Here is a 72,089-nt window from a genome sequence, read left to right on the forward strand (position 1 = left end):
CGAGTGTAGAACTTCAAAAGGTGACTGGTTATTGAGCACACTAGTAGGCAGTCTATTTATGAGGTACGCAGCACTTTGAAAAGCATCCCACCAATATTTCAGCGGCATTGATGCCTGAGCAAGCAAGGTTAGTCCCATATTGACTATATGACGGTGTTTCCTTTCAGCTCTTCCATTTTGGTTTGAGGTGTGAGGACAAGAATGGTTAAAATCTATCCCATTATCTTTAACATATTGAGAAAATGACTGGAATTCTCCCCCGCCCCCCCCCCCCCCCCCCCCCCAGTTAGTTCTAAGAGACTTTATATGCCTATCAAATTTATTTTCAACCAGTTTCTTGAATTGGACAAAAGCCTTAAGTGCCTCATCTTTAGTTTTAAGGGGATAGATCCATGTGTATCTGGTATGATCATCCACAAAATGGATGTAAAATCTGTAGTTAGTGTTAGATAGAACTGGAGCTGGACCCCAAACATCTGTATAAATTAACTCCAGAGGGTACTTAGCACGGCTAGAGTTTGTATGAAACGGCAAGGCATGTGATTTCCCAAATTGACAAGCTTCACAAAATCTCTCTTTTGCATTAAAGGGGGGTTTTACATTGACATGACTCAAAACAAGATTTAAGACTCTACTAGACGGATGGCCAAGTCTTCTATGCCATTTGTCTTTGATTGAAAGTAAATTTGACTCGGCAACATGCTGGTCATTTGATTTTGACACTAAACCAGAAAAGAAATTTGAGGCAGCAGATTTGGAGGAATAAGAGCTTGTGGAAGATACTTGAGAGATGTTTTCTTTTTTATTGTCCAGCTAGTATAGACCTCCTCTACGTGTCCCTTGAAGTAGAACCCTCTTTGTTGCTATGTCCTTCACAAAACATTCAAATGGAAAGAATTCAACAAATACGTTATTATCCAAAGTGAGTTTTGAGATGTTGATCAAATTTTTAGTAATGTGAGGTACATGTAGAACTTCTTTTAAGAACAAGGGTTCATTAGAAGTGGATACAAGAAAGCCATTACCAACATGATTTATACAAAACTGATTTCCATTTCCCACAGTGAGTTTTTCTTTACCAAGATACTCTGTTTTCTGGTTTAAGTGCCCACCATCAGCAGTGATATGATTCGTAGCACCACTATCGGCATACCAAGCAGCATCATCCACCATTTCTGGTGTTGCAACAAAAGCAGCAACACCCTGAACATCTTTGACAGTGTTGGTGGCACCAGTAGAGGGAATGTTACCCATGTATGCCTATTCATACCTATTGTAGCAATAGGCAGCAGAGTGGCCATATCGACCACAGATTTGACACATTGGTTTGGAGTTGCCACCACTCCGACCACCTCGGCTTCTGCCTCGAGAATTAGCACCACTTCTAAGAGGACTTCCACCACGGTTCCCTGCACCAAACTGGTTAGAGTTTGAACCGTGCCGTCCTTGAAAACCAGATGGACGAATAGTAGCGATATTGGCAGTAGGGGTAGGTGCGCTGTGAGATGCCTTAGGAACTCCAGAAATAGCTCTCAAGCATTCGAACTTTCTGTCAAAACTTAGTAGAGTATCCGGCAACTCCTGCCATGAAGTGGACGGTTTAGCTTCCACCATGAGAACGATAGGCAAATACTCAATGTCAAGACCAGAGAGGACATTGGACACAAGAAGTTTCTCTGGATAGGGATCCCCAGCAAGAGTGAGGACATCAGACCATTGCCTCTTTTGTCAGAGGTACTCGGCCATAGACATACTTCCTTTCCGGGTGGTCTGAATCTTCGTACGATACTCATCCATCTTAGACTTGGAATGAGCCCCAAACAAGAGTTTGAGAGCACGCCATAATGCAGCAGAGGAGTCATACCCCATAACCTCCGTTGCAATGCTCTCGGTCATAGAGCCGTAGAGCCAACCAAGAAGTAGTTGGTCGTGTACTATCCATGCGTTGAAGGCTGGATTCGCGGAAGAGACAGAGTCACCTGCATCACTAACAACAGAAAGAAACTCATTGGGTTTGGGGTTAGTCCCATTCAAAAACCTGTCTAAACGATGGCCACGAACTATGGCAGATGTCATAGTTTTCCACAAGGAGTAATTGTTTCGATCAAGCTTTAGAGAAAATGGTTGGGTAAGTGTACTGCCCACCTAAGGAATAGAACTATATGAGGGAGTCTGAGCAACATTGCTGCCACCAACCATAGACTGTTGCGGCTGAGTATTACCTGAGACAGCAGGAACATTCTGAGAGGTGCTGTCAGCCATAGACACGGCTAGAGTGCTCTGATACCAAGTGAGAAAATATAACTTTACTATATGAAATGAAAAGCTCAGCTCATCTTCTATGAGGCTGGCATAAATGTATTTATATCAAAGTGTGGTATAGAATGTTCTAGATATCGTACGGAAGGAATAATTACACAGAAAGTAATACAAAAAGGAATATCCTAACAAACTCTGACATTCTATAACAATAAAGTAATAACTAATTTATAGGACCACCAATACCAACAACTTTATGACAGGAAGGCACACTCCCAGTAGGGCAGACTGTAAGATGAATTAATTCATTTTCCTAACATTGAGCTATTGCCCAATTGTAATATTGTCTTGATTTGTAATTTTGGTTTCTATTTTTCAATTGAATATATTATTCTCTCACAAGAGAACTATACAAAAACAATTTTCTCAAAGATAGGAAAACTGTCACAACCCGAGCCCTAGGCTGTGGCAGAGTTGTAATATCCATAACTTGGGTGGTCAAAGGTATTACTTTGACCCTCAGTGGAAAATAGTCTTTATAAATGATCCTTTAATTTATATTAAATATTACTATAATTATAAGTCAAAACAATGAAATAACTCATATAATTATATATGAAAATATCACGGATAAAAGTAGGATCATTTATCGTAATACATAGAACAATAATATCCCCACAGTTATGTAGTCACCAAACAGTTAAATTTAATAAGTTATAAAACACCAAAATAATACTTAGCATCCTCCATTCCTCATTTCTAACTATTGCATAGCTAACTTAGATAAACAGACCGATAGGTTCCAAATTAAATACATAATGTTCAAAAGATAGGACTAGGGCGCTAAACACATTAGCTTCAGCGATAATTCACCTTATCCACAATTTTGCGTCACTAGGATCCTAGAATGGGAGAGATATAGGGGGTGAGCTTATAAAGCCCAGTAGGAAAGCAACTAATAACATAGGACTCAAAAGTTCAATAAAAACCCCTGCATGGTTAGCTTTTTAAAACAAAACATACCTCATCATGTATAAACCAAAATAGAGAGAAACCATAAATAATCATAAGAGCATAGCTACCAGTGCACATCACCCAGTCCACTAGACCCCTAGTTCCCGTTACCCACCATAGAAAATCTGACATCCTAAACCGGGTAGCCGGACCTGATAACCACCACAATGGGGAGGCTCAAAACACTTCTTGTATACAGATGCTAGGTCTTTACACCTACAGGTGAGTGGACACCTGATCTACCTATGATGACACAGAGACTAGGTCATGAAACAACAACATGCACAAATCATGATCACTATGGCTCTCATCGATATAACCAAATGCAGGTAAACATGAAAAGAAATAAACATATTCCCTTTTTATTTTAGAAAATTGGGCAGCATAACAGCTGCATTTGTATAAAACTCAAAAATCATAACCTGCATAATTAAGTGAACAAAATAATATATTTGGCACTTTGTGCCCTCAGAACAGAACAGAAAACATGCAGATTAATTTTTCCATTTTTCAAACACTTTATAAATATCAAAATTGGAATATGTTAATGCAATTCAATAAGAGTACAACAAGTCCAATAGTCAAGTTGAGTCCCTACATCTTAAGAATTTTCAGTCCGAGCCCCAAGCGACACTCCCAAGCTTAACGATTATCCTAGAGCGAATTAAATTGGATCTATATATCACGATTTTCCTACGAGCATCAAATGAGCAAACGATTATCATTATTGAACTCCTTATTCAAAATCGTGCCCAACGACATATAATATGACCATATTTAAATTTTCAAGTTCCGAAACCTCACCCAAGCGGTGCACACTAGCAGTTGCTAGCGGTACCGGGAACGTCGACGAATATATGCATGGCATACATCAAAACGATCCTCTCGAGTAGTACATCACGGAAGTACAGCCCCTTTGCCCAACTAACCTCCGGTGTCGCCGGAAAATGCCTCCAAAGGGGCAGAGATACCCAAAATTTCGCCGGAGAAAAACGGTGAGTTGACTAAAATGACTTAGTGGGCGACGCTCCTCCCTTCACGCTGGTTCCAACGGTGCCACCCATTCACCGAACGGAGGTCTGGGTTCGCCGGAAAGTGCGGTCAAAGTTTTGACGACAAAACTTTGACTGCTTCGTTCGTGTGCGTCTTAAGTCCGATGGCCTTGAGGTTTTGGGGATGAGGTTGTCGCCGGCCACTGGTGCTCCATCTCTAGCGCGTGGCGGCAAAAGAGAACTCCGGCCAAGGCTCTGTGATACCCCGACGTGGGTTATTGCAGAGAGAAAAAAAAGAAGAAAAAGCAGAAGAAGAAGAAGAAGGAAAGGTGCTCGGGAAGAAAAGGAAAAGGAAAGAAAAAGAAAAGAAAAGAAAGAAAAGAAAAAGGAAAGTCTGCCAAATAATAAAGTAAGTGGGTCCCACCACTTAAAATAAATATTATTATTTATTTATTTATTTTTGAGTCATTACATTCTTCCTTCCTTAAAGAAATTTCGTCCCGAAATTTTTTCAAAGAACAACCTCAAGCTGAAAATTAAACAAATGAGGATACTTCTCATACATCTCTGACTCTAACTCCCAAGTAGCCTCGTCTTCTCTATGGTTCCGCCATAAGACCTTGACTACGGGAATCTCCCTATTCCTTAACACTTTTAACTCTCTCGCCAAGATTCTGATAGGTTGCTCTTCATATGTCACACTCTCTTGAAGAGGGATAGTCTCATACTCAATGATGTGTGATGGGTCTGGAGTGTACTTCCTCAGCATCGACACATGGAACACATTGTGAATGTGCCCCAACTGCGCTGGTAAGTTCAATCGGTAAGCGGCCTCCCCAACCCTCTCGATAACCTCGAAAGGTCCAATATACCTCGGAGCTAGCTTACCCTTCACTCCAAACCTCGTCACACCACGCATGGGAGTAACTTTCAAGAAGACATAGTCACCAACCTCAAACTCAACTTCTCATCGGTGAAGATCAGCATAACTCTTCTGAACAACCTTAAGTCTCTCTTGGATGCCTTTGATCTTCTCTGTGGTACTAGCGATGATTTGAGGCCCAATTGTGACTTGCTCATCTGGTTCTGCCCAACACAAAGGTGATCTGCATGGTCTCCCATATAAGGCCTCATAAGGAGCCATGCCTATACTGGCCTGGTAGCTATTATTATAAGTGAATTCCACCAATGACAAGTGTTCTCCCCAGCTACCCTCAAAATTCAAAATACAAGAACGAAGCATGTCCTCCAAAGTTTGGATAGTCCTCTCAGATTGTCCGTCTGTCTGCGGGTGGTGAGCGGTGCTCAAGTTAAGTTCAGTTCCAAAAGATTTTTGCAACGCTCGCCAAAACCTTGATGTAAATCGAGGATCTCTATCAGAGACAATGCTGGAAGGTAACCCATGTAGTCGAAGTATATTATCCACATAAAGTCGAGCTAGCTTAGAAACTTTATAATCCTTCCTAATTGGAATGAAATGAGAAGATTTGGTCAAACGATCAACAATCACCCAGACAGTGTCATGCTTTAATGGTGTTAACGGTAATCCTGTCACAAAGTCCATCGTGATCTTGTCCCACTTCCATTCTGGTATAGGTAAGGGTTGAAACAACCCCGAAGGTCTCTAGTGCTCAGCTTTAACCTGCTGGCAAACCATACACTTAGCTACAAAGTTAGCCACATCTCTCTTCATACCTTCCCACCAGTATTGCCTTTTCAAGTCTTGGTACATCTTTGTGCTTCCAGGATGTACAGCAAATTTAGACCTATGAGCCTCGATCATAACAGACTCTCTAAGATCAAGAATATTTGCAACAACCAATCTTCCCTTATGGTATAAGAATCCTCCGGCATTTACTGTCCATCCATCTAACTGCTCACCGCTTCGAATTCGATTCTAGATAAGTCTCAATTTCTCATCTTGCCACTGACATTGCTTAACTTGCTGAAGTAGCATTGGTGTAACCACTACGTTTGAAACACAAGCAATATCTTTTCCGTCATAGTACTCTAATTCATAATCACCCACAATGATCGTCCTTTTCCAATCCTCAAGAGCCAAACAAGCCAAAATGCCATGAGGTTTTCTACTTAATGCATCAGCGACCACATTTGCTTTTCCAGGATGATACTGCAAAGTGAAATCATAGTCTTCCATGTACTCGACCCATCTTCTTTGCCTCAAATTTAAGTCTCTTTGAGTGAAGAGATACTTTAAACTCTTATGATCAGAATATAATTCAAACTTTGCCCCATATAAGTAACATCTCCAAATTTTTTAAGGCAAAAATCACTGCTGGAAGTTCCAAGTCATGTGTAGGGTAGTTCTTCTCATGTGGCTTCAATTGGCGTGAAGCATAGGCAACAACCTTGCCATTTTGCATGAGAACTCCTCCTAAACCAGTACCAGAAGCATCAGTGAATACCACATAAGGCTCATCACTATTAGGCATAGTGAGAACAGGCGCCGTAGTCAATCTTCGCTTAAGTTCTCTGAAAGCTTCCTCACAACTGTCATCCCACACAAACTTTAAATCCGTCCTCGTTAGCTTTGTCAAAGGCATAGCAATACGAGAAAAATTCTCCACAAAGCGACGATAGTAACCTGCTAATCTAAGAAAACTTCGAACCTCAGTAACGTTCTTTGGTCTTCCCCACTGTAAGATAGAATCTATCTTTGCAGGATCCACAGTAATGCCTTCTTGAGATATTACATGCCCTAAGAATTTGACCTCGGTCATCCAGAAGTCACATTTCTCTTTCTTAGCATATAATCGATGGCCCCTCAAAGTTTGCAACACTATAGTTAAATGTTCTGCATGGTCCTCAGGGGTCTTGGAATACACCAAAATATCATCAATAAAAACAACCACGAACTTATCCAAATAGGGTCTAAAGATCCTACTCATAAGGTCCATAAATGCTGCAGGTGCATTTGTCAATCCAAATGGCATCACCAAAAACTCAAAGTGTCCATAACGTGTTCTAAAAGCAGTTTTAGGAATATCATCTTCCTTAATCCTTAATTGATGATAGTCTGACCTCAAATCAATCTTGGAAAAACACTTTGAACCTCTGAGCTGATCAAACAACTCATCTATATTTGGCAATGGATACTTGTTCTTAATTGTCATCTGATTCAATTTTTGATAATCGACGCACAGTCGCAAGGATCCATCAGCTTTCTTGGCAAACAAAACTGGAGCTCCCCAGGGAGAAGTACTGTTTCTAATGTAACCTTTATCCATTAGCTCACCCAATTGCTTTTTCAATTCAGCTAACTCTGCAGGTGCCATGCGATAAGGTGTAGTAGAAACTGGTTGAGTCCCGGGAATCAAATCAATGCAAAACTCGATCTCTCTATCAGGTGGTAGTCCTTGCAAATCCTCAGGAAACACATCTGGGAAGCCACTAACCACTGATATCTAAGGAAACTTGTCTAGAGGCCTAGACTCATCCTTGATTGCAAACAGACTCCCATAACACTCTAAGTTTCTTTTCCCACCAAAACATGCCTTAAGGATAGGATTATGCCTTACTGCATTCATGTTGGCCCGATATACTATGAAATCTCCACTTGGAGTTAAAAGAGTCACCCTTTTTCGTGAGCAATCTACAATGGCTTGGTACTTAGACAACCAATCCATGCCAAGAATCAAATCAAATTGTCCCATAGGTAACACCATCAGGTTTCCTAATAAATTATGCCCTTCAAGCACAATACAAACCGATTTGCAGATGGTTGATACTTCACCATGCCCTCCCATAGGTAACACCATCAGGTTTCCTAATAAATTATGCCCTTCAAGCACAATACAAACCGATTTGCAGATGGTTGATACTTCACCATGCCCTCCCATAGGTACACTCAACTGCAGTGTAGGACTAAAAGTTTCCCAACTCAACATGCTAGCAAACATTAATGATATAAAAGAATGTGATGCACCAGTATCAAATAATACATGAGCCCAAGAGTGTGAGATAAGAACCATACCATCCACAACCCCATGGCATGATCCTCCTTGCGCATCACCACCACCAAGAGCATAGGCTTGGCCAGAGACTTTTTCCTTTTCTTTCCCTTTTCCATGACCAGGATGGTTTGTGCTTGCACCAGAACCTCCTCCTTGATTGAACCCTCTCTGACTCCCAGCAGAAATGGGAGTTTGGAAACTCTGTGAGTACCCCTGGTTGAATCCTGAACCTTGGGGCTTGAACTGATGTTGATATTGGGATTGTTGCCCTGGTGCAGGTGTGAAACTATAGGATGAAGACTGAGATTGGTTACTGTTAGGTTATCCTATGAAAGGAGTAGACCTAGCATAACTCCCTATGGGTCCTCCATGTGATGGTTGGAACCTCTGTTGTCGTTGTGGGCAATCTTTTTTCTTATGACCCTGTTGGCCACAACTGAAACACCCATACGGCCCAATTCGAGTCTTTCCTGAAGATCCACTACTATTGCTACTCCCACTAAGTTGTTGTCCCTGGGATAACCATCACCCTTGGTTCTTCTTGTTCATTTTCCTATCATTTCCTCTTTCTCAGGCCGGATTCTTTCTTTCAATTCCTTCTTGATGAGCCTCAGTCCGTAAGGCTGCTGTTACACATTCATTCAAATTTCCAAAGGTCATAGGGGCAAGTGGACCCAATATTGAAGGGTTTAAGCGACGGAGAAGCTGCTCAATCAAAAGAGGTTGATCGACTGCACCGGCATAAGCATAGGAAGATAATTCTACAAACTTTATGTAGAACTCATTTACTGTCATGTCCCCCTATCTTAAGCTGTCAAATGACCCAATTAAAGTCCTCCGGTGAGATGGGTTAAAATATTGTTCCCTGAAGAAATTTTCAAAGTCTCTCCAAGTCATCCCCCCAGTCTCAGTGGTCTTACCCAAGGTTTCCCACCAATCCGCTGCACTACCCTCTAACTTAGATACATCAAAAGTCACCTGAAACTCTTCAGGTGTTCCCATGGTGTTGAAATTTTTCTTAATCTGTCTCAACCATCTTTCAGCCATCATAGGGTCTTGCCCACCCTCAAACTCAAGCATTTGAATCCGGTGGAAAATCTGGAAGTGATGACTATGCCGAGTAACTGGATCCATCTGCTGGGCAGGAAGGCCTCTTAAAGCCTCAAGAATGGCATTCATCGGAAATGCAGCTAGCTGAGGGGGAAGCTCAGCCTCAGGGACTTCAGCTGCAGGCCTCCTCCTCGTTGCCCTTCCTCTCGGAGCCATCAACTTAGGTCTGAGAATTCAAGCTAAACAGTTAGTGAGGAATGGATGCTTTCTACATACATATGCATTTATATATTAAAATACTTTACTAAAAAAAAAAATTCATCTATTTGGTGACACACTCCGAGGTATTTAAACCCGGTGCTCTGATACCATTTTTCTGTGACAACCCGAGCCCTAGGCTGTGGCAGAGTTGTAATATCCATAACTTGGGTGGTCAAAGATCTTACTTTGACCCTCAGTGGAAAATAGTCTTTATAAATGATCCTTTAATTTATATTAAATATTACTATAATTATAAGTCAAAACAATGGAATAATTCCTATAATTATATATGAAAATATCACGGATAAAAGTAGGATCATTTATCTTAATACATAGAACAATAATATCCCCACAGTTATGTAGTCACCAAACAGTTAAATTTAATAAGTCATAAACCACCAAAATAATACTTAGCATCCTCCATTCCTCATTTCTAACTATTGCATAGCTAACTTAGATAAACAGACTGATAGGTTCCAAATTAAATACATAATGTTCAAAAGATAGGACTAGGGCGCTAAACACATTAGCTTCAGCGATAATTCACCTTATCCACAATTTTGCGTCACTAGGATCCTAGAATGGGAGAGATATAGGGGGTGAGCTTATAAAGCCCAGTAGGAAAGCAACTAATAACATAGGACTCAAAAGTTCAATAAAAACCCCTGCATGGTTAGCTTTTTAAAACAAAACATACCTCATCATGTATAAACCAAAATAGAGAGAAACCATAAATAATCATAAGAGCATAGCTACCAGTGCACATCACCCAGTCCACTAGACCCCTAGTTCCCGTTACCCACCATAGAAAATCTGACATCCTAAATCGGGTAGCCGGACCTGATAACCACCACAATGGGGAGGCTCAAAACACTTCTTGTATACAGATGCTAGGTCTTTACACCTACAGGTGAGTGGACACCTGATCTACCTATGATGACACAGAGACTAGGTCGTGAAACAACAACATGCACAAATCATGATCACTATGGCTCTCATCGATATAACCAAATGCAGGTAAACATGAAAATAAATAAACATATTCCCTTTTTATTTTAGAAAATTGGGCAGCATAACAGTTGTATTTGTATAAAACTCAAAAATCATAACCTGCATAATTAAGTGAACAAAATAATATATTTGGCACTCTGTGCCCTCAGAACAGAACAGAAAACATGCAGATTAAGTTTTCCATTTTTCAAACACTTTATAAATATCAAAATTGGAATATGTTAATGCAATTCAATAAGAGTACAACAAGTCCAATAGTAAGTTGAGTCCCTACCTCTTAAGAATTTTCAGTCCAAGCCCCAAGCGACACTCCCAAGCTTAACGATTATCCTAGAGCGAATTAAATTGGATCTATATATCACGATTTTCCTACGAGCATCAAATGAGCAAACGATTATCATTATTGAACTCCTTATTCAAAATCGTGCCCAACGACATATAATATGACCATATTTAAATTTTCAAGTTCCGAAACCTCACCCAAGCGGTGCACACTAGCAGTTGCTAGCGGTACCGGGAACGTCGACGAATATATGCATGACATACATCAAAACGATCCTCTCGAGTAGTACATCACAGAAGTACAGCCCCTTTGCCCATCACGAAAATGCCTCCAAAGGGGCGGAGATTTCCAAAATTTCGCCGGAGAAAAACGGTGAGTTGACTGAAATGACTTAGTGGGCGACGCTCCTCCCTTCACGCTGGTTCCAACGGTGCCACCCATTCACCGAACGGAGATCTGGGTTCGCCGGAAAGTGCGGTCAAAGTTTTGACGACGAAACTTTGACTGCTCCGTTCGTGTGCGTCTTAAGTCCGATGGCCTTGAGATTTTGGGGATGAGGTTGTCGCCGGCCACTGGTGCTCCAGCTCTGGCGCGTGGCGGCAAAAGAGAATTCCGACCAAGGCTTTGTGATACCCCGACGTGGGTTATTGCAGAGAAAAAAAAAAGAAGAAAGAGCAGAAGACGAAGAAGAAGAAGGAGAGGTGCTCGGGAAGAAAAGGAAAAGGAAAGAAAAAGAAAAGAAAAAGGAAAATCTGCCAAATAATAAAGTAAGTGGGTCCCACCATTTAAAATAAATATTATTATTTATTTATTTATTTTTGAGTCTTTACAAAAACAATCATGTGTTTCCAAATTGGTATCATTAATCAAATCAATCTATTTACAATCGGTAAGTATCGGTGCGTGATCAGGGACCATGCATAGTAGTAGTTTTGGCAAAGCAGATCAAGTATCCTGAATCGATGTTAGCAGCAAGGCTTCAAAGTGTTTTTTATTGTAAGGCTTATGATTGGTCATTAATAGCAATTTGAAGAATATAGTAGTTTTTTCTGATTCTTTGCAGACTGTACTGACGTGGGAAACAAGAAATGGCTAATATCAAGAAGTGCTTAATTAGGGCTTTGGCTAAAGTTTCTCATATGTATAGGGTGGCTCACTACCTTGCTTATTTTGCTTTTACATCCCAAATTGCTTTATTACTTTTGCATGACGGGTGTATTTCTTTGTGGTTGAGAAAGGTTGTATTGGATGATTCTATGTTTTAATACAGTTTTTCATCTCTTCAAAAAAAAAATTACCAAACTCATATATATTATTCTTAAAATTCCATTTCGTTCAAAGTAGATATAATTTTCATAGATTGATTTTCAACGTACTTACACGACTGACTAATTGGTTCAATAACTATTTATGCTAATATACCTATATGTATATATAGTATGCTCTTTTAATAACCCTAATTAAGATATAGATATGCGTTTACAACCTTACTTTTTGAAAAATACTACGAGATATCACTGATGCCCAAACACTACAAATATTTTTGTTTTTGCAATCCAATATCTACATATTTTAATTTAATAACTATTATAAGTATGCTTGTTGGACATCTTAAATAGCAACACTCTTAATTTTTGGACTCAGTACGACAACAACTTAGAAGGAATGAGAGGCAAGTCAACCTCATCACACCACTCCACACTCCTCGACTCAAAATACGAACTCTTAATCTGATTGGGCGAATAACTCAGCCAAACTTGACCCCCAATTCTCCACTTCAACACACTCCCTTCCGTCTCTTTACTCAGTCTCCACCCCACTCCTTGTCCGTACTCATCTCCCGCGAGTATCAATCCTCCCTTCTTTGTAAACACCCTATTCGTTCCACTGTACCGCTCCCGCAACCCCTCGTAATCGCCCGACCCGGCAGCCCGTGACCTACGCGCAGCTACTTCCTGCCCCGTCGTGTTGTCGTGCAGCACCGCATCAAACACAGCCGCGTTGCCCTCTGCGTCCTGGTCCCACCGCCAGTTGCTTTGCTTTGCACGGGTCGATGTCCTGGCCATGGTTTTCATCTTCGGAGACTTTGAATTTCCGAAACTGCCCTTCACGATGTTCTTGCCTACGATCTCTCTCTCCCCGTTGTTCGTGGACCGGCCCAAACTCAGTCCCGCGACGTAGTTTGCTCCGACTTCTGGCCCAACCCAAACTCGGATTCTGGACGGGAAATGCCTCTCCTCCCCGAACTCCACGTCATCGTCCTTGTTGTACCCTAATTTGGCCACATGGAGGCGCAGGTTGTCCACGCGTGCGTTCACTTGAATCAGCCCTTCGTAGAATCCAACCGTGTATTCCAACTGAATAACTACTTCAAGTTGCTGGTGCGCCAGCGCGTATTTCAGCACAGCGTCTTTCGCTTCAAACCCCGGAAAATGACTCATCTCAGTGTTGGGGCTTGTGAGTTTCATCCCCCAGACAGGCGCGTACCCCTTGAGAATCCAAAATCCATGGGACTCAGTCGCGTAAGAGAACCCGACTTTCGGAGAAGACAACAATGGAGTTAACGTTTGTAATCCGACGCCCACTTCCCTTAAAATACACCACTTGGCTAACATGTACCCAAGCGTGCGCATGAAACACAGCTCAGCATCTACTCCTACCGTTAAGAAAAACGTCCTCAAAGCCGGTGAGCTACTAAACGACGTAGCTTCCAGGCTCGGAGCTAACAAGGACCGGAAGTAGAAGGACCCAACTTCGGTGTGGCAGTCGAACGCGCAGACCCAGAAGAGGCGCGTAAGAAGGAGGAGGTTGAAGAAGGTGGAGAACGACTCTGGCGTGTGAGAATCCATAATCCATGATACGGCGTCGGGTTTTAACTTCTGGAGCTGGGAACGTGGGCAGGTGCTATCTTGCGCAGTTGGTGAACGAGAGATAATTTCCTGGAGAAGTTGAAGAACCAGAGGGAGAAATGGCTTATCGGACGAGAGTGAGCACGTGTCAGAAACCCACAGGATCTTCTGGGGGCTGACGTGGTGAAAGCCCTGAAGGCAAACAGAGAACGTTACTAGGGCATCAATGTTGGAGCCGGACGATTTCTCAGCCCTGAGTTGAATGGACCGAGTTTGGTTGTCATGATGAGTCGATGTACCGGAACTCGCGAGTTCAAATACGGGTGGTGATGGGTCTGAATCGGTCCAGTATTGGTCTGAGTTAGGCAACTCACATATCCATGACCAAACGTCCATCTTGTTAGTGCTTTGATTTCTAGAGTTCAGGAACTGAGAAAGTATATTGTGAAGAGGTAGCTTTTGGGAGATGATGGGGTTTTAAGGGGAGATTGAGTGATGATCGGTTGGCCAATCCTTGGGGCTAACACAACCCACGTACGTCTTTGTCAGAGGAAGGTTTCTACACAGTCTCTAACTAGTGGTTCTAAGTTGTTTTACTAGAATATATTTGGGGTGGTCTAATTAAGATAATTGGATATACATTAACTACTGTTATTTGCTTTCATTTTCTTGATTGTTGAAGATTTGTATCATAAATATGTATGTACATATAAATATGTGTAAATATACACACATTCGCGTGGATTATCGATGGCGCCAAATTGAGAACTTGGAATTAGCACATTTGTAGGGCATGGCCGTTTACACGTGTAACGTTGTTTAGCTTGGAACAAATAAAAAAGTAAAAGAAATTGGAATCACAGAAAGACAATATTATTTAATAATAAATGAGAGGAGAAGAATAGTACGTTGTCGATCACATCATTTGTTATACATGTCATGTGTAGTTAGTCGAAATATCAGAGAAATCTATTGGTGCACCATTAATATATAAGTCTAGTCATGAATTTGTTATCAACTACCTTTGCATGTATGTAAATTATATATATGGTCTTTATGTAAGGTGTATGCAAGAAAAAGTAAGTAATATATTGAATTGAAAATGCAGGGGTATAGAGATATTAAAAATCGGAAAGGTACTGATAACAATATGCTTAAAGGAAAATTAAAAGTTCAATTGAAGTTTTATGGTTTCTATTAGTGTTACGCTTCAAAGTAATGCACCTTACAAGATCCAAGTAGTCAATTAATGACTATAGAGCTGGAGAAACAAATCATAAAAGTGGCAAACTGTGTATTGCGAGTTGTGGCATGCATGCAGTTTCAGCAGAGCTACAAAGTACGTGTATTTAAAGGAGCCGCGCGAATTGCACCGTTTGATAATTGAAGAAAAAGAGTGATTTATACTGTACAGTCGCGTACTTTATGACCGATCGATTAATATTAATATAAATATATATTTATATTTATATACATAGAGTATTGGTTAATGTGTCTATTACTTCATTTATTTTTATTGGGAAATTTGAGTTTTAATGCAACAAGTGACACTCCATTTGAAAAATACCCTATTCTTATAAGCCTCTCGTTTTGATGCTACTAATACCGTTACTACCCAAAATACCCCTGGCATAATTTCCCTCTCTTTTTCTCATAGTCTTCACTCTCTATCTCTTATGTTTTCCCTCTCTATCTCTCAAACTCTCGTACACACAAAAAAAGCCAGCCACCATTAATTTGCATTTCGGATCTAGGGGCAAGTTGTGAGTCCTTTCAAGTTAAAAAACTTCATTTTGGATTTCGGATCTAGGGGAAAAAATCGTATGGGTAAGTATATATTTGTTATATGTAGTGAGGAAACTTGTCTGGTTACATTACTTGTCTTATTTCGAACAGATCTGTGTATGCCTTCATGTTTTATTGCAATTTTTCACGGAATGAATTTTGGATACTTCGTGCGTTTTTTCTAGATTTTTTTCCTGCCTCGATGAGTTTCGACGAAACTCGATAGGTCTCGATGTGTTGCATGCATGCTGGCTCGATGGTCCTCGATGGACCTCGACGTGCCTCGATAGTGTTAGGATGTTAGTACCTCGATGGTATTCGATTGTACTCGATAAAACTCGATATGTGTATAAGAGTTTAATTGGATTTAATAACTCGATGGTACTCGATTGTACTCGATAAAACTCGATAGGTGTATAAGATTTTAATTGGATTGTTTGCCTCGATTGTACTCGATAAAACTCGATAGGTGTATAAGAGTTTAATTGGATTGATTGCCTCAATTGTACTCGATAAAACTCGATAGGTGTATAAGAGTTTAATTGGATTGATTGCCTCGATAGTCCTCGATAGTCCTTGACTGTACTCGATAAAACTCGATATGTGTGACATCGATAGGACTTGACATATATCGATAGAAATCGATATTTTCTATTATTTTTTTTTTTTGATGAATAATAATCAATGTATTACTCAACAGCCAAAAGTTACAACTCAACCAATTACAACCAACCAAACCAACCTCCAAGAAACTAATTTTTACTGATCTTAGTGACCCATTCCCTATCTATAGCTTTAGCCTTTTTAGGCATAACAAGAGAAATCCTAATCTGAATCTCCCTAACAACTCTTTGTACAGTATTATCTACATGCCATAATTTGTTGCTCCAGAATACATCATTTCGAACTCTCCAAATGTGATAAACAAGAGCTGCAAGAGCAGCATATATAATGCTCTTCCGAACAACACTCATCCTCTTAGCTTTATGGATCCAACGAATTAAGTGCATCAGGTTTAAAGAGGCCGAATTCCAACCTAATCCCTGCTTAAGCTTCTACAAACAAACACTGCTATAACGACAGTGAAAAAAGAGATGACCAATGCTCTTAATATCACCTTGTGGATGCCGAAAATCCACCAAATAAGAAAAACACACAAAAGAAGTTTCTAGTCCCTTAATGAAGTAAATAGCTAAGGGCCACCAAGGGCGCCAAGTACGCAATGAAGGCAGAAGGTAATTATAGGCCATCGAAGTGTTAGACACTCGCAGAGCTCTAGGCCTCATGAGGTCATTCCAGGCCTCCAAGCTGCATCACCTTGTTAGATGTGTTTGTCATGCACACATGGCCCTTATCCGTGCCCCTCGAAGTTAAGGCCCCAGCCTCGCGAACACCACTCCAGCAGCACCCCGCGCATGCCAACACCTCATGCGCCTAGCCTTGCCCCGAGGTGTCCCACACCAAGGACCTCACGCCAAGAAGACATTTCGCACCTAGGATGTATCCCATGTCTCAGCAAGGCATGCGCCTCGCGCCCCGCGCGCACCAGGGGCCTCGCGCCCGCGCGCATCAGGGGCCTCGCGCCCGCGTGCCCATGCGCCTCGCGCCTCGCGCGCACCAGGGGCCTCGCACCCGCGCGCATCAGGGGCCTCGCGCCCGCGCGCACCAAGGGCCTCGCGCCCGCGCGCACCAAGGGCCTCGCGCCCCGCGCGCACCAAGGGCCTCACGCCCGCGCGCCCATGCGCCTCGCGCCCCGCGCGCACCAGGGGTCTCGCGCCCGCGCATGCGCCTCGCGCCCCGCGCGCACCAGGGGCCTCGCGCCCCGCGCGCACCAGGGGCCTCGCGCCCCGCGCGCACAGGGGCCTCGCGCCCCATGCGCACCAGGGGCCTCGCGCCCCGCGCGCCCATGCGCCTCGCGCCTCGCGAGCACTAGAGGTCTCGCGCCCGCGCATGCGCCTCGCGCCCCGCGCGCACCAGGGGCCTCGCGCCCCGCGCGCCCATGCGCCTCGCGCCCCACGCGCACCAGGGGCCTCGCGCCCCGCGCGCACCAAGGGCCTCGCGCCCCGCGCGCACCAGGGGCCTCGCGCCCATGCGCCTCGCGCCCCCACGCGCACCAGGGGCCTCGTGCACCAGGGGCCTCGCGCCCCGCGCGCCCATGCGCCTCGCGCCCCGCGCGCACCAGGGGCCTCGCGCCCCGCGCGCCCATGCGCCTCGCGCCCCGCGCGCACCAGGGGCCTCGCGCCCCGCGCGCACCAGGGGCCTCGCGCCCCGCGCGCACCAGGGGCTCGCAATGAGGTATGGCCTTTCCCATGGCCTCGCCCATGGCCTCGTCCATGGCCTCGTCCATGGCCTCGCCCATGGCCTCGCCCATGGCCTCGCCCATGGCCTCGTCCATGGCCTCGCCCATGGCCTCGTCCATGGCCTCGCCCATGGCCTCGCCCATGGCCTCGCCCATGGCCTCGCCCATGGCCTCGCCCATGGCCTCGCCCATGGCCTCGCCCATGGCCTCGCCCATGGCCTCGCTCATGGCCTCGTCCATGGCCTCGCCCATGGCCTCTCCCATGGCCTCGCCCATGGCCTTGGAGGTGAGAATACTCACAAAGGGCAAGGTACATGCATGAATATGGAATGGGCCTACAAACCTAAAGAAGTCAGAGTACAGATATAGTACCCTTACCAGACAAGTAGTGGGAATGCCAGGAGTGGTTATGCAAGAATAGGAGTTATGGTCCGTACGTCTACGGCCATGGGTCAGAGCCGACACCACTACCTCCTGCGCCACTACGCCTGCCACCACGCATTAGACATGGGTACCGACAAGTAGTGGAGACATCCTCCTGACACCTGCTTCTGTACGGGGTGTACGACCACAACCTCTGAAGCCACTCCCCTGACACAGTACGTATGTACCACTTGGTCCCCTGGACCACTATGTATCTAAGGCCATTAGAGCCTACTATAAAAGGAACCCTAAGACCACCTGAAAGGGGGTTGGAAAATTCATTGTAAGGAGAGGCTATAGAGAAATATACCAGGATTTGCTCCATCATTTATCTGTGTCTACTTTTTCTTAAAGCTTATTCTTAGTTCTTACAAAAACCTCACTCGACTTACCTTTGAGTTTTCCGATCTAATTTCGTTGACGAGATTTCACCGTCAACAGTTTGGCGCCGTCTGTGGGAAGAACAAGCATCAAGCCAGTGTTCTTCCTTCATTTCCAACAAAGAAAGATGCTAAGACGTTCAAAACGCCTACGGCAAATACAAAAGGTGGAGGTTCACCGAGACGAAGTAGAGCGGAGGCCTTCCAAGAAAGACCCCCCTCTGCCCGAGCATGGAGATGGACCAGAAGAACCTCTTCCCCCGGAGGAGGAGAGGGAAGCATCATCCTCAGCTACCCAGCCCGACGGAGGTCATTCAGAGCCGCTAGTGTATCCACTTAACCGGCCCCGGTTGACCCCACGCTCAGGCCACCGGGACCCCAGTCCCTCGACGCACTGGCCAGGCAAGGGTCCCGGGGTACGCTCGGTAAGTTCCAGCTCAAGGACGCGCTTCTACAAGGATGAGATTCACGAGTTGCATAAAAAGACTAGGAGGCTGGAAACCATGATGGAGAACATGCAGAAGGTTTTAAACAACCTACGGCAAGGGAAGTCAAGCATGCCCCTCCCAAAGCATAAAGGGAAGGAGCATGAAGAAGGGGAAAACACTGTCCCCATAGACGGTGGGGGAACCCAACTTTCCGCCAGTGAAACCCCCCAGGCAAAGTACCATGGGGGACATAGGCCAACGAAGTGTCCCCAGGAGCATAGGCAGAGAGAAGATGAGGGTCATAAGAAAGATGCCGAAGTCCCCCCAAAAGGGTCACCCCCTGGCCTAAGAAAAGGGCTCCATGAGGAGAGGTCAGAAGTGAGAGACGCACCCCCCGCGGTTCCACCGAGGGACACAACCAAGGCGAGGGATCAGCCCGAGAACCCGCAAAATTCCTTATACGAAAAGAGGAGGGGACTAGACACCAAAATGCGATGCCCCCAAGGCAAGATCACCACTGTACTTGGGGGGCACATGGATGGCGGAGAATTCGACCGTGATTCACCCTTCACAAGGGAGATTCAGGCTGAACAAATGCCCACTGGCTTCAGAGAGCCTCGCATGACTCCGTATGAGGGTACTACAGACCCAAAATATCACTTAGACTCCTTCAATAACTTGATGAGGTTAAGGGGGGTCAACAACAGAGCAAAATGTCATTGCTTCGTCGTTACTCTTAAAGGAGTGGCGTACAAATGGTTCAGGAGGATAAGGCCAGGAACAATCAACTCATGGCAACAATTCTCTGATGAATTTCTTCAGCAACACCATGCAGCGTGTGACTACGTCATGCCAACTACCAGCCTCGCTAACATCAAACAAGGCGAGAATGAAAGTTTGAAGGACTACATCCATAGATTCGGTATAGAAGCAACAAAGGTGGGATGTTTAACCAAAGCAGAGCTCAAGATGGCTATTACAGCCGGAGTTCGTCCAGGAAGCAAGTTATGGAGTAACATGCTCAAAAGAGAAGTTTCGGATTTGGACGACTTCTTCGACAGAGCACAGAAGTACATACGTGTGGAAGAGGGCCATAAGAACTTCCATGTCGAAGAGAGCGAACCTTCCTCCAGTGGCCATACTACCAGTATGTCTGGGGATTCCATATAGAAGGGGGGCATCGTGCTAGAGGGGTCCCTGACCAAATTAGAGATCGAACGAAGACCATCTAGCCATGAAAGTCTCCACCTGAGGGGAGATCACCTCAAAAGTAGACGCTTGCAAAAAGGGTCTCCAAAGTAGACGCTTGCAAAAAGGGTCTCCAAAGTAGACGCTTGCAAAAAGGGTCTCATAAGTAGACCCCACCAAAAGGGGTCTACAACGTAGACACCTCCCAAAAAGGGTCTCCAAAGTAGACGCCTCCAAAAAGGGTCTCCCAAGTAGACGCTATCCAAAAGGGTCTCAAAGTAGACGCTTCCGAAAAGGGTCTTAAAGAAGACGCTTGCAAAAAGGGTCTCAAAGAAGACGCTTGCAAAAATAGTACTATGCCTAATGACGAGAAGGACGCTTCTCGCAAGATATAATAAGCGCGCGTGAAGATATATAAAAGGATAATTAGAACCCAAGGGGTCAATATATCCTTACAGGTGCAACTAAGACGCATCGCAGAGAGGCCTACCGAACCCCCTTTTCGCGTGGGTTCCAAAGGTCCTCGAACATGATAAATATATAAAAAAAGAAGAAAGAAGAAGAATAAGAGAATAATAAAAAGGAGCGGAAGAGTCTACAAGAACGCCTAAAGGCCTCCCTATAGACTGGGGGGTAAGTGTGGATGCCGAAAATCCACCAAATAAGAAAAACACACAAAAGAAGTTTCTAGTCCCTTAAAGAAGTAAATAGCTAAGGGGCACCAAGGGCGCCAAGTACGCAATGAAGGCAGAAGGTAATTATAGGCCATCGAAGTGTTAGACACTCGCAGAGCTCTAGGCCTCATGAGGTCATTCCAGGCCTCCAAGCTGCATCACCTTGTTAGATGTGTTTGTCATGCACACATGGCCCTTATCCGTGCCCCTCGAAGTTAAGGCCCCAGCCTCGCGAACACCACTCCAGCAGCACCCCGCGCATGCCAACACCTCATGCGCCTAGCCTTGCCCCGAGGTGTCCCACACCAAGGACCTCACGCCAAGAAGACATTTCGCACCTAGGATGTATCCCATGTCTCAGCAAGGCATGCGCCTCGCGCCCCGCGCGCACCAGGGGCCTCGCGCCCGCGCGCATCAGGGGCCTCGCGCCCGCGCGCCCATGCGCCTCGCGCCTCGCGCGCACCAGGGGCCTCGCACCCGCGCGCATCAGGGGCCTCGCGCCCGCGCGCACCAAGGGCCTCGCGCCCGCGCGCACCAAGGGCCTCGCGCCCCGCGCGCACCAAGGGCCTCGCGCCCGCGCGCCCATGCGCCTCGCGCCCCGCGCGCACCAGGGGTCTCGCGCCCGCGCATGCGCCTCGCGCCCCGCGCGCACCAGGGGCCTCGCGCCCCGCGCGCACCAGGGGCCTCGCGCCCCGCGCGCACAGGGGCCTCGCGCCCCATGCGCACCAGGGGCCTCGCGCCCCGCGCGCCCATGCGCCTCGCGCCTCGCGAGCACCAGAGGTCTCGCGCCCGCGCATGCGCCTCGCGCCCCGCGCGCACCAGAGGCCTCGCGCCCCGCGCGCCCATGCGCCTCGCGCCCCACGCGCACCAGGGGCCTCGCGCCCCGCGCGCACCAAGGGCCTCGCGCCCCGCGCGCACCAGGGGCCTTGCGCCCATGCGCCTCGCGCCCCCACGCGCACCAGGGGCCTCGTGCACCAGGGGCCTCGCGCCCCGCGCGCCCATGCGCCTCGCGCCCCGCGCGCACCAGGGGCCTCGGGCCCCGCGCGCCCATGCGCCTCGCGCCCCGCGCGCACCAGGGGCCTCGCGCCCCGCGCGCACCAGGGGCCTCGCGCCCCGCGCGCACCAGGGGCTCGCAATGAGGTATGGCCTTTCCCATGGCCTCGCCCATGGCCTCGTCCATGGCCTCGTCCATGGCCTCGCCCATGGCCTCGCCCATGGCCTCTCCCATGGCCTCGCCCATGGCCTCGCCCATGGCCTCGCCCATGGCCTCGCCCATGGCCTCGCCCATGGCCTCGTCCATGGCCTCGTCCATGGCCTCGCTCATGGCCTCGTCCATGGCCTCGCCCATGGCCTCTCCCATGGCCTCGCCCATGGCCTTGGAGGTGAGAATACTCACAAAGGGCAAGGTACATGCATGAATATGGAATGGGCCTACAAACCTAAAGAAGTCAGAGTACAGATATAGTACCCTTACCAGACAAGTAGTGGGAATGCCAGGAGTGGTTATGCAAGAATAGGAGTTATGGTCCGTACGTCTACGGCCATGGGTCAGAGCCGACACCACTACCTCCTGCGCCACTACGCCTGCCACCACGCATTAGACATGGGTACCGACAAGTAGTGGAGACATCCTCCTGACACCTGCTTCTGTACGGGGTGTACGACCACAACCTCTGAAGCCACTCCCCTGACACAGTACGTATGTACCACTTGGTCCCCTGGACCACTATGTATCTAAGGCCATTAGAGCCTACTATAAAAGGAACCCTAAGACCACCTGAAAGGGGGTTGGAAAATTCATTGTAAGGAGAGGCTATAGAGAAATATACCAGGATTTGCTCCATCATTTATCTGTGTCTACTTTTTCTTAAAGCTTATTCTTAGTTCTTACAAAAACCTCACTCGACTTACCTTTGAGTTTTCCGATCTAATTTCGTTGACGAGATTTCACCGTCAACACACCTCCACACAGCAGACAAGATTGATCCACTAAAGGCTGAAACTTGTGCAACTGATCTCTAGTACGAAGCCTCTGCAACATGACCAGCCAAAGCACAAATCTATGCTTCAGAATGCTCAGTCTATCCCAAACAATTTTGCTCCAGTTCACAGTAAGAGGCTGCTCAAATAGTAGGTCATGACCAGCTTTAATGCTATACCTCAAAGCAGCAAATTTAGACAGATCAGCCTTTGCTTTGAAAGCATCTTTGACAGCAACTAACCGCTTCCAGTACTAGCTACAATCCATTGGCGCCTGGTAATCCCACCAGTTTCTGTCCATCAAGTAGACACTATTAATCCATTTCACAACACAAGTTATCCTTTTTGGTGGCAATTGCCCAAACGTACTTCCCCATTGCAGCCATATTCCAATCAATAACCTTTCAAAAGCCTAAATCGCCAGCTTTCTTAGGAAAACAAACGTGATGCCAAGCTACTAACCCCGGGCTATTACTGTCAGCCAGACCCTTCCAAAGAAAAGCCCTGCAAATAGCTTCAACATCCCTTAATAATATTTTAGGAAGTATCATAATTTGAGCCCAATAAGAGTGGATAGTAATCAAAACAGAATTGATTAAAGTAACTCTTCCCATATAGGACAAGTTCCTCGTGCTCCAAACTTTGATCCTAGCAACCATTTTCTCAAGAATACCATTACACTCAACTGCTGAAATTTTCTTTGAGCAAACAGGGATGCCAAGATACCTGAAAGGGAGATGAGCTCTATTAAAACCTGACATTTCAAGCACTCTGGAAACCTCTGCCTCCTACATACTGCTACAATAAACAGCCGACTTTTCATTATTAGGCAGCAAACCAGAAGTCAAGGAAAAGAGTTTCAGGCCCTGCAATAACAGAAGGATAGAATGGAAATCTCCATGACAGAATAACAACAAATCATCCGGAAAACACATATGATTCAACTTTAACGAAGCACATCTGTCATGGTATTAAAACCTTGCCGAGCACCCACATCTCTCATTAATCTAGACAAATACTCCATGCCAAGCACAAATAGGAGTGGGGACATCGGATCACCTTGTCTCAAACCCCTCTTGGACTCAAAAAAGCCATGCATTTCACCATTAAGTAATAATGAAAATCTTGGGGTTTTGATACACACCATAATGAGAACAATGAACTTCCGAGGAAAATGAAAAGCAACAAGCATTTCTTCAATAAATCCCCATTCAATAGTGTCATAAGCTTTCCTCAAATCGATTTTAATCATACAACTCGGTTTGCAATTCTTCCTTCCATAATGCCTAACAATATCTTGACAGACCATAATATTATAAGCTATATATCTCCCATGAACAAAACCACCTTGGTTTTCAGCTATTAACTCAGGAAGAATTTGCCTTAACCGCGAGCAAATAATTTTTGTAGCTGCCTTATATATCACGTTACAACAAGATATAGGCCCGAAGTCTTGGACACTATTCGGACATTTGACTTTAGGAATGAGTGTAATGGTTGTTGTATTTATCTCTTTAAGAAGCATGCCAGTGTTTAAAAATTTAATCACAGCAGCACCTACCTCATTTCCCACCAGATCCCAGTTATCCTAAAAGAAAGAACTCCCAAACCCATCCGGGCCAGGAGCCTTCCTCCCTGGTATGGCAAACATGGCATCTCTAACCTCTTGAATGGAGAAAGATTCCTGAAGAATTCGATTGTGCTCATCTGAAAGTAATGGACTAGTAGCCACCACTGAATGAAAAACCTTCCTTCTGTTGCTCATTGAGGTCCCTAATAAGTTCTAATAATAACTCATAAATGCTTGTTGAATATCCCCTGGTTTATCCATCCAAGTACCACTCTCATTCCGGATACAATTTATTCTATTGTTGGCTCTCCGGGCTTTCAAAAAAGCATGGAAAATAGCTGTATTCTCATCACCATTTTGAACCCAATCAATTTTAGCCTTTTGAGCTAAAAAAGAATTATGAGCTTTATGGTAATAAGAGTATTTATTCTATTTTATGTTGTAGTTTAACTTTTTGTCCTTTTTTTTGCAGATTCGACTGTTTCCATATTTGTTGCATTCAATGGTGTTTGGGAACTAAAAAATAGGGAGTGGATTTTCAGAGATGCTGAAAATCAAGTTCTGCCCGTGGAGAAGGGTGTGACATATGAGCAACTGCTTGACATGCTGTACGATGAGCTTGAAGTGGATAAATGTGTACATGACTTGAAAATTGAGGTCCCGTACACATGCCTATCACAATCCGTCAAACCTACCGTTATAAAAAATTATAGGCATGTGCTTGCATTCATTGGGTTAGCATCGAAATCTGTAGAGAAGCTCATTCCTCTATGTGTCACATTGATTAAGAAGGGAGGTGTAAGAAATGCATCGGCTTCTGCCAGCATTAATAAAGAAGTTCGATTTGAAGAGAACATTTCTCCTCCATGTCATGGTTTCAAAGGAACTCAAGGTGATGTTGGAACATGTGTTCCCAAGACAAATCCAGATGTCATAGTCCATGATGATATCCCGGTTAGAGATCCTTCATATGTGCATGACACGGCGGAGTACGATCCCTATGGCTACGAACCTTATGTCAACGATGATCCTGTTGCTGATGCAACAGATCTTGATGGGCCAGATGTTAGGGCAGATTTTCCAACACAGAGTTTAGATGTTATGGTAGATGAGGAGCACAGGGCAGGACGCTTGAACCAGGCAGCTGACGCCTTGAGTCGCAAAGCGGAGTTGGCGACTCTAAAGATCATGGCTAGTTTATCGGCTAGCGTGGTGAACACTCCACTCAAAGAACGCATTAAAGAAAACCTAGAGAAAGACCCAGTTGTCAGGACCATCCTGAAGCTCGTAAAAGAAGGCAAGACTCGCCAGTTCTGGGTGGAGGATGACCTTCTGTGGGCTAAAGGGGGGCGCTTGTATGTTCCAAAAGCTGGAGATTTGCGAAGGACATTACTAAGCGAGTGTCATGACACTCTGTGGGCAGGTCATCCAGGGTGGCAAAGAACCCATGCCCTCTTGAAGCAGAGATACTACTGGCCACAAATGCGGGACGATGTAGTGGAGTACACCAAGACCTGTCTGGTATGCCAGCAAGACAAGGTCGATAGGAACAAGACACCTGGGTTGTTGGAGCCCTTGCGAGTCCCAAGCCGACCGTGGGAGAGCGTGTCGCTTGACTTTATCACCAGTCTTCCGAAGACAGGAGATTTAAGTGCGATCTTGGTGGTCGTGGATAGATTCTCGAAGTATGCAACATTCATCCCAGTGTCGAAGTACTGTTCGGCAGAAGAGACAGCCAGACAATTTTTCAAACATATTGTCAAATATTGGGGAGTGCCCCAGAACATAGTCAGTGACCGAGATGGAAGATTCACGGGGACGTTTTGGTCCGAATTATTCAATCTCTTGGGGTCACAACTGAATATTTCCTCGAGCTACCATCCGCAGACAGATGGGCAGACAGAAAGATTCAACGGGATGTTGGAAGAGTACTTGCGCCACTTTGTCAATGCCAGTCAGAAGAATTGGCTGCAACTACTCGATGTAGCTCAATTTTGTTTCAACTCTCAAAAGAGTTCTTCGTCGAATAAGAGCCCTTTTGAAGTAGTTAATGGACAGCAACCACTGTTACCCCACACAGTGGACGAATATCGCGGTCGGAACCCGCGAGCCTTTCACTTCACCAAAGACTGGAAGAAGACAACAGAGATTGCCCGAGCTTATCTAGAGAAAGCCTCAAGAAGAATGAAGAAGTGGGCAGATCAGAAGCGCAGACCACTGGAGTTCAAAGCAGGTGACTTAGTGTTAATCAAGCTGCGGCCCGAACAATTGAGATTCTGAGGGGACAAAGACATCAGACTCGTCCGCAAGTACGAGGGTCCAGTCTCAGTCATCTCAAAAGTTGGCCTAACTTCATACAAAGTCGACTTACCCGCTTGGATGAAGATACACCCGGTCCTTCACGTCAGCAACTTGAAGCCGTATCATGAAGATCCAGCCAATCCAGAGCGCAACCAGTCAACCAGAGGAGGAGTCAGTGTTCAGCCAAGGAGCAAGCGTCAACCTGAAGAAATCCTGGCGGAAAGAACGGTCACCACTGACCGTAAAAAGTATAAGGAATATCTGGTAAAATGGAAGGGGCTCGCTGATGACGAAATCAGCTGGGAAAGGGCGGAAGACTTGAAGAAGCTCACGCAGAAGATTGAAGATCTACAAGCTACTTCGTCGAGGGTGCCGAAAGATTAAGTGGGGTAGAGTGTGGCGTGCTGCCCCTTTGGCACACCCACATGGGGCCATTTTGTAATGAGCATGCCTTGGTGCTTGATCATTAGTCAAGTCTTGCACCAAGCAACCTCATGGGATAGGGTAGTGGTAGTTTTGTAATATTGCATATGTCTCCCAGACAAAAATCATATATGTTCCTGGGAAGACTTTATTTCCCTAGAAGGCTCCTTAGGGGGAGGTGACCTGGTGACTTAGGGAAGCACCATGGCCATCAGCAGATAGGGGCCAAAGCTGTGTACTCCCTTGCCCTATCAAGGCTATATATTAATGAAATAACATTTATCCATACTTGCCCCTGTGTGCTTCCTTGTTGCTTATGTGTTACTTGTTTGTTACCTTCGTTGGGCCATTGTGTGCCACTTGCCTTGTTGTGTGCTTTGTGTTGTGTGGACGTTCCTAGGAATGACTTGCTTTGTGCTTGCTCATACTTCGTTATCGCCCGTTGCATGTCCGAGATGTGTATGTGGCTAACCTCTGAGTTTGTTTGCCTGTAGGTGTGTGTTGTAGGCTGACTTGCTAGCTTGAAGAGTCTGCAAGTGCCGCACATTCCGTCTAGTTGGAATACCCAAATAGCCGGCCCGTGACATGCAGCGTACGCATTTCGAAGAACGGAATTTCACAAGTTCTTTGACAAGATTAAGGTAATTGATCCGCCCATTGCTCAATATCTAGAGGGAATTGGCTTTGAAAGGTGGAGTAGTGCTTATTTTCCTGGTAACTGATACAATATCATGATGATTAACTACGCAGAAAGCTTTAACAATAAGACCAAGGAGGCAAGGAGCTTTCCAGTCGCCACGTTTCTTGAATTCATAAGATTCACTCTTCAGTCTTGGTTTGCAGATAGACATGAAAGAGCTGCAAAAGCAACAACAGTGTTATCACCCGAGATGGAAAAGGATTTGAAGCAAATAGGTGATAAAGCAATCTTTTTAGATGTCCAAGTCCTTGGTCATCACGAATTTCTTGTGGTCGATGGTAATGGTGATGGTGAGGTGAACTTGGCCACAAAATCATGCTCTTGTGGCATGTTCCAAACCATTGGGATACCCTGTGTACATGCTTTTGCTGCAACCAGAAAAAGAAGCATAAACATTTACTCATTGTGTTCCCCTTACTATAGAATCGAGGCATTGAAGGACACTTATAAAGATACTATTTACCCTGTTGGGAATGAGGATGAATGGGTAATCCCTGATCACATCAGAGATACGGTTGTCGGCGTCCCCGCTGAGAAAACCCCTGTAGGAAGGCCCAGGAAACAGAAAGTGGGTAGGCGAAAGACAAATCGCTATGCTTCACGCGGGGAAAAGATTTTTAAGCCACGTAAGTGTAGCAGATGTGGTGGTAGTGGACACAATAGGAAGTCATGTAAGGCTAGGATTTAAAATATTGTGTTATGTAATTATTTAATTGATTTTGCTGCATTTATCATATGGAATACTTCGTCTAATACTTTGTGTGTTTGGATGTCGAGGCAGACACATTATGTGAATTTAATATATTTTTATTTAATAACTTTTTCAAAAAATATTGTTTGGAAAAAAATAATATACAAAACTAACTATATGGTATACTATACAAGATGTGTAAGACAAAAATGTAAAGACCATCACGGGGCCAAATTCTGATAGAACAGGTCCACACACCACTTGGTCCTGAAATGCTGGATGTTCTCATCGATAACAGTATCGAGTGGTAGCCTGGCAACCAAATGCTCGATATGTTTGATGGCAAACATACCACAATCCCCACTGCATATAATCGATTTTGTGTCAATACAAGATAAAAATAACTTTAATTTTCAAATTTCAAAATCCACTAATTAAAAAGGGGAATACTTTGTCTTAGTCTGAGGACACTCCTCTGGAGGAATACGACAATATGAGAAAGGCTTTGCATTCTGCTCAGGATATACGTGGAGGTCCTCGTGATCGTCAAACATGCCAGAACACCATAACAACGAAGGCAACAATAAGCACCAAGGCTTGATCGCTTCCTCCATCAGAGCGGGACTGAGCACGCTATGGTTGGAATCATAAATGTTGATGCACCACGTTGGAATGGAGACTTCAATGGCGATCCAATGTGCGGCTTTCTCGACGTGCAAGGCAAAATATACTTCACTCACATTTTCCATGATATAAGGAATTGATTATCATCGCCCTTCAACATTCTCAGCACATCGTTGTCCCATGTATACTTAGTGTCGGTCTCTCTAAAATGATTCCAACGACCTAGGCACACCTGAGGGAAGGTGGTGTTCATGATCGCAGCATCCTGCCGAAATGCAGCATGGTAAAAGTGGCGTCGGCGGCGTAGCATGTGCAAAGCGGCATCAATATGCTAAAAAAACACAAAAATTCGTTAGTACCATCAATATATTTTAAGATTGAATTGAAAACATGAATGTAATTTACATATCGAATCCCAAAGCCAAGTCTGGACTGTGTGCCACTGTAAGAACCATGCCACACCGTGCGTCCCAGTATACACGTTGCGGTCTCTCTTATTGTCGATCTTCCCGACAATCCACCTATGGAAGCTCTTCTCCTGCTATGGGTCACACTTCCTCAGTGGTTCAACAGCTAGCCCCTGTTTATCTAGTCTGACCTTTTTTGTTGGGTCGTTGAAGTCATCAAAACGCTTGGGCCTGCATTTCTTCCTGACAACTTCAAGGCCAGCTGCCTCCTCGGGCTGCACTACTCATACACTGGGACTGTCAGCATCACTGGGAGCTACAGATGTCTGGGCCTGTGGAGTGGAGGGTTGATCACCGTGCTCGTAGTCTGCAGGCAAGATATCAGACTCTGTATCTGATTTTACGTCGGTGGATCGACCTGAGACCAGTGAAAGCACCTGTGCTAACTGAGCCATGATCATGGTCTGATGAGCCATGATCGTGGTAGGTTGCCTGGCCCTCCTCAACCCTCTTGAGCCTCTGCAGAAGTTGCTCATAATCAGGCTGGGCAACCTGACTAGATGAAGCTGCACAGGCCTGTGAAGTGCCCTCATCAACCCTTGGGATATCCTCATAAAAAATGGAGGCTTCCTTTGCAACTTATGCTAGCTTCTCTGCCTCCTTCTCAGGTACCACTACTTCATCCACTACAATCCCAACCTCCAACTCAGGGAATAACCTGGAATCAACTTCTGGGAGGCTATTGTAGTAAACTACCTCACCGGGACGTGGCTTCAGCATGGAAAATACCACTAACTGCATAGTTGAATAACATGTGTCAGAAAAACTTTAATGAAATAAATCGTTAATCAATTAATTTGTGACATTTAACAAGATAAAATGGAACTTACTCGACGATTGGCGAATATAGGAGCCAACAGAGCTGTCGAAATAGTGATATCAGTCTTCGTAGCCCAGCTGAGCATCCTGGGAATCTGATTCCCACTGTTCTCACCGAACTTACTCCCGAGAGAAGGCATGGCCTCAAAAGCCCAGTAAAGAAGCGCAGGTGCATAGCAAGTGAAACTATACTTCGCCTCCGTCTGTTTTTTGCTTGACCCCTCTTTCTTCTTCTCCTCATAGTGTTTCAATTGCTTCTTCATGTCCTTTTGAAGGCCTTTGCTAACCTTCTTAAATGACAACTTCCCCCAAGGATACTTGAAAAAGTAATCAATATCCTCAACCATCCTCAGGGAATCTCCCCATATCGTTGTTGTCTTCTCTGGGGCATTCAGTACCACCTCTATCAAATAGCACAACCCATGCTTAAATGCATCTTCTGGGTTTGTGGAGGCCTTCAATGCATCTTCCAACTGACCAAAACTAACCTTCGAATCACCATTAAAATATTCTTGGATGATCCGATCACTTGAAAGATGCTCTTTCAATTCATCTGGGGACAGTGATTTCCCAAAATTTAGCCCGGTAACTAGGGCAAACTCTGCAATACAAAATCTACATAGAGTGTTGCCCAGGAAGAACTGACCCTCTTCAGGCTTCTTACTTTCTACCTTACACAACATTAGCTGATGCAATAGAACCCCAAAAAAACTAAACGGTTTTGCCTTAAAGAACTGTCCCGACGGGCATGCCTGTGCCCTTTCAATAAGACCATGCCTCTTAAACTTCTCTATAAGGGTATCCAAGTAGGCACTACCCCTATAAGTGACACGGCTAGGAAAGTGTTTCTCCAACGGCACAATAAGTTCAGGCATCTGAAAAAAAAAACAAAAGAAATGTTAAAAATGTAAAACAAGCTGGTAAGGCAGTTACTATCGAGGCAGAAACAATCGAGTTCTATCGAGTCTTATCAATGCCTATCGAGGTGGGTTCCAAAATCACAAAGAATAATATAATCGGGTTACTATCGAGTCTTATCGAGTCCTATCGAGGTAAGGAAAAAAAACCAAAGTCTAGTCATATCGAGTCCTATCGAGGCCTATCGATTCCTATCGAGGTGGGTCCTAAAAATCCCAAAGTCGTGTATCAATGAGTCTTATCGATTCCTATCGATTCATATCGAGTTATGTTCTAAAATTCACAAAGCCTTGTATCATCGAGTCCTATCGAGGTAGGTTCTAAAAATTCCCAAGCCGTGTATCATCGAGTCCCTATCGAGTCCTGTCGATTCCTATCGAGGTAGGGTCTAAAAATTCCCAAAGCCGTGCATCATCGAGTCCTATCGAGTTCTATCGATTCCTATCGATGTAAGTTCTAAAAATTCCCAAAGCCTTGTATCATCGATTCCTATCGAGGCCTATCGAGCACAGTCTAATCCATTCCTCATCCTATTCTATCGAGTCCTATTGATTTCTATCGAGTTTCATGAAAATATCGAGAAAAAAAACCTAGATTTCTTCATTGCCAGCCCCGATCTATCCTATGAACAAAAATCAACAAAAAAAACCAGGCACATACACATATTGCAGATTAAAAACAAAATCCCTCACCTTCGCTTTCTTTGAGGTTGTTTCCTAAAAATTTGGTTGCCTTGCTCGACGTTTTCTCCTTCCCCTTCTCCAATCGTCAAGTCCGACCTTTGGGAGCCCTTGTTCGTGTTCATGGAAGACAATGAAGGTTGGGTTCTACCGATTCAATCGAGGCCTATCGATTTCAAAGCTTGCTTGGTTCGGGTATTTTGGGAGAGAATACGGAGAGTTTGAGAAAATTATGCCAGGGTATTTTGGGTAGTAACGGCATTAGTAGGACCAAAACGAGAGACTTATAGGGATAGGGTATTTTTCAAACGGAGTGTCACTTATTGTATTAAAAATCAAATTTCCCTTTTTATTTGGTGTCAGTGGCAAAGACAGCCTCATCTTCAAAGGGGCCAAAATATAAAGTAATTTAAAAAAATATATATTAATGAAAAAAATGTAATTTTAATGGAGTGAAAATGAAAATAAAAAAATACCTTTTGTGAGGATAAATATGAAAATATTTTAAATTTATAGAATAAATATTAAAATATATAAATTTATGGGAATAAATATAAAAATATATTAAAAAATTATATAAAATTTTAAAAAACAAGTGAGGCACATGCCCCACAAACCCCCCCTTGGCTCCGCCCCTCGCTGTGATGAATTTATAACTAAGTACTATTTATTATATAATTTAAAATATTAAAACAATCAAATTTAATAACTTGTAAGAAATCACACGAAATTCGGTACCTTAAAATACTTTATAATCACTACTACAAAAGAGACTTTTTAAGACTTACGGGGCACAAGTTCTCTATTTGAAATCCTTAAAAAGTGAGGTTTTTTAGTAATTGCATTGCGAATATTAAAAGAATATTTTTAGGGCTCGCATTGCGAATCCTGAAAAGTTTTATTTTTAATTTTTTTAAAATTAATTGGTAGCCAAAGCTCCCGCCAGTCGGAGCTCCGACGGTGATGGCGGCGCCACCACCCCACGATGGTTGTTCAGTCTGATCCTTTAGTGGGTTTTGAAGCCCGAAGCACAAGGAATGCAGTGGTGGTGGTCATTTGGCTCGGGGTGGTTCGAGGTGGTCGGAAAATGCCCAAAAAGTTTCAAAAACCAACATGGTCGTCGAACTTTGGAGCCTTCATCGAGAGGGCTAGGGGGTGCATGAGGCTAGGGGCTTGGAGGGCTGGGGGTTTCGGGGGCCGGGGAACACAGTGGGGTGGCGCGTGTAGGCGGGGGGTGGCCGGAGAGTCGCCGTTCGTGGATGGGCAACAAGCTTGTAGGAGAGAGACAGAAAGAGAAATGGGGGAAGAGAGAGGGAATCCAAGGAAGAGAGAGAGAGAGAAAATGGGCTGAGTATTTTTTCTCTTTTCTAATTCAATATATAATAAAATTTTAGTTAAAAATAAATATTCGAACTTTCCGGACACACATAAGTTTTTAGGGCTCGCACTGCGTGTCCTAAAAAAATTATTTCAGGACTCTCAATGAGTGTCCTAAAAAGTCCAGAAACTTTTGTTAAAAAAATTCAAACTTTTAGAACACACATAAGTTTTTAAGGCTCGCACCGCATGTCCTAAAAGAAATTCTGTAAGAACTCTAAATGAGTGTCCTAAAAAGTCCATGAGATGTTTTTAGGACTCGCATCTAGGTGAGTGCCTTAAAAAAGTGTCATAGAAGCATGTTTTTGTAGTACTGAATAAACACTACAAAAAACAAAACTTATATTGACAACACTTTAATGGTGTGTTAACTTGCACGTAATAAGAATGGTTTGCAATTGGAATGACTAGTAATCTAATTGACCTTTGATTGGATTACTGAATCAGAGTTAGAATAAGTTGTTAATTACTTGACTTGCACAAATCAGAATCGAAATTAGTAGTATTCTCGTTGATGTGTTTACTTCGCTTTGGAATTGGAATAAATTCTTTTTAAGTTACAAAAATACATGTTTGCGTGGATTTTCGTCGACTTTGAGATCTTAGAACATGGATTCAAGAATAGAGATATAAGAACATAAATAACACCGAGTTTATAACAATTCACTACTACAAAATACACTTTACGGGACACCTTTTTAGGACACGCGCCTAAATGTAAGTCCTAAAAAATGTCTCTGGAGTTTTTAAGACTCTAATTGAGAGTCCTTGAAAATCACATTTTAGGACTCGCAATGAGAGTCCTAAAAATATATGTGAGTCCTAAAAAACTTGAATAAAAAATTTAAGAGTAGTGACTTTTAAGGACTCACTTTGGGTGTCCTAAAAGAATATTAAGGACTCCCAAAGTGAGCCCTAAAAACATTTAACTAAAATTTGATAAAGATACTATAACATTTTCGAAATTGGGGATTTTTACTTAGAGTTCCGTAGAAATTTTTCAACACACAAAGAAGAGGAGAGAATAGGGTCTCAGGGTCTCAGCTGCTGGGGTTTGAAACCAGGGGGCGACGGCGGCAGGGCAGCAACGGCGGCGACGGTCTCCACGGTAGGCGCGCGTACCACGAAGGCTCCTACTGCTGACGGTGAAGTCGACTAGTGTGTTGTCGTCAACGTGTTGGGTTCATGCTGCAGGCGTATGAAGATTGAGAAGAAGGCAGGTGTAGACGCACGACTCCTAAGTTCTCTCAGCTCCGATAGCTGTAGTAGAGGGTCTCAGCGGCAGCACTGTTGCAGGTGGTCTCGGCAACATTTTTTTTTTGTTTCACTCTCTTCCCTTGAGCCACCGAAGCACACATGATGATGCCACTACTAAAGCAAGAACGCAGCCAACCCAGCTGCTCAAGAAGTCGTTTGTCTTTGTGAGTTTTAGTTTTTATTTATTTTTTAGATTTCAGTTTAATATCTAGAAAAAGTTTTGAATATAATCAAAATATATTTGTTTGTGTTGGAATTATTTCTAATTGAGAGAATATAGAAAGAGGTTGTAAACCATGCTATTCGTTTCTAATTGGAATTGTTTCTTTTTTGACATGTTATTCGTTTTGTGTTGGTACCCAGTCTTACCAAATCCAAAAGATCTTACTCTATGCATTTGATTTCTTGTTCTTTTCTATTATAGGGTATATATTTGTGTATTTATTATTGATGAGATTTAAGTGTTGAGTATATGTATTTATTCATTTAAACCGATACAATGTAAACCTTGTGTTTGTGAAAATACAACCATGTGTGTGTTGTTGCTTCTACTTTTCAAAATCATGAAAAACATATATATTGTACACTTTAGATACATGGCTTCTATAGCAGGTTTCTTCTATTCGTTTTGTTTCGAGTGTTACTGTGATATATTCTAACGAGTACTTCATTAAATTTTTTAATTTGTAGGAGAGATAATTGTAAAAAGCATCAATTTGGAGTGTTATTGCTTTTGTTTATTGTCAATGGCATTGTATGTATCTATTAGTTAATGACTTGAATTAGTTAAATCTCATATTGAAATGATAATATAGCACAGCCGTGGTGGCTTATGCCTTTTTTCACCAACAAAATCTTATATGTTATCTTGTAATAATATTATTTATTTACACATAATGTTGATGTGATACTCTGCGTTTGAAATTCAGTTCATGTCTCTTTCGGAAAACTTATTTGAATGTCTTAGTTAAAATGATATACTTGCTTAGTTTATGATCACTTGCAAGTTTCCATATACTATGATACATATATTAAGTGTATATGTATTCTCTCTAACATATTTAATTTACTTAGTTTGAGATTAGAAAATTTATGTTCTTTGTATAAAGTTTCATTTTTATTATTGTATATATGGAAGAAGAATCTATATAAGGTACAAAATTTAAAACAAGTTGAAGGAAAAATGAAGTGCATGCAATATAATATCAACTTTGTGACTCACTAATTAATGTGTTTATGATTTTTGAGTGATAGTCTTTATAATGTGTTTATGATTTATAAATGCTTTAGTGATTCTTTTAAAGCATTGGATTGGTAGCTAACTGCAAGATGTATATTGTATTTGATTTTTTTTAATTTTCAATCTTTTATAATTTTGAATAGAATTTCTATAACTTTAGTGGAGTTTGAATATCTTAGATATTCATCCGTAGTGAAGTAGGTTATGAGAATTCTGTGTTATGCGATGATAACGGAAGGTTGAAAACTTGCATGTCTTAGTGAAGTAGATTATGAGAATTATGTATGTTGCGGTGATATATGGATGAAAACATATGTGTTATTTTATTTGTTTGAATTATTGGTGTTGATTGTGACAGATGGCTAGACTAGTAAATTAGGAAATATGTTGTCCGATTTTTAGTAGATTTTTTTATACTTAGTTTTGTTTTGTATGCTTATTTTATTTTCATAATTTGTATCTTGTATTAAAACAAATAGGTACAATATAGAAAATGAATGGATGTCAGTCGATAGGTTGTCAGTGGAATATATAAAATTGGTCGATGAGTTTCTTAAATTTAGTTTGGATCATGTCAACGATCCAAACTATATTTGTTGTCTTTGTAGTAAGTGTGGAAATATGAAAAAGATGATCGCCACAATGATGTGGTGAGGGGGTGATTTTATTTTTCAGGGTGAACTGCATCTCCTAGTGTGATCTAAAATTTGGATTGTAAGATTTTATTGTTTGGCTTTTATTTACTAACAATTTATTCATGTTTCTTCTCAAAGGTAATGTTGTTGTATCATGATTCATGTATGATAAGATACACTATTTGGGATAGCAAGACAATGTTGTTGTATCATATATGATAAGTTATAAGTTGTCAATATGCATTTCTCATGAAATTTAGTTTTTGTTGGCCCTATTCTCATGTAATTTCAACTTGTGAAAGCAATTCTTTCATTTTTGTTTGTATTTTTGCTATTGTTTTCACCTATCTTCTTACTCCTGTTAGCATTTGCTATATGCCAAGTTTTTGAAATTGACTAAATCTTATGTTCTTTAATTGGTAGAATTGTTGTCCTCTTTGATTGATATAGTGGAACCACTTTAATTTATGCATTGGGTTTATGAATGCTTGTTTCATTCTTGAGAGTGCAACTTAAGAATGGTTCTTGTTCTTGGGTCTTGTTTTGATTGGCTGCCATTAGTATTATTCTACTAGAATTTAGATTGGTTTGTCATATGATGCAATGGTAAGACAACAAGGATTTTAGATATTTTTGTTGTCTTCTATTTCACTCTTTACTCATCTTTATTATGTATGATATTGATCTAATTTTATTATCCAGGGTTGCAAAGAACTCTATCATTGGGAAAGGTATAACAAAAAAAAAAGTCATGATTATTCCAATGTTTAAAGTGGACAAGAAGTGTTCATTCAAAGAAAGAGATTGAGAGAAAGGTTACTAGTCATTGCTTAATTTAGTCAATTGAGTTATATATGCTCTTTTTTATTGTACTAATAAGTAGGAATTTCTTCTATTTTATATTTAATCATGTTGTTGTTTATAATACATGTTGAGAAATTTAAATTTCTTTTAAAAAATTTTTTGCGTTTTTTTAGTATTTTCTTTTGAAATTTTATAAATCTAACATATATAATACATTTTGGACTCAAATGGATATATTTTTTTAAATCAAAATGAAAATTGTAGCTGCATTTTTTTTAAAAAAAAATTACTTTTAAGGGCATACAAAGTGAGTCCTAATATCTTAATTTAAAGACACTCAACGCGATCTTTTAGGACTCGCGAAGAGAGCCCTAAAAATGTGAGTCCTAAAAAATCTCAGTTTTTAAGGCTCTCAAATAGATGACTCGTAATGCGAATCCTAAAAAGCATTTTTTGCAGTAGTGGTTCGGTAAAAAAATATGACATAAGGACTAGTTTGTACAAGAATAGAGTTTAGGCATGGATGAACAAGAGTTTAGGCATAAGCGACTAGGCTCACTACCTATTAGTGTAACGCTCTAGTTACCCCAGAACAGTTACGGTGAACCGGAAATTTAACTCGCTACCCAAGTCTTTTGGTTAAAAACGCACTTCTAGGTATTATTAATAGGCTAAGGTGGATAACCAATAAAAAGGAAATGATGTATTTTATTTAATACATAAAAATGTTCATGGGCCCATCAAAAACATTTACAAGTTATTTACAGCTCAAAATGGTCATTACTGTTTCAGATTTACAACCCGCCGACCTAAGCGGCAAAAATAGGGTAAACCCCCTAGTTCCTCTGAGAACTCATTGGTCGTGGTGGTCAAGCGGCCGCATATGTACACATCACCACCTAAGCTCTCCACTCAAGGCTGGGTGAGCTTTTCTTTCCCTTTGCCTGCACCACATAGCACCCATGAGCCAAAGCCCAGCAAGAAAACACAATATAGCATGAATATAATATCAACAATGATCATAATAATCATTCGGGACTTTCAGTCCAAAACAGACGAGTGACAGTTGCAACAGTTACTAAGGTGGGTTTCGTTCCCTCTAGCCATGTGACTATAGGGTCACCAAGGCTTTACAAATATGTGAACATTTCACTAGCTTAAAAAGGATAGGTGCATGATGACTAGTCACCAACATAACCTACCTCATGACCATAGAGTCATAACCATGGGATTTCGCTCCCTAGCCATGTGACAAGCAGTCACCTAGGCCTTGGGCCTTGGCTCTAAGTAACTAGTCATAGACTAGTCAAGTGCTTATAATGTTCATCGACCTTAGGGTCGGTCCAGCATCAATGATCCCAGAGTCATCCAATGCTGATATCGATTAGATCTAATCTTTTATCGGCCCTGTGTTCAGGACGCTTATGCCGTTTCTGACTCACAGGTCAGTAATATGCGACCAGTGCCGTCCTTGACTAATCAGTGCCATACACAAGTAAGCAAGCTCTGCTAAGCATTTAATATGCAATCAATTTGCACATTTACCAACCAACATGCCTCAACAACAACCACGCATGTCACATATGGGGTGCAGTTTTCTTACCTCTCATTCGAGCGAGAATGAATAAAAGAACGACCCCTGAGAACGATATGACTTTTAGCCCATTAGCGGTCACCTAGTCATAATCAAATATGGGACACCATCAATAAAATGAACAACAAGGGTTCCCAAACCAAGATCTAGCCTCCGGGACATCAATCCCAACTAATCCGGGTAGTAGGAACAATCCCGAGGCCTAAAACCAAGTTCCCAAGGTTAAAACACTCAAACGGCCTCAAAATTACCCAAGAGCCGCGGCCCTAGAACCATGAGCCACGACCCCCAGCCACAACAGGAGCAAGGCCTGTGGCGCTCCCTACTCAAGGCCGCGGTGCCCAGCAAGGCCAAAACCTCCCCAGCTGCTTCTTCAAGCTTGGGCCGCGACGCCCAAGAACAGGGCCGCAGCCCCCCACCCAGAACCAGCCAAGAAATCGATCACCTTCATCCCAAACCCTCCAAAAACACACCTAAACACTTCCAAATCCAAAAATCAAAGTTCCCAATGATCCAAAACCATCAAATCCCGGGCTCAAACGAACCAAAAACTCAACGATTCACAAAATCCAATTCGAAGCTAACTCTAAAAACTCAAAACTTAAAACTTAGATTACCTTTGATTGGGTTGTTTCTCGTCAAATCCTTCGGTCAAGAAGCTTCTAATCTTTCCTAGGATCGCTATGCCTCGATCCTCACTTGATTCAAACTCCTAGAACTCAAGATTTCTTCGAAATGCCTCGAACGGTAAAATGAACTAACAGGAAGAGAGAAAGTGTTTTTCTAACGTACGGTTCTATCTGACAAGCTACTTCAAGCTTAAGTAACCTCAAATAAAACCTAGTGTTCGGGGTCCCGAAAACACCCCCGGGGACATTATAGTCAAAACTCCCAGAATTTCCTCCTGATCTCAATAACTCACAATTTATCATCAAATAACATTCTCATTACTCAATATCCCAATACATGACCCCGTTATGACAAAACTGCTAATTCATAATATAAGACCGTCTCATGCCGAATAGCTCGAATATATCTCCATAATAATGGGATATCATCCATAACTCACAATATGCACCAAAATACACAAATATGCCCTCAACGGGCCAAATTATCAAAACACCCTAATAATCAAATGTGGACCCACATGCATGTGTATAATATCATATTATAATATAATTCACATAAACATGCATATAATCAATTAATGACATAATTAAACAATTATGGCCCTCTCGGCCTACTAATCCAGCCATTAAACCGCATTAGGGATTTTGGGGCATTAAAACTATCCCCTCCTTACAGAAATTTCGTCCTCGAAATTTACCTGAACAGCTCGGGATACTGACTCTGCATATCTGACTCCAGCTCCCAGGTCGCTTCCTTGACCTTGTTGTTCCTCCACAACACCTGAACCAAATGTATCGTCTTATTCCTGAGGACTTTATCCTTTCTGTCAAGTGTCTAGACTGGCTGCTCCTCAAAGGAGAGATCTGCCAGCTCCAGATCTTCATAATTCAAAATATGATTCACATCAGATACATACCTCCGAAGAGCTGAAACATGAAATACATTATGCACGGCTGAAAACGCCGGTGGCAAGGCCAATCTGTAAGCCACCTGACCAATCCTCTCCAAGATCTCAAATGGACCTACAAACCTAGGGCTCAGCTTGCCCTTCTTCCCAAACCTTCTCACCCATTTCCATGGTGAGACTCTAAGGAAGACATAATCTCCCACTTGGAACTCCACGTTCCTGCGCTTGGGATCTTCATAGCTCTAATCTTTTCAATGGCCTCACTGTTCCTCTGAACTGCCTCAGAACCCAAGTATCTCCTTTCACCTGTCTCATCCCAATGAATGGGAGATCTACACTTCCTACTATACAACATCTCATAAGGTGCAACTCCAATGGTATACTGATAACTGTTGTTGTAGGAAAACTCTATCGAAGGTAGATACTTGCTCCAAGATCCACCAAAGTCCAACACACATGCCTGCAGCATGTCTTCCAATATCTGGATTGTCCTCTCAGATTGCCCATCTGTTTGAGGATTATAAGTAGTACTGAACTTCAATTGTGTTCCCATGGCCTTTTGTAAACTCCCCCAGGACTTGGAAGTAAAAGTGGGGTCCCGATCTGACACGATCGACCTCAGCACTCCATGGAGGCGCACAATTTCTCTCACATAGAGATCTGCATACTGATCAACTGTATATGTAGTCCTCACTGGCAAGAAGTGAGCTGACTTGGTGTAGCGATCCACTATCACCCAGATAGAATCATGCTGACCAACAGTCCTGGGTAAGCCCACCATGAAATCCATCGTGATGTCCTCCCACTTCCATTCTGGGATATCCAGAGGCTACAATAACCCTACCAGCCTTTGATGCTCAGCCTTGACCTGCTGACATGTCAAGCACTTAGCCACATACTCCACCACATCCCTCTTCATCCCTGGCCACCAATACAATGATCTCACATCCTAATACATCTTTGTGGTGCCTGGATTCAAAGAGTAAGGTGTAGTATGAGATTCATTCAGAATCTCTCGCCTCAAAGCAGTGTCTAACGGAACGCATATCAGCCCATTGTATCTCAACAAGCCTAACTCAGACACTATATAATCTCTAGATGCTCCAGCTAAAACATCCTCTCTGATCTTGATCGGCTGTGGATCACTTAACTAACCCTCCTTAATGTTATATTATTTTATAATATAATGTAATATTATATTATTTTATAATATAATGTTTTAGATTAAATAAATGTGACATAGAGTGTCACATATTGTAACATATAATAGAGAGTTACATTATTTGGATATATGTGAAATATCCAAACATGTAACATATTTGGTGTTACAAATTCATCACAAATTTGTAACTCCTAAATATCACCCATTATTGTGTAGATTTGTTGTTACACAATATTGAGATGAATTTCTTAAAGCCATATGAGAAATGGCTGATAGAGATGTGATTTTAACTCTCATATTGTGTATGGAAGTTACAAAATCAAGTGGGAATAAATTGGAACGTTTTGAAAAAAACTGAAAAATGTGTTGCTGAAATTGACTGAGGGTCGCGGCGCCTGGAACTAGCGCCGCGGCCCTAATGCCTGACAGCTTCTATGAACGATTCCAACAGCTTAGTAACTCCCAATTCTCTATTTTAATTCCATAAAACACCCAATTAATCATTGGTAACAACCATGGGGGTTGGTGGAATTTGAAATTCAAAGGGTGTCTCTAAACTCTATAAATAGGAGCCTAATGCTCACTTGTAAAACACACCATTTCTATCCACTAGAGCACTTGGCTAGAAACACCTTGAGGCTTGATTATTCCAGAAAGCATTTCCAAAATCTGAGAGAGATCCCTTAGTGCTTGAGTTAGGGGGAAATAAGCTATTGGACAAAGGTTTTAAACCTTGTTCAAGTTGGTGATCCCCAATCCTCTTCACTTAGGTTGTGTAAGTGAGAGTTTGTTTGTGGTTTATGTTCTTCCTTTTATTCTATTGTTCTTCTTCTTATTCTCTTGTTTTATTTACTTGTATATTATGTTTAAGAGTTGTAATCTCTTCATTTGGTCCAAACACTTTATTTTATTTGTAACTTTTGCTTTGAGTTGTACTTTACTATTCTCTTCTTCTTCATCATCTTCTTCATTTCTTTTGTTTTATTTGTATTTTCAGTTATAGAGTTGTAACACTTTATTTAATCATCTTGTCCATTGTAATATTTTGCATAGAGTTGTAACATTATCTTACCATTTCCATTGAGGCAATATTATTTTTCCTAACATTCAAAAGCTTATCCCTTTTTGTTTTAATGGAAGGGGAGACAATCAAAATCATGAACCAAGACCTAGTGAGATTGGATAGGTTTGATGGATCCAATTTTACTAGGTGGCAAGACAAGGTGAGGTTTCTTTTAACCACTCTCAAAATCGCCTACATCCTTGAGTCTTCCTTGGCACCTCTAGCCGAGCCATCCGACAAAGACACTCCCGAGGAGGTGGAGAAGAGAAGGAAGAGGGAGGAGGACAATCTTCTTTGTAGGGGTCATATCCTCAACGCCCTATCCGATAGGCTCTATGACCTCTACACCGAGACCAAATCGGCAAAGGAGATATGGGATGCACTTGAGAAAAAGTTTAAGGCGGAAGAGGAAGGTACCAAAAAGTTTTTGATATCTCAATACTTCGATTTCAAATTTTTTGGTGATAAACCTATTCTTCCTCAAATTCATGAATTGCAAATTATTGTTAATAAATTGAAAGTGTTAAAGATTGAGCTTCCCGAGGCCTTTCAAGTTGGTGCTATAGTGGCTAAATTACCACCAACTTGGAAGAGCTATAGGAAAAGAATCCTTTATAAAAATGAGGATTATTCTTTAGAGGAGATCCAAAAGCATATTCGAATCGAAGAGGAATCGATATGTAGAGATAAACTTGTGGAGGGGTCTAATGGAGAGACTCCCAAAGCAAATGCGGTGTCACAACCAAAACATCCCAAAAACAAAGGGAAAAAGGGTAATGAGAAACCTTTGGGTCCAAAAACCAACCCAAACAAGTTTAAGGGCGAGAAAGGTCCTTGCTTTGTGTGTGGGAAAAAGGGTCACTATGCTAGAGAGTGTAGACATAGGAAAGACCAACAAGGACCTAAGGTGAACGCAACTCAAGAGGAAAACATAGTTGCTACCCTTAGTGAGGTGAATGCGGTCCAAGGCAAGGTGAAAGGGTGGTGGTATGACACATGTGCCACCGTCCATGTCACCTATGACAAATCATTGTTCAAGACCTTTGAAGAGTCAAAGGGCAACCATGAGATACAAATGGGCAATGAGGGCAAATCCAAGGTACTTGGCAAAGGTACTATTGATGTCTACTTCACCTCCGGCAAGAAAGTTACGTTAGTGAATGTACTTTATGTTCCCGAAATGAGTAGAAACTTGGTAAGTGGTGATTTGCTTGGCAAGCCCGGCATTAAAGCCGTTTTTGAGTCCGGTAAACTTATACTTACCAAATCAAATGTATTTTTGGGAAAGGGGTACTCTTGTGAGGGTATGGTTAAATTATGCACCAATGATGTAACTTTCAATGTTATCAATAAAAATGCTAATTCCGCCTATATTGTTGAGTATGATTCTTTATTTTTGTGGCATCTTAGACTATCGCATATAGGTTTTTCAACCATGAAAAGAGTAGTAAAATGTGGTATGATTGCATGCAATATTAAAAACTATGGTAAATGTGAAACATGTGTTAAGGCAAAAATGATTAAGAAACCATTTCCTAGTGTAGAAAGATCATCTAATTTACTAGATTTAATCCATAGTGATCTTTGTGAATTAAATGGTGTTTTAACTAGAGGTGGTAAAAGGTATTTTCTTACTTTTATAGATGATTTTAGTAGATATACCTATGTGTTTCTTTTAAAGCATAAAGATGAGACTTTTGATGCTTTTAAATTGTATAAATTAGAAGTTGAAAACCAACTAAATAAAAAGATTAAGGTGCTAAGAAGTGATAGAGGAGGAGAGTACTTCTCTAATGAATTCAATACATTTTGTGAAGAAAATGGTATAATTCATGAGTGCACTGCACCTTATACACCACAACACAATGGTGTTGCCGAAAGGAAAAATAGGACTTATCTAGAGATGATAAATTCTATGTTGGTGTTTTCTAAGTTGAACTTCAACTTATGGGGTGAAGCGCTTTTAACCGCTTGTCACATTCTTAATCGAATACCGATGAAGAAAAATGAGATATCTCCATATGAGTTATGGAAAGGAAGAAAACCCAACATAGGGTACTTCAAAGTGTGGGGGTGTCTTGCATATTGCTAGAAAACCGAACCTAATAGAACAAAGTTAGGCTCAAGAGCCATAAAGTGTGCTTTTGTTGGTTATGCCAACAATAGTAAAGCTTATAGGCTATTAGACTTAGAGTCTAATTGTAACGACCTCCTTTCTTAACATACATATATAGTGTAAAAACAAATTTTAACCTAAATATGACAATACTGAAATTCTGAATTTACAAAAAACTTTATTAAACAATACATAAATAATGTTTATAACCTCAAAAATGAATAAAAAATATCTTCTCTTATCTTTCATAATTGTTATAATTTGTAAAAAGAAAATGGGAGTTACAATCTACCCTCCTTATAAATTTTCGTCCTCGAAAATCTAGAATAAATCGGGATATTTAGCTTTCATCTCATCCTCACGCTCCCACGTAGCCTCTTCTATTGCCTGGCTTCTCCACAATACTTTGACCAAAGGTATTTCTTTATTTCTTAAGACCTTATTCTTTCGATCCAAAATTTGGACAGGCTTTTCCTCATAAGTAAGGTCTTTGTCCACCTGGATAACTTCATGTTTCAACACGTGACTGGAATCAGGAATGTATTTCTTCAACATAGACACATGGAATACATCATGTACATCCGACAACTCTGGTGGCAGTGCCAATTTATAGGCCACTTTTCCAATTCGGTCTAGTATTTCAAAAGGTCCAATGAACCTTGGGTTCAATTTCCCTTTTTGTCCAAATCTCATAACACCTTTCATTGGCGTTATCCGCAGAAATACTTTTTCTCCGACTTGGAACTCTAATGGTCTTCTTCGTTTGTCTGCATAGCACTTTTGTCGACTTTGGGCTGTTGCTATCCTCTGTTGAATTTTTCGAATGGCTTCCGTTGTCGACGTCACCATATCTGGTCCAGTTTGTTGCTCTATGTACTTTCTTTCACCCACTTCATGCCAATGGATAGGAGATCGAAACTTCCGCCCATATAACGCTTCATAGGGTGCCATCCCTATGGTTTCCTGATAACTGTTGTTATAGGCAAATTCAATCAGCGGTAAATATTTACTCCACGATCCTTCAAAGTCCAGGACACACGCTCTTAGCATATCTTCAAGAGTCTGTATAGTCCTTTCTGTTTGACCATCTGTTTGTGGGTGGAAAGCTGTACTAAATTTCAATCTTGTCCCCATAGCCTTGTGCAAGCTTTGCCAGAACTTCGAGGTAAATTTTGAGTCTCTATCTGACACTATGGAAATTGGAATTCCATGCAATCGTACTATCTCTTGCACATAAGCTTCCGCTAACTGGTCCCCTGTGTACGTCACCTTTACCGGAAGGAAATGAGCCGACTTTGTTAATCGGTCGATGATGACCCATATTGAATCATATCCTTTGCTTGTTCGTGGAAGTCCAATAACGAAGTCCATTGCAATCTGCTCCCATTTCCATTCTGGTTTTTCCAAAGGCTGCAGTTCTCCTCCAGGTCGTTGATGTTCTGCCTTAATCCTCTGGCAAGTAAGGCATCGAGCTACATATTGGGCTACATCTTTCTTTATGCCAGGCCACCAAAAGTGTTCCTTCAAACTTCTGTACATCTTTGTTGAGCCTGGGTGTACCGTGTATGGAGTATTATGGGCTTCATTCATAATCTTTTTCTTAATGTCCTATCTTGCAGGTATGCAAATTCTTTCATTAAATTTTAACATTCCTGAGTCAGAAACATTAAAATTCTTCACTTTTTCTTCTTTGACTTCTGCTCTGACCTCGGTTAGGTAAGGATCTGATTCTTGACCTTCTTTTATTTCCTCCAGCAGAGTCGACTGCAACGTCAGATTGGACAATCCTCCGATTACTACTTCTATGCCCGATCTTACTACTTCCTCTTGTAGCGGTTTGGACAAGGCTTGAAGGAACATCAAGCTTGTCGACGTCTTTCTACTCAATGCATCCGCTACTTTGTTGGCTTTCCCAGGGTGGTATAAAATTTCACAGTTGTAGTCTTTGACTAATTCCAACCACCTTCTTTGTCTCATATTAAGTTCTTTCTGGGTAAAGAAGTACTTCAGACTTTTGTGATCGGTAAAAATTTTACATCTTACTCCATAGAGATAATGTCTCCAAATTTTCAAGGCAAAAACTACCGCAGCTAACTCTAGATCATGTGTGGGGTAGTTCTTCTCATAATCCTTTAATTGTTTGGAGGCGTAAGCTACTACTCTCTCTTCTTGCATCAACACCGCTCCTAATCCCATCTTTGAAGCGTCACAGAAAATTTCAAACTCGTCTGTACTATTCGGGATGGTGAGGACTAGGGCATTAGTTAGTCGATTCTTTAATTCCCTAAAACTCTTCTCACAAGCTTCCGTCCATATGAATCGACTATTCATTCTAGTGAGTGCCGTAAGTGGGGTTGCAATTTTGGAAAACCCTTCTATGAATCGTCGATAATATCCAGCTAAGCCCAGAAAACTTCTTATTTCAGTTGCATTCCTTGGCTGGGACCATTCTTTTACTGCTTCCACCTTAGCTGGATCCACCAAAATCCCACTTTTTGATACAACATGTCCCAAAAAGTTAATCTTGTCGAGCCAAAATTCGCACTTCTTGAATTTGGCATACAGTTGTTCCTTTTTGAGAGTTTACAGCGTACGTCTTAGATGTTCCTCATGTTCTTTTTCCGACTTTGAGTATATAAGGATATCATCGATAAAAACAACGACAAATTTATCCAAGAAATCCTTAAATACCCTATTCATGAGGTCCATGAAAGCTGCAGGAGCATTAGTTAGTCCAAATGGCATCACCAGGAATTCGTAATGTCCATAACGAGTTCGAAACGCCGTTTTGGGAATATCATGTTCCTTCACCTTGAGCTGGTGGTATCCCGAACGAAGGTCTATCTTTAAAAATACTGCCGCTCCTTGTAGTTGGTCGAATAAATCATCAATCCTGGGTAGCGGGTACTTATTTTTAATTGTCACTTTGTTGAGCTCCCTGTAATCAATGCACATTCTCATTGTGCCATCCTTCTTCTTCACGAATAGTACTGGAGCTCCCCACGGTGAATGACTGGGTCTTATAAACTTCTTTTCCAAAAGTTCCTCCAGTTGAGTCTTTAGTTCCTTCAGCTCGGCAGGTGCCATGCGATAAGGGGCCTTTGAAATCGGAGTTGTACCCGGTGACAACTCGATCTCAAATTCAATTTCACGATCGGGAGGAATTCCAGGAAGATCTTCTGGAAATACTTCCATGAATTCTCGTATAATATGAACGTCTTCAGGTCGCGCAAGCTTCTCTTTCGAGACGTCACAAATAGTTGCTAGATATCCGGAGCATCCGTTTGCTAATAATCTCCTGGCCTTTGCTGCAGAAATCATTGGTGAAGGGGTTCGCTTCTCTTTCCCTTGAAAATGAACTTCTTCTTCTCCAACCGGTGCAAAAATGACTTCTTTCTTACTACAGTCGATTCTAGCGTTATACGTTGTTAGGAAATCCATTCCTAAAATGACGTCATAGTCCTTCATGTCGATAATGATCAGGTTAACATATAGTTCCCTGTCATTGATTGTAATTGGTATAGTCTTATACCAATGAGTTGAGTATAGCACTTCCCCGGAGGGCAGTGCTACACTAAAAATTGTATCCATCTCAACAGGTAATCCATTCAGTCTACCAACTAAATGCACTGATGCGAATGAGTGTGTAGCTCCAGAATCAACTAATACTGATGCAGGGACATTATTGAAAAGGAGCTGACCTGAGATTACTGTGGATGGACTTGCTTCCGCTTCTTCTCGAGTCAAGGCAAAGACTCTGCCATTTGTTTTCTTTTCCTCTCCTCCTTTATATTGTTCATTACGGTTGGAACATTCCCTTGCAAAGTGTCCCGGCTTCCCGCATATGTAGCAAGTGTTAGTACCAACCCGACATTCACCAGGATGATATCTGTTACATTTGGGGCATTGAGGAAATCCTGACTTTTCTTGGGACTGCTCCTTTCCTCTCTTGTTGTTGTTGTTGTTGTTGAAACTCCACTGGTTAGGCCGCTTCTTGTCACTACTTTTCTGACTTGGACCACCTTTCATGAAGTTGTTATTTTGCCGATTTCGGAAGTTCCTTGTGCCCTGTCTTCTGAATTCAGCTTCTTTCTCCCGTTCTTGCATCAGTATTGCCCTTTCGATCTTCAAGGCTTTGTCAGCTACTTTGGAAAAAGAAGCTCCCTCCAAGTCTGCTACTTCGAGGTCTTTGCGAATGTCAGGATGAATAGCATTTTTGAAATGCTTGATTTTTAATTCATCCGTACAGACCATGTGGGGGGCGTATCTTGAGAGTTCATTAAATTTTCGAATAAACTCTTCCATCAGCATCTTTTTCTGCCTCAGATAAGTGAATTCTCTTGCTTTTTCATCTTTTAAGGCAGTCGTAAGGTATCTTTCTTCCAACAAGTTTCGAAAATGTTCCCAAGTCATTGTGTCTACTCCATGGATGGCCGCCATAGTATCCCACCAATAGCTAGCATCCTCCCTCAACAAGTATATTGCTAGTCGTACTTTGTCAACTTGGGGTACTCGAGCTAAATCAAAAAGTCTTTCCATCGTGCAAATCCAATTCTCTGTTACTTTCGAATCAATGCTTCCATAAAATTCCGGGGGGTGGAATTTCATAAAGGCCTCCGGAGAGTAATTGGCTGTTGCATTCCTGACTTCTACTGGAGGAGTCGGAGGTGGTGCGTGTTGATGTGCTCCATTTGTTGGTGGGTGGTCTGCACTATCATGTGGTGATTCTTCATTACCCTGTGGTCCTCCTTCATTTCTTTGTTGACTTATGTATTGTGCTAGTAAATCTTCTAACCGTTGGTTTTTCTCCCTTTCTTCTTGAAATTTCCGCATTAACTCAGCAACATTTGGAGTAGTTTGCTCTGCAGTATGCTCTCCAGTTGCATGTCCTTCCATTCTTCAACTCTAAAAGGTCATGAGTTGGGATGATTACCATAAATAAAACTTTCTTGAAAGTAAATCACCATATTACTTATTTACACGTCAAGTAGCGTTAGATATAACTTTGCTAAGAGATTAAATTTAACGCTAATATATACATATATTTTATAAGGACTTACTTGATGAGTAACACGCTTACCATCATGCTTGTACATATGGGATTGTCTTCAAAACCGAACCGCTCTGATACCACTCTGTAACGACCTCCTTTCTTAACATACATATATAGTGTAAAAACAAATTTTAACCTAAATATGACAATACTGAAATTCTGAATTTGCAAAAAACTTTATTAAACAATACATAAATAATGTTTATAACCTCAAAAATGAATAAAAAATATCTTCTCTTATCTTTCATAATTGTTATAATTTGTAAAAAGAAAATGGGAGTTACACTAATATTGTGATTGAATCTAGAGAAGTTGAATTCTTTGAGAATATGTTATGTGACAACAATTCTCAAGCTTCAACATCTCTAAAGGAGAATTTGTTATATGAGAATAATTCTCAAGCTTCTACATCCAAAGTTGATTCTCAAGAGGAGAATTCTCAAAAGGATGTAAAGCAACCCTTTGAACCTAGAAGAAGTCAAAGGCTTAAAAATCATAAAAGTCTAGTAGTGGATAAGATAGATTCTCAACGAATTTCATTCTACATGGTAGAAGGAAATAGAGAGGAAGTCATTAGGAAAATTCCTATTGTACTTCTCGTTGAGGATGATCCTAAGACTTATAGAGAAGCTATGCAATCCAGAGATAGTGCATTTTGGAAAGAAGCCATCAATGATGAGATGGATTCCATTCTTTCCAATAACACTTGGGAATTGGTAGACCTCCCATCGGGGTCTAAGCCAATTGGGTGTAAGTGGGTATTTAGGAGAAAATATCACACTGATGGCACTATCCAAAACTTTAAAGCTAGATTAGTAGCTAAAGGGTTTAGGCAAAAAGAGGGTATCGATTATTTCGATACCTATGCGCCTGTTGCAAGAACAACTTCTATAAGAATTTTGTTCGCCTTAGCTTCTATACACAACTTGTATGTTCATCAAATGGATGTCAAAACGACATTCCTTAATGGTGACCTCAATGAGGAGGTCTATATGGAACAACCCGAAGGGTTTGTCCTACCAAAATATGAACATAAAGTTTGTAGACTTGTAAAATCCTTATATGGATTGAAACAAGCTCCTAAGCAATGGCATGAGAAATTTGATCAAGCCATCATGTCTAATGGGTTTAGACATAACAATGGAGACAAGTGTTTGTATTCCAAAACTTGTAAGGGATATGTGATCATTGTTTGCTTATATGTGGATGACATGCTTATTCTAAGTAATAGCATGAAAGGGATAGAAGAAACGAAGAGGTTTCTATCATCAACCTTCATGATGAAAGATCTTGGAGAAGTTGATACCATACTCGGTATCAAAGTAAAGAAACATAGTGGGGGTTTTGCGTTAGGGCAAGCCCACTATGTTGAGAAAGTATTGAACAAATTTAACCATCTCAATGTTAAAGATGCCAATACTCCATTCGATCATAGTGTAAAACTAGAGAAGAATGAAGGAAGAGCGGTGGCTCAATTGGAGTACGCTAGTGCTATAGGGAGTCTAATGTACGCTGCCCAGTGTACTAGACCTGATATAGCATTTGCGGTAAGTAAACTTAGTAGGTTTACAAGTAATCCAAGTGTGGATCACTGGAAGGCAATTGGAAGAGTCCTTGGTTATCTCAAGAAAACCAAAGGACTAAGCCTTCACTACTCCAAATTTTCTTCGATATTAGAAGGATATACAGATGCAAGTTGGATATCCAATATTGGGGACAACTTGTCCACAACTGGTTGGGTATTTACACTTGGTGGAGGTGCAATTTCTTGGGGTTCCAAGAAACAAACCTGTATATCTCATTCCACTATGGAAGCGGAGTTCATAGCTCTAGCTGCTACTGGCAAAGAGGCCGAATGGTTAAGGGATCTGTTGATAGAGATTCCCCTAATCAAAGATAATGTATCTACTATATCGATACATTGTGATAGCCAAGCAACATTGGCTAGAGCATACAGCGGAGTGTATAATGGGAAGTCTAGACATATTAGTCTAAGACATGGATATGTAAGAGAATTGATTCAAAGAGGAGTCATCTCAATATCCTATGTGAGAACAAGTGAAAATCTGGCGGATCCTTTCACTAAGCCACTAACGAGGGATTTAGTGGCTGCATCATCTCGAGGGATGGGACTTAAACTCCCTAAAGAGATTCACGATTGATGGCAACCTATCTTAACACTAGTTATTCAACTAGTGTTAGGTTCAATAGGTAATAACAAGTCATTCAAGTGAATATTAGTTGTACTCAAAACAAGTCCCATCTGAGATATTGAGTACTTGTGTGTTACCAAGTGGAGGGTTAAAACTGAAAGGTTTTTTAATAGAATTCAGTCTTGTAAAGACAAGTATTTTTGGTAACAAAATACTGTAAGAATTCTACCTATATGGACCTAGGGGTGGTGCCGCCTCTCATGAGAATTGGGAGTATTCTCAAGAACGTCCATGAATGGAAAGTGCACATGGCCATTAACGGTGCAAAGCAAGACATAGAGGTCTCAAGTGAACATCGCAAAGGTGTGTGTATTATCACCGATTTGTCATCATGAAAAGATGGTTCAATGCCTAGTGCAACCAAATTTTCGACAAATTTTGTGATAATTACACTATAGTAAAGTTCAAGTTGAAAAACACTTTACTTTATGCATCAATGTAATGACTCCTATAAGAGAGAGTTCTTATTTAATCAAGTGGGGGATATGTTATATTTTAAATATAATGATTGATTAAATAAGTGTTACAATAGATGACTATTTAATCTAGTGGGGGAATGTTATATTATTTTATAATATAATGTAATATTATATTATTTTATAATATAATGTTTTAGATTAAATAAATGTGACATAGAGTGTCACATATTGTAACATATAATAGAGAGTTACATTATTTGGATATATGTGAAATATCCAAACATGTAACATATTTGGTGTTACAAATTCATCACAAATTTGTAACTCCTAAATATCACCCATTATTGTGTAGATTTGTTGTTACACAATATTGAGATGAATTTCTTAAAGCCATATGAGAAATGGCTGATAGAGATGTGATTTTAACTCCCATATTGTGTATGGAAGTTACAAAATCAAGTGGGAATAAATTGGAACGTTTTGAAAAAAACTGAAAAATGTGTTGCTGAAATTGACTGAGGGCCGCGGCGCCTGGAACTAGCGCCGCGGCCCTAATGCCTGACAGCTTCTATAATTTCAGTTTTTTATCCAACTTTGAACGATTCCAACAGCTTAGTAACTCCCAATTCTCTATTTTAATTCCATAAAACACTCAATTAATCATTGGTAACAGCCATGGGGGTTGGTGGAATTTGAAATTCAAAGGGTGTCTCTAAACTCTATAAATAGGAGCCTAATGCTCACTTGTAAAACACACCATTTCTATCCACTAGAGAACTTGGCTAGAAACACCTTGAGGCTTGATTATTCCAGAAAGCATTTCCAAAATCTGAGAGAGATCCCTTAGTGCTTGAGTTAGGGGGAAATAAGCTTTTGGACAAAGGTTTTAAACCTTGTTCAAGTTGGTGATCCCCAATCCTCTTCACTTAGGTTGTGTAAGTGAGAGTTTGTTTGTGGTTTATGTTCTTCCTTTTATTCTATTGTTCTTCTTCTTATTCTCTTGTTTTATTTACTTGTATATTTTGTTTAAGAGTTGTAATCTCTTCATTTGGTCCAAACACTTTATTTTATTTGTAACTTTTGTTTTGAGTTGTACTTTACTATTCTCTTCTTCTTCATCATCTTCTTCATTTCCTTTGTTTTATTTGTATTTTCAGTTATAGAGTTGTAACACTTTATTTAATCAATCTTGTCCATTGTAATATTTTGCATAGAGTTGTAACATTATCTTACCATTTCCATTGAGGCAATATTATTTTTCCTAACACTTAATTCTCTCTAACAGTGTAGATTGTAGCGTAATATTAGCCAACTGGCCCACTAGCAACTCTATACCAGCTTTGGTCATATCATCTGCTAACTCTCTGGCTATCAGCCTCATACCATAAATCTGTCTCGGACCCTTCCGGCTTAAAGCATCAGCTACCACGTTGGCTTTTCCTGGATGATACAAAATCTCACAGTCATAATCTTTTACTAACTCCAGCCAACACCTTTGTCTCATATTCAAATCTTTATGAGTGAAGAAGTATTTCAGGCTCTTGTGGTCTGTATAGATCTCACACTTCTCTCCATAAAGATAATGTCTCCATATCTTTAAAGCAAAAACCACAGCCGCCAACTCCAAATCATGAGTGGGATATCTCTTTTCATACTCCTTCAACTGACGAGATGCATAGGCGTATTGCAACTTTCTCTGAGTGAACAAGAGTAGAAAGACAGGGCTGGGCGACCAGACTCTGTCTGTTATCGTTTGGTAGCTTACTTGGTGAGAACATGATTGCTAAGTCCTATACATCTCTTCCTTTCTTCCTTGCAGGGAATATTGGGTTGGTTTAAGATTTTTTTTTTTGTTATTCCTTGACATGTCATCATGGGTGTAACAAAAATCTTAATTAAAGTTTTATATGTATGTATAACTTTTATTCAATAATTTATTTTGATAAATATTATAATAAAATATATTTTTAACTTAGGATAATATTAATTTATTTTTATATCAATTTTTAGAAATCATATATTTACAAAATAATAGGAATATTTAAATTTTAAAACTATATATACATATATATATATGGAAGACTTCTCAATGGTTACTACCCATAGATGTGTACTAATGATTACTGGTGAAAAAATACACATTTATTGATTTTAACAGTCAAAATAAATTAAGTTTTAATTAATATTTTCATGGAATCAATATGATTTATTTTATAAATGAAAATATTTGATTATGATTTAATTTATTGTTATTTTGTAGGAATTAATTGGTATTTTGGCATAAAGAAAAAGAAAGAATAAAGAAAGAGTTAAATCTGAAAAACAAAAGGGAATGTGGCATTTTTGAAGTGAAGGAGCCCAATTTTTCGGCCCAAGCCCAGCAACAAGCTCTCTCTTCTCTTTGCCCAGCTGCCACGTGTCATCTCCACAGGCCGCCACGCGTTCCAGCAGCCATCTTTGACCCACCTTTGACTGACCCATGTTAGCCCTTTGCTTCATTTCAACGTGACCATTGCATTGACCCACATATATGCATATATGCATATTTCCTTCAGCATTTCAACATGACCATTCCACAAAGGCCCAAATGCATATGAAAGCCCAACACTCCATGCACCCAAGGCACCCAACGACCCAGTCAAGGCCCAAGGCATTTTCTTCAGCCAAGGCTGCCTACGTGGCACTCTCTCATTGGTTGAAAATGGGTCAAAACCCTCTTGTGTCACCAGCCATGTTTTGTGGGTATTGGGCTTTGTAAATTGCTATTTTGAGCTTTATAGATTATGTTTTTGTGGTATTTTAGAAAAAGAGCATTTTGACTATACACAAAAATAGCTAGGGTAATATTAATAATAAGATTTGATTTTTCAAAATCATATTTTATTATTAATATTTCAGATTTATTTTGTAAACCCCATTTTGTTGTTTAATTTCTTTTTAGTCCTTTTCCCCATCTATAAATAGGGACACTTCACATTTGGAATGTAATTTTTAGAGTAGAGAAACTATAGCAAAATTTCCACTCACTTTCTTCTCATATTTTCTTCTTAGAATTTTGTGAGAATCATGAGCATAATGGCCTAATCTTCCTAGGAAGGTTAGGGATGATTCCATATGCAAGTGATGTTATTTTGCTACTTTGATTTACTATGTTCTTAATGTAATATATTTGAGTTATTTATGTTCTTTCATCTCTATCTTTATTTTGTTATCTTTATTTACTTATGCTAATAGTATATATGATTAGTCATGCTCTTTCTATGTGCTTCTAATTAGTAAAAGTAATATTGATACATAATTTTATGTCTAATCTTCTATTGCATTATTGCCCTTGGGTATTTTGTCATTTTTAGATTTTTCATAAGATTAACATTGTGCTTTTAAAGTAAAGAACTTTATAACTCAAATGAACTTTTGTTAGAAAAGACTATGGACTTTAATGTTAGATTTTCCAAGTAAATGTTGGGATGTGAACTATTTACTTGTGTATTTTTTGTAAATCAAGTAACCAAGTAACTAAACTAGCATATGGATGATTCTTGAAACCTTTCATTTTCTCAAACTCTTGATTACATCTTACTTTTATTTCACTTATCTCATTTCATCACTTTATCAAAAATACAACACCAAAATCTCAAACCTCTTTCCATTTACAATTTTATTTACTTCTTGTTACTAACTTTTGTGTTATTTTCTACTAACCTTTTGATTTTAGGTTACCTCCTTGTGGATCGACCGCCCGATTATACTACAACCACCGCTTAGTGGTTGTCACATTTTGGGCGTTAAACAACTAACAATTATGATGATGTGGCAACATAGTGATTTGTTATAGCAAATCACCAAAAAGTAAATATATTTTTTTCTACATTAATTTCGAATTTTCATATATAATGCTTAAATAAGATTTTTTTAATTCTTTAATTTAATAAATATGTGACCGCCATGTAATCAGGTAGCATTTCCAAAAAATTTAAAAAAATCAAAATTTATTTTTAGAAATATTAATTAACAACTATAAATATGGACCATTGATTTTAATAAAATAGTTAATATTAAAGTAATCATCCATGTGTAGTAATAATTATGAGTGGCCCACATGTATATATATGTAATTTTAAAAGAAAATAACAAGTATTAATTTTTTTATATTACTTATTTTTTACATCAACCAAAATATCACTACAAGAAAAAGGCTCTACAGCGATGACATCTATTGCGACGACTCAAAAGTCGTTGCTGTATGTAGGCAAAATCCACGAAAAATTATTTTCTCTTAATTTATTAAAAAAAAAAGCAACAACGACGACATGTCGTCGCTGTAGGGTCGTCAACAACACACGATCTAGCCTCCAAAATTCCTGATACCCTACAGCGACCACTAGTCGTCGCTATAGGGTTCCAGTAATTTGGAGGGAACAGGAGGCGGGAACTGACTATACAACGATGACATGTTGTCGTTGTAGGGTATTCCTAGGAAAAAAAGAGGGAAATATGTTTGTCTATAGCGACGACATGTCATCGCTGTAGGATGCTCAGGGAACTCAACCGTCCAGAGTTGGTTACCTATTTTTCACACCCTATAGCGACGACATGTCGTCGCTGTAGAGTCCAATATAATCAATTGATCAGTGATTTTGTACTCTATAGCGACGACATGTCGTCACAATAGGGTCCAAAATAAAACGTTGGAACGTGAATCGCCAACAAATTTAAGTAAAATTTCATTGACTACAGCAACGACATGTCGTCGCTATAGAGTGGACGCGTAGCACACGAGGGGATTCGTGTACTATTCACTATCCTATTACGACGACATGTCGTCGCTGTAGGGTCTCATCGTTTGAGTAAAACAGTGCGTTTGATATCAACGACAACATTCATATACTCTATAGCGACGACATGTCGTCGCTATAGGTCACAACGATATAACCTCTAGGCAGAGGCTTTCTTCCTCATTTGTGCTCTATTTTCTTTAAAAAAACAGAGAGCTCTAGCTATTTAAGTCCCCCACCGGCGATCCAATTTATTTCAGGCCGATTTCTTGCAATTTCTTCCTTGTTTTGGTAATCTAAACTCATTTTATTTGTATTTTATGGTTTAAAGCGTATTTTTTTGTTAGTATATGTGTGTATTTTGTGTTTGGTATAAATGAGTTAAGTTTTTTATTATTGATTAAGTGTTAAATTAAGTTTTCAATTGTGTAATTGGTTATTTTATATTGTGTTGAACTTTGTTTTTTAGGTTATATTTGTATATTTGTTAATTTAATTATATTAGTATTTTTTTAGGGATAGATTGTAAATATATTTATTAATTTGATTTAATTAAATATTAGATGATATAAAATATTAGATGTTATAAAAAAAATGCATATGATAGGTTTAGATATTAGATGATATTATTTATTTATTAATATGTGTATGTTTATTTTTTTTATGTGTATATGAATGTATGTATAAAAAATGTGAATATGTTTATATGATTTAATGTAGATGTGAATATTAGAATTTAAATAATAATTAGATTATTATGTTAGATAAATATAATTAAATGTTTATAATATGATTTATGTTGTTGATATGAGGTATAAATCTTTGAAATCAATTATATATATGTTCTGGGACTGTTTTTGTAGTTTTTATGCAGGTTTTAAATTTTGGGATAGGTTAGATTATAGCCGTTATACTGTCGAAATTTTAGTAGTTTTATAAATATTAAACATTACAATTTAATTTTTAATTTTTTTAAAAAATTAATTAAAAATAAAAAGTACAAATTTTAACAATGTAATTTTAAAATTAGTGTTATTAGAATTTTTATGATTGTAAATTTTAAATCAATTAATTAAAAAATTATAAAGTGTAAATCAAAATAATAATATTAAATAGAAAATTAAAAATATATAATTAAAAATAAAAAGTACAAATTTTAACAATGTAATTATAAAATTAGTTTTATTAGAATTTTTATGATTGTAAATTTTAAATCAATTAATTAAAAAATTATAAAGTGTAAATCAAAATAATAATATTTAATAGAAAATTATAAATATATAATTAAAAATAAAAAGTACAAATTTTAACAATGTAATTTTAAAATTAGTGCTATTAGAAATTTTATGATTGTAAATTTTAAATTAATTAATTAAAAAATTATAAAGCGTAAATTAAAATAATAATATTAAATATATAATTAAAAATAAGAAATAAAAATTTTAACAAAGTAATTTTAAAATTTGATAATATATTTATAAAATTTACTAATGTATTCATAAAATTCAATAAGATATCATAAGTTAATTGAAATAATTAGTGCTTTGGTGATAAAAAATTTATTACCAAATAAAAGTAGTTTTTTATGATTATCACATTGTGATAATTTATTTTCTACTTGAATCAATTATGACGATTGAAAAGAGTTGGATAACTAATAGACGACGTAACTCTATTGAGTTTTGGAATGGTCTTCAAGCATTTATACAAATGGCCAAGAATCATGTGAATGCTTCGGAAGAAGTCAGATGCCCATGCGTTCAGTGTGTCAATATGCTGAATCAGAAACTGGATGTGGTGGAGGCTCACATACACAGATATGGGTTTCTGCAGCGATACGTGAAGTGGACCTACCACGGTGAAGTTGATATGCCTCCAGTAGTGGACGACAGGGCTCCAGTGACTGATGAGATGATTGACATCATCAATGATGTTATTGGTGAACAAGACACTAACAAAGAAGGCGTAAATGAAGGAATTTAAGATGGTGGTGGCAATAGTCCGGAGAATTAATTTGATGATCTGTTTCACGAGGTCGAAGCTGAGTTATACCCTGGTTGTACATGGTTGTCTTCCTTGATTTTCTTGGCGAAGATGATGCACATGAAGATTATAAATAAATGGACAAATAGTTCCTTTGATGAACTTTTGAAGTTTATGAAATTTACATTCCTGAAGGAGAATAAGATTCCGGCTTCATTCTATGAGTCTAAGAAAATAATGAGGAAGTTAGGGTTAGATTATCAATCAATTCATGCTTGCAAGTATGACTATTGCGGCAAGTATAGTCAACTGAGTGTACTGATGAATTATTTTCTTTAGCAAACGGGTCCAATCATAATGCATACTCCTACACGGCCTGCATTGTTAACAATGTGAAGCTTTTGGTCCATAGTCGTTACGAAAGACGTACCACTCAAAATAGTGGAGTTTCGGTGCCAGGAACCGATGGTTTCACTTTCTATGGCCAACTTGAGGAGATTGTAGAGTTATGCTATTCCCATGGTTACTCAGCAGTGTTGACGCCGTTTTTCATCAACTTAAATAGTAGAACAATTAAACAATAAAATATTAGATCAAATGAATAAAGAAGAAAATAACAAAGTTTTTACGTGGTTCAGTAGTTAACTTTGCCTAGTCCACGAGTCTATATTATTAAGACTTGGGAGTTTTCTGGAAACTTTTCAGAGATAAGTTGCCCAGAGTGCTCTCCCCAGAAATCAGAAAAAAGGTCCTGTACATATGGTGTTTCCTTCTCTATTTATAGGGAAGGTTGTAGAATTCATTCCCACATATTTCGGGAAGATATTCTGTAAATCAATTAACATAATGCCATTAAATGCATTATCTCCTACATATACGGAAACGTCCCATGACGGTCGGGAACAGATAACATATTAAATGATATCCCTTAGATATTGGGATTGTACAATAGTAAACATGTTCACACGTAATGGGTTATCCCAGATGATTCATCAAATCTTCGAGATCAGCAATTGGCATTGAGTCTATCGAGACTATGAGTCAATCACGAGCTCGCCACCCAACTTTGCGCTATGCTCGGGACAAGTAGATGCTGACGAAGCTGCTACATCCGAGCTTGTACTTCTCGAGCTCAAGCTATCTCGCCTAAAGGCAATCGGTTAAAAATATATTCAAGTGTCATGTTGTTGCGAGCTCAGAACATATTCGAGGCTACACACCCTCGAGCTTTCGAGGTTGGTAATTACAGCAAAGCGGTATGACTGAAGGATCATATGACGACCATGCATATTTCGAGCTCACACCTGATGTGCCCAGCTTTCGGGGTCATAACTGCTTATCTCGAAATCTGGGTGTAACAGGTAGTATTGTTTCAATGCAAATGGTTCGACACCGATGCAAGCAAGGGTCAAAATGTGACTGAGAATAACATAACTAGTATCATGATTAATTCTGAATGGTACAAGAATGATCAATTTATTCTCGCCACTCAAGCAAAACAAGTTTGCTACTTGGAAGATCCTTCAAGAAACAAAAAATGGAAGGTAGTACAAGAAGTCAATCATCGAAAGATTTGGGATCATCCAAGTATCGATGATGATAACGAGGTTGATGTTGTACATGATAGCACTTCATCAAATTTTGCACTCACTATGGAATTAGGAGAGTTGGAGAATATGCATTTGGATCGACCTGGTCACACCAGCATAATTGGGGAAACGTCTCGATCTGTTCCAGATGTGGATGATGATTTCATCAATGACGATGATGATGACGAAATTAGTGAAGATGATTTAGAAAGTACAGATGATGATGTAGGAATCGATATTGATGATGGATAATATTTTCTTATATTCATATTTGTATGTTTAATGTGTATGTTTTAATTTGAAGACTTTTCAATCAATATATGATTTTTCTCAACAATGTTTGTTTTTCAATAGTTTCAACTGCATTACCGAAATTATTTAAGTTATGTAATTAACCTTCAACTATAACTGAGTTTAAGTTAATAATTATTTAAATTGCAAAGATATGTCTGCTACTGTTGCTCGTTCTCATGGCGGTGATGGAGCGGATCCTCCTCCTCCTCCAGGTCCCACGCGAGTTCCTACTTCCTGTGAGACATGTAATATACTATAATTAGTCTATCTTTTATCAATAAATGACAAATTGCTATTATTTTATTCAATTTAATTGTGTTGTTTAATTAACATATGCAGCGGCTGCTGCAAAAAGAAGAGGTCGGTCTCGATCCAAAAATTTGCAGCAGCTCGTCAACGACAATAAAGGTCCGTTGGCTCTACAATTTGATCTGAAGGAGGGAACCTACAAAGCAGTTGGTGATATTGGGACATTGTTCATGATACTTATTGGCAATCTTATTGGTCACCATGTTCTGTTATATTATGACTCGTGGCAGACTGTTCCGGATGAGCACAAGATTGGATTGATGCAAAAACTTAAGGTAAATTTATCTACTTATTAACATGTAATGTTTTTTTTTATAATATAAAAAATCTCACATTTTTTTTAAGGAATTTTTCATTATTCCCAAAGCTCTCCCTGAGTGGTGACTGATAGAGACTGGGATTGAGCGAGAGTTTCAGGATCGCTACAATGATAGAAAAGGTCACAAGAAAAGACACTTCGATGAACATGGAGGGTATAATGATATCGAGATAGCCAGAAAGAATCCACCGGAGGATATTGACAATGAGAGTTGGCAGAAGTTGGTTGACCTTTTCACCACTCCACAGTTCATGGCACGCTCAAAAGCAAATGCTGCCAACAGAGCAAAACAGAAGTATCCAAGTCTCCATGGATCGACTTCTTATGCTTCTGCTCGATTTAAGAAGGTAAATAAAAATATATAGATAATTTGAAATATTTTAAGTTATCTTAATAATAATTTCAATATTTAATTGAGCTTTTGTTAATTTTTTTTCTCTAAAGATGAATCTTCAGACCAAGGAACTGCCCAGCATTATCGATACCTTCCATGACATGCACAATCATCCGACACAAGGATGGGTGAATACGAATGCTAAGGATGGGTGATATGCTAAGGATGCATATCTTCAGACCAAGGAACTGCCCAGCATTATCGATATCTATGAATATTATTCAATTATACTATATATTAATTGTCTTATTTCTAAACTCCAGGATATCTTGCAGCAAGAAGTCCAGACACAATCCCAATCTCAGTCTCAATCTGAATCTGAAGCAGGAAGTGCCAATGTCAAAGAGACACAAGTCATCTCAAAGGTACTTGGTCAACGTTGTGGCCACAACCGATGTATTAAATGGAAGTTGAAGGGCACTAGTACATTTGCCTCAAGCGCCACCGGATCCTCTTCATAATCAGAGGCATCACCGTTTCCATCCACCACAGTTGGCCCTCCGACGATACCACCTGAGGCTTTCCAGTCCATGATTCAACACTTCAGTCAAGCCTTTATGACCCAGAACAACAACTTCCAGCAAATGCAACAATATTTGCAAACAACAAATCCGAGCATCCAACCTCCACAATTTCAGCCTGTCAACTTGGACATGAACATGATATAGTCCATGATGGCAAGCTTTCAACCACAACAACCACAGCAGCCACAACCACCACAGCCACCACAACAGCAACCACCAGAACCAACACAACAACCCAACGATAATGACTTTGGAATTGATTTTGATGACATTTAATTTTATTAAGTTACTATTTTTAAATTATGAATATTTTGTGTTGTTTTTTTTAAAATTTTTGGAGACAATACTACTTATGTTTTGTTATCTTACATTTTTGGAGACTATGAATATTGTTAAATTGGTTTTATTATTTAATTAATAAATTTGTTTTATTTATTTATTTAATTAATATTTAATAATTTATTAAATAAATTTTAATCAATATAATTAATTAAATATATATTTTTAAAAATTGTATACCTACAGCGACGACATGTGGAGCAGTCAACGGACCTACAATGACCACATGTCGTCGCTGTAGTAGTTTTTTGAAATTCAAATTTTCAAATCTTTGCACTACCAACAACGACGACATGTCGTCGCAATATCCCAGTCCAATTGAAAAAAAAGATTTCCTATTGCGACCGACATGTCGTCACTGTCTACCTACAACGGTGACTTCTTGATCTACAGCAACGATAAAAGTCGTCGCTGTAGAGCCTTTTTCTTGTATACTATAAATAAAAAAAATACTAATTTCAATTAAAATATGAAAGAAAATTGACAAATATTTAATTAATGACTATATTATCTATTATTAAATCAGATAAAATATATTAAATGCTTAAGTAATTAATCTATTAAATCATAACTATATTTTTAGGAGAAATTATAAATGTCATTCTTTAATATATATTATATTTTAAATTTATTCGATTATAATTTTAATTTAAATGAAGATAAAAATGGAAGATTATAATTTGAGTGGAATGGGAATGCCAAGTCCCCAAACCACACATAGAATTTTCAATCTCATTCTTCAATCCCATTGGTGTGGGACTCACATATTTAATTCGCACTCCTAATAAAAATCAGGGAAGTAAACAAAGGTGATGAAACTCATTCCCTAATCCCATAAGTAAACACACCATAAGTGTATTTAGCAACGACGCGTGGACGTCAAATGATAACATATGTCATCGTTGATTATCTTGAAGTTATTACCCACATGAGACCCTTCACTAATAGAAAAAAACTATTTTGGTGTCTGCTAAAAAATGTTGCTATAGATTAATATTGTTTTATGTTATATTTTGAGGCTTGATTTTTATTGAAACACACTTGCATTACTACAAAAAGTCCAATTCGCGTCAATTTCTAATTGACACTAAAGGGTTTTTGCATCAATACAAAAAGTGATGTAGAATATGGTGACACAAATTTTATTGGATTCGATATCAGTGGAGAAATGACGTGTATGGGGCTGTTGTGCCAGTGCAGAACTAATGCGAAATAGCTTGTTCGCATCAATGTGTGACTGACACTGAAATCCACAATAATAATAATAATAATTAATATTAAGATCAAACTCTGACGTAAAATAAAATAAAATCTAACATGTATAAAAATAGTTCTGAAATGTAAAGGAAAAAAAAAATGACCAAGCCTACTCCCAAGAATAATACTAATAATTAAATAATCAGTCCAGCTCCCTAGAATGCAGTAAAAACTTTGTAGAATTATGCCCGAAATCATTCCCAGCTGAGAAAAAATGAATAAGGCGTATGATTCTTAGTCCTAAAATTTTTTTTAGGACTTGCAGGGTTCGAGTCTTTTATTTGAGAGAGGTTTTTTAGGACTCGCGTTGTGAGTCCTAAAAGAATGTTTTTAGTACTCACAATGCGAGTCCTAAAATATCCCGTTGTGTGCCTTTAAGTAAGTTTTTAGGGCTCTTTTCGCGAGACTTAAAAGAATATTTTTAGGATTCGTAATGCGTGTCCTAAAAGATCCCGTTGAGTACCTTTAAATTAAGATTTTAAGAATCGCTTTGCATGCCCTTAAAAGTAATTTTTTTTTTAAAATGCAGCTACAATTTTCATTTTGATTTTAAAAAATATATATCCCTTTGAGTATCCAAAATGTATTAAAGAAATTTGAAAAGAAAATACTAAAAAAACGCCAATTTTTTTTTTAAAAGAAATTTAAATTTCTCATCATATATTGTAATAAGCTAGCTATTATAACATCATTCATTTTGCTTTAATCAATTGTAAAAATAACATCGCCCATTTTTTTCGAACTTTGTCAATTTCTTGAGTAGTATATGATTTGTGAGAGGTGAACTGAAAAAACTAAGAAACAAAATTTTAATTAGAATTGTATTAGTGGTAATAAATTCAAAGGATATACAAAAATTATACTATTTTAATATTATGTAGTTGTATATTATTTGTTACATGTTTCGACAAGAAATGTTTGATATGAGGGGCATTGATAAGTACATTCTTCATCATCTTCATAACGTACTCATGTCTTTTACAAAAGACAGAAGCAAGTCAAAAAATATTTTCTTCCACGCTTTTAGTCCAAAAAAAATTGGAGTTAGATTTTATATCCATGTAGAAAGATGATGGGATAATTCACTCTGTCACAAACATTGCACATATTTATATAACTCAAAATTTAAACTAAAATCTTATCAAAAAATTCACATCAGAAGGTGATAAATATGGTATCAAGGGGGACAAATAAAGCAGCCAGCTTAAACCATTTTTCCTTACCAAAAGTATATGTGACATGTTTTCTATCTCGAACGGAGCGCCCTGGAGAAAACCCATCCATATTGTAAAAATTATCAAGGAGAGCTTGTCTGTGCTGCTTCTTCAGTAACCTCTCTTTCCGCTGTACAAACAAAATCAACAATAGTTTATCACCCCCCACAATAACAAAAAAAAAAACATAAAATCATTGCAGCAATAAAAGTAAACTAAAGATTGCAATAGGGAATAGGGATAATTGATCACGACAAATAAAACAATGATAATAACAAAGCAATATATGTCCATCTAAGAAAACAGTTTTAGGTACCTTATGAGCCCTTTCAACCTCAGGAAGCATGTATATCTTTAACTTTTTCCCTAGTGAAGCCTCTATTCTATTATTACTTGAGAAGAGTTTCTCCTGTGAGATCATACAATGAGCTTAGAATTATAAAGAACGACAACAACAGGTTGCAACATGAGCAGATCATTCTTAGCAACTTACAGAAACATCTTGGAATTCATCGAAATTGGTTGCAACTATTTCCCACTGGTATGATGCATTGAGAAGGACTTGAGAGCCCTTTGCTTTCGCTTTCTTCACTTCAAATTTTCTTATCTCCCTGTAAAGTCTGAGACCAACCATTTCATCATTTTCATACCTGTAGCAACAAACTTGAGAATCCAATATAGTATACAAGACTCAGACCAACCAACATGTGGGAGACCATTTACAAACAATTCAAGGTTTTCCAGTATAAGTGTAAACCTAACACCGATGTCTAAGCTCAGAGAAAACAAATGGAAACCACATATTTTTTAGGTTTGTTGAAAAGTCTTAGATTACCAGTATCAAATTCCATGAGAGTCACCTCCAACGCGTTCTTTATGAAACGTTGCAAGTGGAATACCATGTTTAATTGAATGGTCAATATAGTTCCTGATGTCATCTTGCTGCAAAACATCACCCACATAATCTAACTGAACATACAACAAAATAAATGCAGTAAAAAAGATTTGCACGAAATTCAAAATAAACTTGGTAGCTGTAAAGTATGATTATAGGCTTAAAAGGAAATAATGGAGAATTAGATATGTGGTCATGATCCCATATATATATATACATAATCAAAATTAGAAAGCACACTAAATGGAAATGTAAACTCATAACTGCCTGACCTTTTCAACAAACTCACTATCTAGTTGAAAACACATCAAACAAATAAATACATATGTACAGAGTCATGGTCAAAAGTAAAAATATTTTAAAAAAAATAAGAGGAAGTTTTAGGTGTATTACACTTTCACGAGTGTATCACATTTCATTGAATTTTCAAAAGAGTTTGGTATCGAATGCTACCCGTCAGTTTGGTGGTTGACTTTTTCTTCTTTTCTTTTTTTCCCTTTAGGAGGTGGTGGTGGTGATGGATCAGAATTTTTTTTGACCATATAACAGCAATGATTTACATAGAATAAGCTAGGTAGTAGAGAAGTCAGTGTATCAATCAAATTATAGAACATATTTTCTATTAAAAAAAATGGCTACTTTGCATCAGCGGCAAGAACTCACTCGTGCAAACCTAAAAAAAATTCAAATCACAAGCAACTATTGCTATGATTTCTTGAAAGATAACCCTTGAGAAATTAAAAAAAAATCAAATATAATATAATATAATAATAGTATTCATTAACAACATGTCAACATGAATTGACTATAATTAATTAGAATAGTATAGTTCAAATAAAAAAGAACGCTGCATTGCATGAGCTGCCCCAACCCATATGTACAAAATTAAGAGATTTAAAAAAATCTAAAATCACAAGCACGTACTGTTTCCATTTTCATGAGTAATCAAAAGTGCACATATGAAATATGCACATTAAAGTTCTCTTATTAATGGAAATACCTCCACACGAATGTCACAAAGTGCTTGTGAGATGACCACACGAACTCCAATTTAAAAAAAATAAAAAGAAAACTTGCTGCTATATGCCATGAACCATGTACGTGAACCCAGAAATTTCCCCCACCGCCGAGAACGCACGCTGCCACCGACAACCCGCGAGCTAAGGTGCTGGAGCCGAGAACCCACGACGCCGGAGAAGATTTCTCTGGATCCCAAGAGCCCACGCTTTCTGGAAGCTAGAACCCATGCTCCTCCATCCCCGTTCACCACCTAGCAGCCACTGTTCACCCACACTCCTCTGTCAACCCAAGCCTTACCCAACCTAAATCCCCAAATGTGATTGAGTTTTCTCTCTTGTATCTGTGCTGAAAATTTTTGACCCCTATATAATTTTTGAAAAAAATGAATTGTTTATGTATCTTTGCTTAACAATTTTAAGGACTTGTTTTGGAAGTCTTTAATACTCTTTTAGGATTCACAAAGCGAGCGAGTCCAGTTCTTAAAAGTCTTTAGGACTCGCATATTTTTTTAGGACACTCGTTGCGAATCCTAAATTATGTTTTTTCAGGACTCTCAATAAATATCCTAAAAACTCCATAAATTTTTTTAAGGAATTTTATTTAGGTGCGTGTCCTAAAAAAATATCTTATAAAGGGTATTTTGTGGTAGTAATGAATAAGGTAGAGTCAACAAAACCTGAGCAAACTATAGTATAAGATAAAACAAACAAAAATATCAGCAAATAGATACCAAAATGCGAATTATGTAGATTTTCAATATCGTGATTTTTTTTTTGTAGAGATTGTGGGAGTGTACTTTATTGGAAGCATAGTTGAACCAATCATCAAAAATAGAGCCACCACAATCCCGAGCCTTCAACTTCATGAGCACCACCTGACTAACTGTAGGAGGAGAGTAAATTTATTATTGAGATTTGTTAAATATAATGATTAAGTAGTCTTACACAAAGTAGTGTAAAATACTTAACGATTTTCACTTAAGTTGAAGTGAAAAATATGAAATTTTATTGTATGCATTTATAATTCATATTTTGGGTCTAAAGTGAGACATTAAGATATCTAAGAGTGCTTAGAAAGTCTAGCATTTGAAGGTGTTTAAGACACATTTTGAGTATGTGGGTCAGGTTTAGAAGTGACGCTTCACTATCTGGGAGGCGATACATCGCTTGGGCTGAAAGCCATTGAGAAATAGTAATAAGCGACGTATCGCCTGTCACTAAGCGATGTGTTTCCTAGTGGCAGGCGATGCATCGCCTAGCATGTCTTGACGGGTTCGTACACACTACTACAAAATTTACGTGACTGTCGTAAGAATATTATTCATACATCCATTCTAACACTGTCATGTCATGCAGCGTAGTACCATGTACTAGCGTGAGACAACAATTAAAATAAAAGTGTCGTTCCCTATGTTACATAAGACAACAGTTTCTGTGGAATCGTCATCCTCTGTGGTACATGAGATGATAATTTATATGCAATCGTTGTTATTTGAGACAACAATTTTTAGACAAATGTCGTGCCCTGTGGTACATGAGACAACAAAATGCTTTGAACTGTCATTCTATAATGAGAAATTTTTTGGAGACAAAAGTACCATACAAAAAAAAAAAAAATCTGTTCTTATTTTAAACCATTATTTTTATTTAATATTTTTTTTGTATAATTACAATATAATAAAAAAAATCAAATACAGTAAAATTAGTAAATATATACAAAGATTTTATGTTACTAAGTCTTTGACACACTAATGTTCTCAACAAAAGAAGTCTCTAACATACAAATAAGTATGGGATTACACAAATATAAAAGATATATGATGTGTCTCCACATGCAAGGCAGTATCATTCGGGTTGTAAGTGTGCATGATGAGACTGTGCACATCCAGAAAATCTTTACAGGACCTGAAATGTTGCATACAAAAGGGCATTGAAAAACATATAAATATAAATATATATATATATATATATATATAAAAAGTAGTTCTCGGACATCATCATGGCTCTATATGTCAAGCATATATGAAATGAAGGGAAATGAATTTACAAGTAAAATCTATTTCTGCTTGGGTGTTCTTCACTTCTTTGTAAAGCTCTTCAACAACAAGCATTTTTTAATGATGGGATAGCATAAGATATTCAAGTTACATGTTAACATTAAGCTATTTACTATTAGATAGGATTGTGTAATTTATCATTGACATTAAAATAACATGGATAGGCGACAAAGAATAGTTCATCTTCTGGCTTCACATGGTCCTTCATTTTTACTTTTTCAACAAAACCGAAGTCTTAAAAAAATGATGGTTTTGTCAAATAGTCCAATATGAAAGAAGCTCCTCCAAACATTGAATTTCTTGCAAACGTGGAAGGTTTAATCGTAATGTTTCCAAGCTAGTTTTATAAACTAGTTCCAAGGGAGGAAATATAGTATTACATAGGACAACAACGCATCATGTAATAAAATAGGAGAGCACATTGAAAATTGTTCAGCTATCATATTCACTACAATTTTCTTCTCTTTGTTTTTTTTTTATTAAATAAACAAGAAAGACAATATAGGGAAATATGCCTCTACTTACAACAAATGTCGTCGGTAGAAGAACAATTGTCCTCGCTAAAACATGTACCAACAACAGTGTCGTCGGTAGAGGTGGTTGGTAGAATTTCGTCTGTAGAGGACATACAGAAAGTTATCGGTACAAGCACTACATGCCCTTTTTTTTTAAAAGAAAAATATTGTAAACACATACACATGTATCTGTCCCATTAAATAGATTTCTGAGTCAAGAGAGTTACTTCACTTAGAGGTATATGCAGAAGCAAGTCAAGAAAAACTTTAATTTCAAATGCACCACAAACTCTAAATGTAGCCATGCTAATGAAACTAAAAGCATTGGAAAGTTCATCAGGCTAAAAGCATATATTGGTCTGTAAAAGTAAATAAACAGAGTACAAGTAAACCAACCAGAGTTCAAGTAAACAAACTAAAAAACTTGAAATCAAATGAATACTAATTAATAATCTGAAAAATCATTCCAATGGTAAAGAGATACACAAGTACATATATATATACATTATATAAATATGTATGGTCATACTTTTTGTTTCTTATTGCAGATAAATCGTTTCATACCTCCAAAATGAACCCCATCATGGGAGTGTTAACCACACGCCACAGAACAACCATAATTGACAACTAGTTTACAATCGAAACTGAAATTCTGAAATATATCAAATATCAAAGCAATCAGGTGTATATAATGTAATATAAAATGATGTAATTCAGATCTATATTCATAACAGAAAATTAAGCAATCACTACAAGGCATGGAACAACAGCTTATTGTCCTGCAAGGATACGTACAAAAGTGAGCTTACTGTGATAAGCTTTTGCAACATTTGAATAAATATATAGGGAAGACTTGTCAATGGTTATTACCCATAGATAAGTACTAACAATTATGATGATGTAGCAACATAGTTGTTGACGCTGTTTTTCGTCAACTTAAATAGGAAAGCAATTAAACAAAAAAATAATGGAGAAAATTAACAAAGATAAACACAAGAGGATTTTTACGTGGTTCAGCAGTTAAATCTGCCTAGTCCACGAATCTATATTATTAGAACTTGAGAGTTTTCTGGAAACTTTTTAGAGAATAGTTGTCCAGAGTTTTCTCTCCAGAAATCAGAAAATCGATCCCCCACAAATGGAGTCTCATTCTCTATTTATAGAGGAGGTTGCAGAATTCATTCCCACATATCTCGGGAAGATATTATGCAAATCAATGGATATAATGTTATTTAATGCATTATTTCCTACATACACGGAAACGTCTCATGAAACGTGGGATCGGATAACAGATTGAATAATATCCCTTAAACAATGGGATTGCACAATAATAAATATGTTCATAAATAACTGATTAACTCAGATACGGGATTCATCAAATCTCCGAGACTAGCAGTCGATCACGAGCTTGTCGCCTAACTTCGCCTAGGCTCAAAGCAAGCAGACATTGACGATATCGCCACATTTGAACTCATCCGCTTCGAGCTCGAACCAGTCCAGAAGGCAAGGGATGGTTCAGGGATACATCCGAGTGTCACACCAGGCTATTTGCGAGCTCAGAGCACTTTCAAGGTTACACACCCCTTTTACACGACGACCGTTCCTATTTCGAGCTTACACATAACGAGCCAAGATTCTAGGATCACAATCTCATGCTCGAAATCTGGGTGTAACATTTTGCCCCCTCAAAAGTATCAATTCGAATCCTAAGAGAAGGAAACTTTTGAACTGCCCTTCTTGGAAACTGTACCATCAATTGTTCTCAGGTGTGGACTCGTGTCAGCTAAGGGTTGATTAATCAAAGTACTTGAGTGCCTTGGTATCATGCCCATGTCCATTCACCTACCAACTTTATAGTGTCATCCTTTCATTTGTTCCTGACCGTCAGATCGGATACAAAATCTGGCTAACGGTTCAGATAAGTCCGACCTTTGGCCTCCTTTTGGGATTTATATATATATATATTGCCTCTCATCTCTTCTTCTTCTTCACTTTCGCTTTCAAACCTTTAGAGAGAAAAAAGAAAAACCAAAACCCAAATATCGTCTTGCCCTTGCATGTTCTCCAAACCGAGAAAACAAAAATCTCTTGAC

At 39.6% G+C, this 72,089-nt stretch overlaps 2 protein-coding genes across 2 annotated transcripts; both read right to left on the minus strand.

Moving 5' to 3' along the window:
• Positions 1-12,156: 12,156 nt before the first annotated feature.
• LOC133796413 (uncharacterized) lies at positions 12,157-14,135 on the minus strand. Its single transcript, XM_062233914.1, has one exon. The coding sequence runs from the start codon at positions 14,087-14,089 to the stop codon at positions 12,485-12,487; it is 1,605 nt and encodes a 534-aa protein (XP_062089898.1). The 5' UTR covers positions 14,090-14,135; the 3' UTR covers positions 12,157-12,484.
• A 2,095-nt stretch (positions 14,136-16,230) lies between these two features.
• LOC133818979 (uncharacterized) lies at positions 16,231-24,615 on the minus strand. Its single transcript, XM_062252117.1, has 6 exons — positions 24,461-24,615; positions 23,829-24,136; positions 23,689-23,716; positions 23,313-23,576; positions 22,833-23,023; positions 16,231-16,460 (listed from the first exon to the last, which is right to left on the minus strand). The coding sequence occupies exons 1-6, from the start codon at positions 24,613-24,615 to the stop codon at positions 16,231-16,233; spliced, it is 1,176 nt and encodes a 391-aa protein (XP_062108101.1).
• Between the last annotated feature and the right edge of the window lie 47,474 nt (positions 24,616-72,089).

The sequence above is a fragment of the Humulus lupulus genome, chromosome 1 (genome assembly GCF_963169125.1).
Source record: "Humulus lupulus chromosome 1, drHumLupu1.1, whole genome shotgun sequence".
In the NCBI taxonomy this organism is placed as follows: Eukaryota; Viridiplantae; Streptophyta; class Magnoliopsida; order Rosales; family Cannabaceae; genus Humulus; species Humulus lupulus.

Coding starts and splice junctions, on each gene's coding strand:
- LOC133796413 (XM_062233914.1), bottom strand. CDS start 14,089: ATGGACGTTTGGTCATGGATATGTGAGTTGCCTAACTCAGACCAATAC.
- LOC133818979 (XM_062252117.1), bottom strand. CDS start 24,615: ATGAGCAACAGAAGGAAGGTTTTTCATTCAGTGGTGGCTACTAGTCCA. Junction 24,137..24,460: donor AAGGCTCCTGGCCCGGATGG/GTTTGGGAGTTC, acceptor AGATATTGTTAG/GCATTATGGAAGGAAGAATT. Junction 23,717..23,828: donor AGATGTGGGTGCTCGGCAAG/GTTTTAATACCA, acceptor CTGTTATTGCAG/GGCCTGAAACTCTTTTCCTT.